This window comes from Hesperophylax consimilis, chromosome 22 (genome assembly GCF_061612785.1).
Source record: "Hesperophylax consimilis isolate HC1 chromosome 22, BYU_Hcon_1.0, whole genome shotgun sequence".
Lineage (NCBI taxonomy): Eukaryota > Metazoa > Arthropoda > Insecta > Trichoptera > Limnephilidae > Hesperophylax > Hesperophylax consimilis.
The window spans coordinates 30990177-31062265 of NC_142857.1; positions in this window are offsets into that span (position 1 = coordinate 30990177).

The window sequence follows — 72089 nt, forward strand, 5'->3', positions numbered from 1 at the left end:
TTTAATTGACGCTAATTTAAGACTTGGGTTCGAACTTTGGAAGCAGTTTTCTCAGGCTCTATGGTACCAAATGGGTTGAAATATTGGAATAAAAATAAAAATACTGGTACAAATCGAAATCAATCACAAAATCTCAATAAAGTTTGACTCTTAGAAAAATCATGATATTAATGGACGCTAATTTCAGACTTGGGTTCGAACTTTGGAAGCAGTTTTCTCAGGCTCTACGGTACAAAATGGGCTGAAATTTTGAAAAGTGGTAAGAATCGTGGTACAAATCGAATTCAGTCACAAAATCTCCATAAAGTTGGATTTAAAAAAAAAATCATGATTTTAATAGACGCTAATTAAAAACTTGTGTTCGAACTTTTGAAGCAGCTTTCTCCGGCTCTATGGTACCAAATGGGCTGAAATTTTGGAAAAGTGGTAAGTATCGTGGTACAAATCGAATTCAGTCACAAAATCTCCATTAAGTTGATTTTTTAAAAATATTATGATTTTAATGGACGCTAATTTAAGACTTGGGTTCGAACTTTGGAAGCAGTTTTTTCAGGCTCTTTGGTACCAAATGGGCTGAAATTTTGGAAAAGTCGTAAGAATCGTGTAACAAATCGAATTCAGTCACAAAATCTCCCTAAATTTGGATTTAAAAAAAAGTCATGATTTTAACAGACGCTAATTTAAGACTTGGGTTCGAACTTTGGAGGCAGTTTTCTCAGGCTCTATGGTTCGAAATGGGCTGAAATTTTGGAAAAGTGGTAAGAATCGTGTTACAAATCGAATTCAGTCAAAAAATCTCCATAAACTTGGATTATTAAAAAAAACATGATTTTAATTGACGCTAATTTAAGACTTGGGTTCGAACTTTGGAAGCAGTTTTCTCAGGCTCTATGGTACCAAATGGGTTGAAATATTGGAATAAAAATAAAAATAGTGGTACAAATCGAAATCAATCACAAAATCTCCCTATAGTTTGACTCTTAGAAAAATCATGATATTAATGGACGCTAATTTACGACTTGGGTTCGAACTTTGGAAGCAGTTTTCTCAGGCTCTATGGTACCAAATGGGCTGAAATTTTGAAAAGTGGTAAGAATCGTGGTACAAATCGAATTCAGTCACAAAATCTCCATAAACTTGGATTATTAAAAAAAACATGATTTTAATTGACGCTCATTTAAGACTTGGGTTCGAACTTTGGAAGCAGTTTTCTCAGGCTCTATGGTACCAAATGGGTTGAAATATTGGAATAAAAATAAAAATAGTGGTACAAATCGAAATCAATCACAAAATCTCAATAAAGTTTGACTCTTAGAAAAATCATGATATTAATGGACGCTAATTTCAGACTTGGGTCCGAACTTTGGAAGCAGTTTTCTCAGGCTCTATGGTACCAAATGGGCTGAAATTTTGAAAAGTGGTAAGAATCGTGGTACAAATCGAATTCAGTCACAAAATCTCCATAAAGTTGGATTTAAAAAAAAAATCATGATTTTAATAGACGCTAATTAAAAACTTGTGTTCGAACTTTTGAAGCAGCTTTCTCAGGCTCTATGGTACCAAATGGGCTGAAATTTTGAAAAGTGGAAAGAATCGTGGTACAAATCGAATTCAGTCACAAAATCTCCATTAAAGTGATTTTTTTAAAATATTATGATTTTAATTGACGCTAATTTCAGACTTGGGTTTGAACTTTCGAGGCAGTTTTCTCAGGCTCTATGGTTCGAAATGGGCTGAAATTTTAGAAAAGTGGTAAGAATCGTGTTACAAATCGAATTCAGTCAAAAAATCTCCATAAACTTGGATTATTAAAAAAAACATGATTTTAATTGACGCTAATTTAAGACTTGGGTTCGAACTTTGGAAGCAGTTTTCTCAGGCTCTATGGTACCAAATGGGTTGAAATATTGGAATAAACATAAAAAATAGTGGTACACATCGAAATCAATCACAAAATCTCCCTATAGTTTGACTCTTAGAAAAATCATGATATTAATGGACGCTAATTTAAGACTTGGGTTCGAACTTGAGAAGCAGTTTTCTCAGAATCTATGGTACCAAATGGGTTGAAATATTGGAATAAAAATAAAAATAGTGGTACAAATCGAAATCAATCACAAAATCTCAATAAAGTATGACTCTTAGAAAAATCATGATATTAATGGACGCTAATTTCAGACTTGGGTCCGAACTTTGGAAGCAGTTTTCTCAGGCTCTATGGTACCAAATGGGCTGAAATTTTGAAAAGTGGTAAGAATCGTGGTACAAATCGAATTCAGTCACAAAATCTCCATAAACTTGGATTATTAAAAAAAACATGATTTTAATTGACGCTAATTTAAGACTTGGGTTCGAACTTTGGAAGCAGTTTTCTTAGGTTCTATGGTACCAAATGGGTTGAAATATTGGAATAAAAATAAAAATAGTGGTACAAATCGAAATCAATCACAAAATCTCAATAAAGTATGACTCTTAGAAAAATCATGATATTAATGGACGCTAATTTCAGACTTGGGTCCGAACTTTGGAAGCAGTTTTCTCAGGCTCTATGGTACCAAATGGGCTGAAATTTTGGAAAAGTGGTAAGTATCGTGGTACAAATCGAATTCAGTCACAAAATCTCCATTAAGTTGTTTTTTTAAAATATTATGATTTAAATGGACGCTAATTTAAGACTTGGGTTCGAACTTTGGAAGCAGTTTTTTTAGGCTCTATGGTACCAAATGGGCTGAAATTTTGAAAAGTGGTAAGAATCGTGGTACAAATCGAATTCAGTCACAAAATCTCCATAAACTTGGATTATTAAAAAAAACATGATTTTAATTGACGCTAATTTAAGACTTGGGTTCGAACTTTGGAAGCAGTTTTCTCAGGCTCTATGGTACCAAATGGGTTGAAATATTGGAATAAAAATAAAAATAGTGGTACAAATCGAAATCAATCACAAAATCTCAATAAAGTATGACTCTTAGAAAAATCATGATATTAATGGACGCTAATTTCAGACTTGGGTCCGAACTTTGGAAGCAGTTTTCTCAGGCTCTATGGTACCAAATGGGCTGAAATTTTGGAAAAGTGGTAAGTATCGTGGTACAAATCGAATTCAGTCACAAAATCTCCATTAAGTTGTTTTTTTTAAAATATTATGATTTAAATGGACGCTAATTTAAGACTTGGGTTCGAACTTTGGAAGCAGTTTTTTTAGGCTCTATGGTACCAAATGGGCTGAAATTTTGGAAAAGTGGTAAGAATCGTGGTACAAATCGAATTCAGTCACATTATCTCCATAAAGTTGGATTATTAAAAAAAACATGATTTTAATTGACGCTAATTTAAGACTTGGGTTCGAACTTTGGAAGCAGTTTTCTCAGGCTCTATGGTACCAAATGGGTTGAAATATTGGAATAAAAATAAAAATAGTGGTACAAATCGAAATCAATCACAAAATCTCAATAAAGTTTGACTCTTAGAAAAATCATGATATTAATGGACGCTAATTTCAGACTTGGGTTCGAACTTTGGAAGCAGTTTTCTCAGGCTCTACGGTACAAAATGGGCTGAAATTTTGAAAAGTGGTAAGAATCGTGGTACAAATCGAATTCAGTCACAAAATCTCCATAAAGTTGGATTTTAAAAAAAAATCATGATTTTAATAGACGCTAATTAAAAACTTGTGTTCGAACTTTTGAAGCAGCTTTCTCCGGCTCTATGGTACCAAATGGGCTGAAATTTTGGAAAAGTGGTAAGTATCGTGGTACAAATCGAATTCAGTCACAAAATCTCCATTAAGTTGATTTTTTAAAAATATTATGATTTTAATGGACGCTAATTTAAGACTTGGGTTCGAACTTTGGAAGCAGTTTTTTCAGGCTCTTTGGTACCAAATGGGCTGAAATTTTGGAAAAGTGGTAAGAATCGTGGTACAAATCGAATTCAGTCACAAAATCTGCAAAAAGTTGGATTTTTAAAAATATCATGATTTTTATGAACGCTAATTTCAGACTTGGGTTCGAACTTTGGAAGCAGTTTTCTCCGGCTCTATGGTACCAAATGGGCTAATATATTGGAATAAACATAAAAAATAGTGGTACACATCGAAATCAATCACAAAATCTCAATAAAGTTTGACTCTTAGAAAAATCATGATATTAATGGACGCTAATTTCAGACTTGGGTTCGAACTTTGGAAGCAGTTTTCTCAGGCTCTATGGTACCAAATGGGCTGAAATTTTGAAAAGTGGTAAGAATCGTGGTACAAATCGAATTCAGTCACAAAATCTCCATAAACTTGGATTATTAAAAAAAACATGATTTTAATTGACGCTAATTTAAGACTTGGGTTCGAACTTTGGAAGCAGTTTTCTCAGGCTCTATGGTACCAAATGGGTTGAAATATTGGAATAAAAATAAAAATAGTGGTACAAATCGAAATCAATCACAAAATCTCAATAAAGTTTGACTCTTAGAAAAATCATGATATTAATGGACGCTAATTTCAGACTTGGGTTCGAATTTGGAAGCAGTTTTCTCAGGCTCTATGGTACCAAATGGGCTGAAATTTTGAAAAGTGGTAAGAATCGTGGTACAAATCGAATTCAGTCACAAAATCTCCATAAACTTGGATTATTAAAAAAAACATGATTTTAATTGACGCTAATTTAAGACTTGGGTTCGAACTTTGGAAGCAGTTTTCTCAGGCTCTATGGTACCAAATGGGTTGAAATATTGGAATAAAAATAAAAATAGTGGTACAAATCGAAATCAATCACAAAATCTCAATAAAGTATGACTCTTAGAAAAATCATGATATTAATGGACGCTAATTTCAGACTTGGGTCCGAACTTTGGAAGCAGTTTTCTCAGGCTCTATGGTACCAAATGGGCTGAAATTTTGGAAAAGTGGTAAGTATCGTGGTACAAATCAAATTCAGTCACAAAATCTCCATTAAGTTGATTTTTTTAAAATATTATGATTTAAATGGACGCTAATTTAAGACTTGGGTTCGAACTTTGGAAGCAGTTTTTTTAGGCTCTATGGTACCAAATGGCCTGAAATTTTGGAAAAGTGGTAAGAATCGTGGTACAAATCGAATTCAGTCACATTATCTCCATAAAGTTGGATTATTAAAAAAAACATGATTTTAATTGACGCTAATTTAAGACTTGGGTTCGAACTTTGGAAGCAGTTTTCTCAGGCTCTATGGTACCAAATGGGTTGAAATATTGGAATAAAAATTAAAATAGTGGTACAAATCGAAATCAATCACAAAATCTCAATAAAGTTTGACTCTTAGAAAAATCATGATATTAATGGACGCTAATTTCAGACTTGGGTTCGAACTTTGGAAGCAGTTTTCTGAGGCTCTACGGTACAAAATGGGCTGAAATTTTGAAAAGTGGTAAGAATCGTGGTACAAATCGAATTCAGTCACAAAATCTCCATAAAGTTGGATTTTAAAAAAAAATCATGATTTTAATAGACGCTAATTAAAAACTTGTGTTCGAACTTTTGAAGCAGCTTTCTCCGGCTCTATGGTACCAAATGGGCTGAAATTTTGGAAAAGTGAAAAGTATCGTGGTACAAATCGAATTCAGTCACAAAATCTCCATTAAGTTGATTTTTTAAAAATATTATGATTTTAATGGACGCTAATTTAAGACTTGGGTTCGAACTTTGGAAGCAGTTTTTTCAGGCTCTTTGGTACCAAATGGGCTGAAATTTTGGAAAAGTGGTAAGAATCGTGGTACAAATCGAATTCAGTCACAAAATCTGCAAAAAGTTGGATTTTTAAAAATATCATGATTTTTATGAACGCTAATTTCAGACTTGGGTTCGAACTTTGGAATCAGTTTTCTCCGGCTCTATGGTACCAAATGGGCTAAAATATTGGAATAAACATAAAAAATAGTGGTACACATCGAAATCAATCACAAAATCTCCCTATAGTTTGACTCTTAGAAAAATCATGATATTAATGGATGCTAATTTAAGACTTGGGTTCGAACTTGAGAAGCAGTTTTCTCAGAATCTATGGTACCAAATGGGCTGAAATTTTGGAAAAGTGGTAAGAATCGTGTAACAAATCGAATTCAGTCACAAAATCTCCCTAAATTTGGATTTAAAAAAAAGTCATGATTTTAACAGACGCTAATTTAAGACTTGGGTTCGAACTTTGGAGGCAGTTTTCTCAGGCTCTATGGTTCGAAATGGGCTGAAATTTTGGAAAAGTGGTAAGAATCGTGTTACAAATCGAATTCAGTCAAAAAATCTCCATAAACTTGGATTATTAAAAAAAACATGATTTTAATTGACGCTAATTTAAGACTAGAGTTCGAACTTTGGAAGCAGTTTTCTCAGGCTCTATGGTAACAAATGGGTTGAAATATTGGAATAAAAATAAAAATAGTGGAACAAATCGAAATCAATCACAAAATCTCCATAAACTTTGACTCTTAGAAAAATCATGATTTTTATGAACGCTAATTTCAGACTTGGGTTCGAACTTTGGAAGCAGTTTTCTCCGGCTCTATGGTACCAAATGGGCTAAAATATTGGAATAAACATCAAAAATAGTGGTACAAATCGAAATCAATCACAAAATCTCCCTATAGTTTGACTCTTAGAAAAATCATGATATTAATGGACGCTAATTTACGACTTGGGTTCGAACTTGAGAAGCAGTTTTCTCAGAATCTATGGTACTAAATTGGCTGAAATTTTGGAAAAGTGGTAAGAATCGTGGTACAAATCGAATTCAGTCACAAATTCTCCCTAAATTTGGATTTTAAAAAAAATCATGATTTTAACAGACGCTAATTTCAGACTTGGAGGCAGTTTTCTTAGGCTCTATAGTACGAAATGGTCTGAAATTTTGGAAAAGTTGTAAGAATCGTGTTACAAATCGAATTCAGTCAAAAAAATTCCACAAACTTGGATTATTAAAAAAAAACATGATTTTAATTGACGCTAATTTAAGACTTGGGTTCGAATTTTGGAAGCAGTTTTCTCAGGCTCTATGGTACCAAATGGGTTGAAATATTGGAATAAAAATAAAAATAGTTGAACAAATCGAAATCAATCACAAAATCACCATAAAGTTTGACTCTTAGAAAAATCATGATATTAATGGACGCTAATTTCAGACTTGGGTTCGAACTTTGGAAGCAGTTTTCTCAGGCTCTATGGTACCAAATGGGCTGACATTTTGAAAATTGGTAAGAATCGTGGTACAAATCGAATTCAGTCACAAAATCTCCATAAACTTGGATTATTAAAAAAATCATGATTTTAATTGACGCTAATTTAAGACTTGGGTTCGAACTTTGGAAGCAGTTTTCTCAGGCTCTATGGTACCAAATGGGTTGAAATATTGGAATAAAAATAAAAGTAGTGGTACAAATCGAAATCAATCACAAAATCTCAATAAAGTTTGACTCTTAGAAAAATCATGATATTAATGGACGCTAATTTCAGACTTGGGTCCGAACTTTGGAAGCAGTTTTCTCAGGCTCTATGGTACCAAATGGGCTGAAATTTTGGAAAAGTGGTAAGCATCGTGGTACAAATCGAATTCAGTCACAAAATCTCCATTAAGTTGATTTTTTTAAAATATTATGATTTAAATGGACGCTAATTTAAGACTTGGGTTCGAACTTTGGAAGCAGTTTTTTTAGGCTCTATGGTACCAAATGGGCTGAAATTTTGGAAAAGTGGTAAGAATCGTGGTACCAATCGAATTCAGTCACATTATCTCCATAAAGTTGGATTATTAAAAAAAACATGATTTTAATTGACGCTAATTTAAGACTTGGGTTCGAACTTTGGAAGCAGTTTTCTCAGGCTCTATGGTACCAAATGGGTTGAAATATTGGAATAAAAATAAAAATAGTGGTACAAATCGAAATCAATCACAAAATCTCAATAAAGTTTGACTCATAGAAAAATCATGATATTAATGGACGCTAATTTCAGACTTGGGTTCGAACTTTGGAAGCAGTTTTCTCAGGCTCTATGGAACCAAATGGGCTGAAATTTTGAAAAGTGGTTAGAATCGTGGTACAAATCGAATTCAGTCACAAAATCTCCATAAACTTGGATTATTAAAAAAAAACATGATTTTAATTGACGCTAATTTAAGACTTGGGTTCGAACTTTGGAAGCAGTTTTCTCAGGCTCTATGGTACCAAATGGGTTGAAATATTGGAAAAAAAATAAAAATATTGGTACAAATCGAAATCAATCACAAAATCTCAATAAAGTTTGACTCTTAGAAAAATCATGATATTAATGGACGCTAATTTCAGACTTGGGTTCGAACTTTGGAAGCAGTTTTCTCAGGCTCTATGGTACCAAATGGGCTGAAATTTTGAAAAGTGGTAAGAATCGTGGTACGAATCGAATTCAGTCACAAAATCTCCATAAAGTTGGATTTAAAAAAAAAAATCATGATTTTAATAGACGCTAATTAAAAACTTGTGTTCGAACTTTTGAAGCAGCTTTCTCAGGCTCTATGGTACCAAATGGGCTGAAATTTTGGAAAAGTGGTAAGTATCGTGGTACAAATCGAATTCAGTCACAAAATGTCCATTAAGTTGATTTTTTAAAAATATTATGATTTTAATGGACGCTAATTTAAGACTTGGGTTCGAACTTTGGAAGCAGTTTTTTCAGGCTCTTTGGTACCAAATGGGCTGAAATTTTGGAAAAGTGGTAAGAATCGTGGTACAAATCGAATTCAGTCAAAAAATCTCCATAAACTTGGATTATTAAAAAAAACATGATTTGAATTGACGCTAATTTAAGACTTGAGTTCGAACTTTGGAAGCAGTTTTCTCAGGCTCTATGGTACCAAATGGGTTGAAATATTGGAATAAAAATAAAAATACTTGAACAAATCGAAATCAATCACAAAATCTCCATGAAGTTTGACTCTTAGAAAAATCATGATATTAATGGACGCTAATTTCAGACTTGGGTTCGAACTTTGGAAGCAGTTTTCTCAGGCTCTATGGTACCAAATGGGCTGAAATTTTGGAAAAGTGGTAAGTATCGTGGTACAAATCAAATTCAGTCACAAAATCTCCATTAAGTTGATTTTTTTAAAATATTATGATTTAAATGGACGCTAATTTAAGACTTGGGTTCGAACTTTGGAAGCAGTTTTTTTAGGCTCTATGGTACCAAATGGCCTGAAATTTTGGAAAAGTGGTAAGAATCGTGGTACAAATCGAATTCAGTCACATTATCTCCATAAAGTTGGATTATTAAAAAAAACATGATTTTAATTGACGCTAATTTAAGACTTGGGTTCGAACTTTGGAAGCAGTTTTCTCAGGCTCTATGGTACCAAATGGGTTGAAATATTGGAATAAAAATTAAAATAGTGGTACAAATCGAAATCAATCACAAAATCTCAATAAAGTTTGACTCTTAGAAAAATCATGATATTAATGGACGCTAATTTCAGACTTGGGTTCGAACTTTGGAAGCAGTTTTCTGAGGCTCTACGGTACAAAATGGGCTGAAATTTTGAAAAGTGGTAAGAATCGTGGTACAAATCGAATTCAGTCACAAAATCTCCATAAAGTTGGATTTTAAAAAAAAATCATGATTTTAATAGACGCTAATTAAAAACTTGTGTTCGAACTTTTGAAGCAGCTTTCTCCGGCTCTATGGTACCAAATGGGCTGAAATTTTGGAAAAGTGAAAAGTATCGTGGTACAAATCGAATTCAGTCACAAAATCTCCATTAAGTTGATTTTTTAAAAATATTATGATTTTAATGGACCCTAATTTAAGACTTGGGTTCGAACTTTGGAAGCAGTTTTTTCAGGCTCTTTGGTACCAAATGGGCTGAAATTTTGGAAAAGTGGTAAGAATCGTGGTACAAATCGAATTCAGTCACAAAATCTGCAAAAAGTTGGATTTTTAAAAATATCATGATTTTTATGAACGCTAATTTCAGACTTGGGTTCGAACTTTGGAATCAGTTTTCTCCGGCTCTATGGTACCAAATGGGCTAAAATATTGGAATAAACATAAAAAATAGTGGTACACATCGAAATCAATCACAAAATCTCCCTATAGTTTGACTCTTAGAAAAATCATGATATTAATGGATGCTAATTTAAGACTTGGGTTCGAACTTGAGAAGCAGTTTTCTCAGAATCTATGGTACCAAATGGGCTGAAATTTTGGAAAAGTGGTAAGAATCGTGTAACAAATCGAATTCAGTCACAAAATCTCCCTAAATTTGGATTTAAAAAAAAGTCATGATTTTAACAGACGCTAATTTAAGACTTGGGTTCGAACTTTGGAGGCAGTTTTCTCAGGCTCTATGGTTCGAAATGGGCTGAAATTTTGGAAAAGTGGTAAGAATCGTGTTACAAATCGAATTCAGTCAAAAAATCTCCATAAACTTGGATTATTAAAAAAAACATGATTTTAATTGACGCTAATTTAAGACTAGAGTTCGAACTTTGGAAGCAGTTTTCTCAGGCTCTATGGTAACAAATGGGTTGAAAAATTGGAATAAAAATAAAAATAGTGGAACAAATCGAAATCAATCACAAAATCTCCATAAACTTTGACTCTTAGAAAAATCATGATTTTTATGAACGCTAATTTCAGACTTGGGTTCGAACTTTGGAAGCAGTTTTCTCCGGCTCTATGGTACCAAATGGGCTAAAATATTGGAATAAACATCAAAAATAGTGGTACAAATCGAAATCAATCACAAAATCTCCCTATAGTTTGACTCTTAGAAAAATCATGATATTAATGGACGCTAATTTACGACTTGGGTTCGAACTTGAGAAGCAGTTTTCTCAGAATCTATGGTACTAAATTGGCTGAAATTTTGGAAAAGTGGTAAGAATCGTGGTACAAATCGAATTCAGTCACAAATTCTCCCTAAATTTGGATTTTAAAAAAAATCATGATTTTAACAGACGCTAATTTCAGACTTGGAGGCAGTTTTCTTAGGCTCTATAGTACGAAATGGTCTGAAATTTTGGAAAAGTTGTAAGAATCGTGTTACAAATCGAATTCAGTCAAAAAAATTCCACAAACTTGGATTATTAAAAAAAAACATGATTTTAATTGACGCTAATTTAAGACTTGGGTTCGAATTTTGGAAGCAGTTTTCTCAGGCTCTATGGTACCAAATGGGTTGAAATATTGGAATAAAAATAAAAATAGTTGAACAAATCGAAATCAATCACAAAATCACCATAAAGTTTGACTCTTAGAAAAATCATGATATTAATGGACGCTAATTTCAGACTTGGGTTCGAACTTTGGAAGCAGTTTTCTCAGGCTCTATGGTACCAAATGGGCTGACATTTTGAAAATTGGTAAGAATCGTGGTACAAATCGAATTCAGTCACAAAATCTCCATAAACTTGGATTATTAAAAAAATCATGATTTTAATTGACGCTAATTTAAGACTTGGGTTCGAACTTTGGAAGCAGTTTTCTCAGGCTCTATGGTACCAAATGGGTTGAAATATTGGAATAAAAATAAAAATAGTGGTACAAATCGAAATCAATCACAAAATCTCAATAAAGTTTGACTCTTAGAAAAATCATGATATTAATGGACGCTAATTTCAGACTTGGGTCCGAACTTTGGAAGCAGTTTTCTCAGGCTCTATGGTACCAAATGGGCTGAAATTTTGGAAAAGTGGTAAGCATCGTGGTACAAATCGAATTCAGTCACAAAATCTCCATTAAGTTGATTTTTTTAAAATATTATGATTTAAATGGACGCTAATTTAAGACTTGGGTTCGAACTTTGGAAGCAGTTTTTTTAGGCTCTATGGTACCAAATGGGCTGAAATTTTGGAAAAGTGGTAAGAATCGTGGTACAAATCGAATTCAGTCACATTATCTCCATAAAGTTGGATTATTAAAAAAAACATGATTTTAATTGACGCTAATTTAAGACTTGGGTTCGAACTTTGGAAGCAGTTTTCTCAGGCTCTATGGTACCAAATGGGTTGAAATATTGGAATAAAAATAAAAATAGTGGTACAAATCGAAATCAATCACAAAATCTCAATAAAGTTTGACTCATAGAAAAATCATGATATTAATGGACGCTAATTTCAGACTTGGGTTCGAACTTTGGAAGCAGTTTTCTCAGGCTCTATGGAACCAAATGGGCTGAAATTTTGAAAAGTGGTTAGAATCGTGGTACAAATCGAATTCAGTCACAAAATCTCCATAAACTTGGATTATTAAAAAAAACATGATTTTAATTGACGCTAATTTAAGACTTGGGTTCGAACTTTGGAAGCAGTTTTCTCAGGCTCTATGGTACCAAATGGGTTGAAATATTGGAAAAAAAATAAAAATATTGGTACAAATCGAAATCAATCACAAAATCTCAATAAAGTTTGACTCTTAGAAAAATCATGATATTAATGGACGCTAATTTCAGACTTGGGTTCGAACTTTGGAAGCAGTTTTCTCAGGCTCTATGGTACCAAATGGGCTGAAATTTTGAAAAGTGGTAAGAATCGTGGTACGAATCGAATTCAGTCACAAAATCTCCATAAAGTTGGATTTAAAAAAAAAAATCATGATTTTAATAGACGCTAATTAAAAACTTGTGTTCGAACTTTTGAAGCAGCTTTCTCAGGCTCTATGGTACCAAATGGGCTGAAATTTTGGAAAAGTGGTAAGTATCGTGGTACAAATCGAATTCAGTCACAAAATGTCCATTAAGTTGATTTTTTAAAAATATTATGATTTTAATGGACGCTAATTTAAGACTTGGGTTCGAACTTTGGAAGCAGTTTTTTCAGGCTCTTTGGTACCAAATGGGCTGAAATTTTGGAAAAGTGGTAAGAATCGTGGTACAAATCGAATTCAGTCAAAAAATCTCCATAAACTTGGATTATTAAAAAAAACATGATTTGAATTGACGCTAATTTAAGACTTGAGTTCGAACTTTGGAAGCAGTTTTCTCAGGCTCTATGGTACCAAATGGGTTGAAATATTGGAATAAAAATAAAAATACTTGAACAAATCGAAATCAATCACAAAATCTCCATGAAGTTTGACTCTTAGAAAAATCATGATATTAATGGACGCTAATTTCAGACTTGGGTTCGAACTTTGGAAGCAGTTTTCTCAGGCTCTATGGTACCAAATGGGCTGACATTTTGAAAATTGGTAAGAATCGTGGTACAAATCGAATTCAGTCACAAAATCTCCATAAACTTGGATTATTAAAAAAAACATGATTTTAATTGACGCTAATTTAAGACTTGGGTTCGAACTTTGGAAGCAGTTTTCTCAGGCTCTATGGTACCAAATGGGTTGAAATATTGGAATAAAAATAAAAATAGTGGTAAAAATCGAAATCAATCACAAAATCTCAATAAAGTTTGACTCTTAGAAAAATCATGATATTAATGGACGCTAATTTCAGACTTGGGTCCGAACTTTGGAAGCAGTTTTCTCAGGCTCTATGGTACCAAATGGGCTGAAATTTTGGAAAAGTGGTAAGTATCGTGGTACAAATCGAATTCAGTCACAAAATCTCCATTAAGTTGATTTTTTTAAAATATTATGATTTAAATGGACGCTAATTTAAGACTTGGGTTCGAACTTTGGAAGCAGTTTTTTTAGGCTCTATGGTACCAAATGGGCTGAAATTTTGGAAAAGTGGTAAGAATCGTGGTACAAATCGAATTCAGTCACATTATCTCCATAAAGTTGGATTATTAAAAAAAACATGATTTTAATTGACGCTAATTTAAGACTTGGGTTCGAACTTTGGAAGCAGTTTTCTCAGGCTCTATGGTACCAAATGGGTTGAAATATTGGAATAAAAATAAAAATAGTGGTACAAATCGAAATCAATCACAAAATCTCAATAAAGTTTGACTCTTAGAAAAATCATGATATTAATGGACGCTAATTTCAGACTTGGGTTCGAACTTTGGAAGCAGTTTTCTCAGGCTCTATGGTACCAAATGGGCTGAAATTTTGAAAAGTGGTTAGAATCGTGGTATAAATCGAATTCAGTCACAAAATCTCCATAAACTTGGATTATTAAAAAAAACATGATTTTAATTGACGCTAATTTAAGACTTGGGTTCGAACTTTGGAAGCAGTTTTCTCAGGCTCTATGGTACCAAATGGGTTGAAATATTGGAATAAAAATAAAAATAGTGGTACAAATCGAAATCAATCACAAAATCTCAATAAAGTTTGACTCTTAGAAAAATCATGATATTAATGGACGCTAATTTCAGACTTGGGTTCGAACTTTGGAAGCAGTTTTCTCAGGCTCTATGGTACCAAATGGGCTAAAATATTGGAATAAACATAAAAAATAGTGGTACACATCGAAATCAATCACAAAATCTCCCTATAGTTTGACTCTTAGAAAAATCATGATATTAATGGACGCTAATTTAAGACTTGGGTTCGAACTTGAGAAGCAGTTTTCTCAGAATCTATGGTACCAAATGGGCTGAAATTTTGGAAAAGTGGTAAGAATCGTGTAACAAATTGAATTCAGTCACAAAATCTCCCTAAGACTTGGGTTCGAACTTTGGAGGCAGTTTTCTCAGGCTCTATGGTTCGAAATGGGCTGAAATTTTGGAAAAGTTGTAAGAATCGTGTTACAAATTGAATTCATTCAAAAAATCTCCATAAACTTGGATTATTAAAAAAAACATGATTTTAATTGACGCTAATTTAAGACTTGAGTTCGAACTTTGGTAGAAGTTTTCTCAGGCTCTATGGTACCAAATGGGTTGAAATATTGGAATAAAAATAAAAATAGTTGAACAAATCTAAATCAATCACAAAATCTCCATGAAGTTTGACTCTTAGAAAAATCATGATATTAATGGACGCTAATTTCAGACTTGGGTTCGAACTTTGGAAGCAGTTTTCTCAGGCTCTATGGTACCAAATGGGCTGAAATTTTGAAAAGTGGTAAGAATCGTGGTACAAATCGAATTCAGTCACAAAATCTCCATAAACTTGGATTATTAAAAAAAACATGATTTTAATTGACGCTAATTTAAGACTTGGGTTCGAACTTTGGAAGCAGTTTTCTCAGGCTCTATGGTACCAAATGGGTTGAAATATTGGAATAAAAATAAAAATAGTGGTACAAATCGAAATCAATCACAAAATCTCAATAAAGTTTGACTCTTAGAAAAATTATGATATTAATGGACGCTAATTTCAGACTTGGGTTCGAACTTTGGAAGCAGTTTTCTCAGGCTCTATGATACCAAATGGGCTGAAATTTTGAAAAGTGGTAAGAATCGTGGTACGAATCGAATTCAGTCACAAAATCTCCATAAAGTTGGATTTAAAAAAAAAATCATGATTTTAATAGACGCTAATTAAAAACTTGTGTTCGAACTTTTGAAGCAGCTTTCTCAGGCTCTATGGTACCAAATGGGCTGAAATTTTGGAAAAGTGGTAAGAATCGTGGTACAAATCGAATTCAGTCAAAAAATCTGCAAAAAGTTGGATTTTTAAAAATATCATGATTTTTATGAACGCTAATTTCAGACTTGGGTTCGAACTTTGGAAGCAGTTTTCTCAGGCTCTATGGTACCAAATGGGTTGAAATATTGGAATAAAAATAAAAATAGTGGTACAAATCGAAATCAATCACAAAATCTCAATAAAGTTTGACTCTTAGAAAAATCATGATATTAATGGACGCTAATTTCAGACTTGGGTTCGAACTTTGGAAGCAGTTTTCTCAGGCTCTATGGTACCAAATGGGCTGAAATTTTGGAAAAGTGGTAAGTATCGTGGTACAAATCGAATTCAGTCACAAAATCTCCATTAAGTTGATTTTTTAAAAATATTATGATTTTAATGGACGCTAATTTAAGACTTGGGTTCGAACTTTGGAAGCAGTTTTTACAGGCTCTTTGGTACCAAATGGGCTGAAATTTTGGAAAAGTGGTAAGAATCGTGGTACAAATCGAATTCAGTCAAAAAATCTGCAAAAAGTTGGATTTTTAAAAATATCATGATTTTTATGAACGCTAATTTCAGACTTGGGTTCGAACTTTGGAAGCAGTTTTCTCCGGCTCTATGGTACCAAATGGGCTAAAATATTGGAATAAACATAAAAAATAGTGGTACACATCGAAATCAATCACAAAATCTCCCTATAGTTTGACTCTTAGAAAAATCATGATATTAATGGACGCTAATTTAAGACTTGGGTTCGAACTTGAGAAGCAGTTTTCTCAGAATCTATGGTACCAAATGGGCTGAAATTTTGGAAAAGTGGTAAGAATCGTGTAACAAATTGAATTCAGTCACAAAATCTCCCTAAGACTTGGGTTCGAACTTTGGAGGCAGTTTTCTCAGGCTCTATGGTTCGAAATGGGCTGAAATTTTGGAAAAGTTGTAAGAATCGTGTTACAAATTGAATTCATTCAAAAAATCTCCATAAACTTGGATTATTAAAAAAAACATGATTTTAATTGACGCTAATTTAAGACTTGAGTTCGAACTTTGGTAGAAGTTTTCTCAGGCTCTATGGTACCAAATGGGTTGAAATATTGGAATAAAAATAAAAATAGTTGAACAAATCTAAATCAATCACAAAATCTCCATGAAGTTTGACTCTTAGAAAAATCATGATATTAATGGACGCTAATTTCAGACTTGGGTTCGAACTTTGGAAGCAGTTTTCTCAGGCTCTATGGTACCAAATGGGCTGAAATTTTGAAAAGTGGTAAGAATCGTGGTACAAATCGAATTCAGTCACAAAATCTCCATAAACTTGGATTATTAAAAAAAACATGATTTTAATTGACGCTAATTTAAGACTTGGGTTCGAACTTTGGAAGCAGTTTTCTCAGGCTCTATGGTACCAAATGGGTTGAAATATTGGAATAAAAATAAAAATAGTGGTACAAATCGAAATCAATCACAAAATCTCAATAAAGTTTGACTCTTAGAAAAATTATGATATTAATGGACGCTAATTTCAGACTTGGGTTCGAACTTTGGAAGCAGTTTTCTCAGGCTCTATGATACCAAATGGGCTGAAATTTTGAAAAGTGGTAAGAATCGTGGTACGAATCGAATTCAGTCACAAAATCTCCATAAAGTTGGATTTAAAAAAAAAATCATGATTTTAATAGACGCTAATTAAAAACTTGTGTTCGAACTTTTGAAGCAGCTTTCTCAGGCTCTATGGTACCAAATGGGCTGAAATTTTGGAAAAGTGGTAAGAATCGTGGTACAAATCGAATTCAGTCAAAAAATCTGCAAAAAGTTGGATTTTTAAAAATATCATGATTTTTATGAACGCTAATTTCAGACTTGGGTTCGAACTTTGGAAGCAGTTTTCTCCGGCTCTATGGTACCAAATGGGCTAAAATATTGGAATAAACATAAAAAATAGTGGTACACATCGAAATCAATCACAAAATCTCCCTATAGTTTGACTCTTAGAAAAATCATGATATTAATGGACGCTAATTTAAGACTTGGGTTCGAACTTGAGAAGCAGTTTTCTCAGAATCTATGGTACCAAATGGGCTGAAATTTTGGAAAAGTGGTAAGAATCGTGTAACAAATCGAATTCAGTCACAAAATCTCCCTAAATTTGGATTTAAAAAAAAGTCATGATTTTAACAGACGCTAATTAAGGACTTGGGTTCGAACTTTGGAGGCAGTTTTCTCAGGCTCTATGGTTCGAAATGGGCTGAAATTTTGGAAAAGTGGTAAGAATCGTGTTACAAATCGAATTCAGTCAAAAAATCTCCATAAACTTGGATTATTAAAAAAAACATGATTTTAATTGACGCTAATTTAAGACTTGAGTTCGAACTTTGGAAGCAGTTTTCTCAGGCTCTATGGTACCAAATGGGTTGAAATATTGGAATAAAAATAAAAATAGTTGAACAAATCGAAATCAATCACAAAATCTCCATAAACTTTGACTCTTAGAAAAATCATGATATTAATGGACGCTAATTTCAGACTTGGGTCCGAACTTTGGAAGCAGTTTTCTCAGGCTCTACGGTACCAAATGGGCTGAAATTTTGGAAAAGTGGTAAGAATTGGGGTACAAATCGAATTCAGTCACATAATCTCCATAAAGTTGGATTAAAAAAAAATCATGATATTAACAGACGCTAATTTCAGACTTGGGTTCGAACTTTGGAAGCAGTTTTCTCAGGCTCTATGGTACCAAATGGGCTGAAATTTTGGAAAAGTGGTAAGAATCATGTAACAAAACGAATTCAGTCAAAAAATCTCCATAAACTTGGGGATTATTAAAAAAAACATAATTTGAATTGACGCTAATTTAAGACTTGGGTTCGAACTTTGGAAGTAGTTTTCTCAGGCTCTTTGGTACCAAATGGGCTGAAATTTTGGAAAAGTGGTAAGAATTGTTGTACAAATCTAATTCAGTTACATTATCTCCATAAAGTTGGATTTTTAAAAAAATCATGATTTTAATGGACGCTAATTTAAGACTTGGGTTCGAACTTTGGAAGCAGTTTTCTCAGGCTCTATGGTACTAAATGGGCTAAAATATTGGAATAAACATAAAAAATAGTGGTACAAATCGAAATCAATCACAAAATCTCCCTCAAGTTTGACTCTTAGAAAAATCATGATATTAATGGACGCTAATTTAAGACTTGGGTTCGAACTTGAGAAGCAGTTTTCTCAGAATCTATGGTACCAAATGGGCTGAAATTTTTGAAAAGTGGTAAGAATCGTGGTAAAAATCGAATTCAGTCACAAAATCTCCATAAATTTGTATTTTTGAAAAAAAATCATGAAATTAACAGACGCTAATTTCATACTTGGGTTCGAACTTTGGAAGCAGTTTTCTCAGGCTCTATGGTACCAAATGGGCTGAAATTTTGGAAAAGTGGTAAGAATCGTGTTACAAATCGAATTCAGTCAAAAAATCTCCATAAACTTGGGGATTATTAAAAAAAACATAACTTGAATTGACGCTAATTTACGACTTGGGTTCGAACTTTGGAAGCAGTTTTCTCAGGCTCTATGGTACCAAATGGGCTGAAATTTTGAAAAGTGGTAAGATTCGTGGTACAAATCGAATTCAGTCACAAAATCTCCATAAACTTGGATTATTAAAAAAAACATGATTTTAATTGACGCTAATTTAAGACTTGGGTTCGAACTTTGGAAGCAGTTTTCTCAGGCTCTATGGTACCAAATGTGTTGAAATATTGGAATAAACATAAAAAATAGTGGTACACATCGAAATCAATCACAAAATCTCCCTATAGTTTGACTCTTAGAAAAATCATGATATTAATGGACGCTAATTTAAGACTTGGGTTCGAACTTGAGAAGCAGTTTTCTCAGAATCTATGGTACCAAATGGGCTGAAATTTTGGAAAAATGGTAAGAATCGTGTAACAAATCGAATTCAGTCACAAAATCTCCCTAAGACTTGGGTTCGAACTTTGGAGGCAGTTTTCTCAGGCTCTATGGTTCGAAATGGGCTGAAATTTTGGAAAAGTGGTAAGAATCGTGTTACAAATTGAATTCAGTCAAAAAATCTCCATAAACTTGGATTATTAAAAAAAAACATGATTTTAATTGACGCTAATTTAAGACTTGAGTTCGAACTTTGGAAGCAGTTTTCTCAGGCTCTATGGTACCAAATGGGTTGAAATATTGGAATAAAAATAAAAATAGTTGAACAAATCGAAATCAATCACAAAATCTCCATGAAGTTTGACTCTTAGAAAAATCATGATATTAATGGACGCTAATTTCAGACTTGGGTTCGAATTTGGAAGCAGTTTTCTCAGGCTCTATGGTACCAAATGGGCTGAAATTTTGAAAAGTGGTAAGAATCGTGGTACAAATCGAATTCAGTCACAAAATCTCCATAAACTTGGATTATTAAAAAAAACATGATTTTAATTGACGCTAATTTAAGACTTGGGTTCGAACTTTGGAAGCAGTTTTCTCAGGCTCTATGGTACCAAATGGGTTGAAATATTGGAATAAAAATAAAAATAGTGGTACAAATCGAAATCAATCACAAAATCTTAATAAAGTATGACTCTTAGAAAAATCATGATATTAATGGACGCTAATTTCAGACTTGGGTCCGAACTTTGGAAGCAGTTTTCTCAGGCTCTATGGTACCAAATGGGCTGAAATTTTGGAAAAGTGGTAAGTATCGTGGTACAAATCGAATTCAGTCACAAAATCTCCATTAAGTTGATTTTTTAAAAATATTATGATTTAAATGGACGCTAATTTAAGACTTGGGTTCGAACTTTGGAAGCAGTTTTTTTAGGCTCTATGGTACCAAATGGGCTGAAATTTTGGAAAAGTGGTAAGAATCGTGCTGCAAATCGAATTCAGTCACATTATCTCCATAAAGTTGGATTATTAAAAAAAACATGATTTTAATTGACGCTAATTTAAGACTTGGGTTCGAACTTTGGAAGCAGTTTTCTCAGGCTCTATGGTACCAAATGGGTTGAAATATTGGAATAAAAATAAAAATAGTGGTACAAATCGAAATCAATCACAAAATCTCAATAAAGTTTGACTCTTAGAAAAATCATGATATTAATGGACGCTAATTTCAGACTTGGGTTCGAACTTTGGAAGCAGTTTTCTCAGGCTCTACGGTACAAAATGGGCTGAAATTTTGAAAAGTGGTAAGAATCGTGGTACAAATCGAATTCAGTCACAAAATCTCCATAAAGTTGGATTTTAAAAAAAAATCATGATTTTAATAGACGCTAATTAAAAACTTGTGTTCGAACTTTTGAAGCAGCTTTCTCCGGCTCTATGGTACCAAATGGGCTGAAATTTTGGAAAAATGGTAAGTATCGTGGTACAAATCGAATTCAGTCACAAAATCTCCATTAAGTTGATTTTTTTAAAATATTATGATTTTAATGGACGCTAATTTAAGACTTGGGTTCGAACTTTGGAAGCAGTTTTTTCAGGCTCTTTGGTACCAAATGGGCTGAAATTTTGGAAAAGTGGTCAGAATCGTGGTACAAATCGAATTCAGTCACAAAATCTGCAAAAAGTTGGATTTTTAAAAATATCATGATTTTTATGAACGCTAATTTCAGACTTGGGTTCGAACTTTGGAAGCAGTTTTCTCCGGCTCTATGGTACCAAATGGGCTAAAATATTGGAATAAACATAAAAAATAGTGGTACACATCGAAATCAATCACAAAATCTCAATAAAGTTTGACTCTTAGAAAAATCATGATATTAATGGACGCTAATTTCAGACTTGGGTTCGAACTTTGGAAGCAGTTTTCTCAGGCTCTATGGTACCAAATGGGCTGAAATTTTGAAAAGTGGTAAGAATCGTGGTACAAATCGAATTCAGTCACAAAATCTCCATACTCTTGGATTATTAAAAAAAACATGATTTTAATTGACGCTAATTTAAGACTTGGGTTCGAACTTTGGAAGCAGTTTTCTCAGGCTCTATGGTACCAAATGGGTTGAAATATTGGAATAAAAATAAAAATAGTGGTACAAATCGAAATCAATCACAAAATCTCAATAAAGTTTGACTCTTAGAAAAATCATGATATTAATGGACGCTAATTTCAGACTTGGGTTCGAATTTGGAAGCAGTTTTCTCAGGCTCTATGGTACCAAATGGGCTGAAATTTTGAAAAGTGGTAAGAATCGTGGTACAAATCGAATTCAGTCACAAAATCTCCATAAACTTGGATTATTAAAAAAAACATGATTTTAATTGACGCTAATTTAAGACTTGGGTTCGAACTTTGGAAGCAGTTTTCTCAGGCTCTATGGTACCAAATGGGTTGAAATATTGGAATAAAAATAAAAATAGTGGTACAAATCGAAATCAATCACAAAATCTCAATAAAGTATGACTCTTAGAAAAATCATGATATTAATGGACGCTAATTTCAGACTTGGGTCCGAACTTTGGAAGCAGTTTTCTCAGGCTCTATGGTACCAAATGGGCTGAAATTTTGGAAAAGTGGTAAGTATCGTGGTACAAATCGAATTCAGTCACAAAATCTCCATTAAGTTGATTTTTTTAAAATATTATGATTTAAATGGACGCTAATTTAAGACTTGGGTTCGAACTTTGGAAGCAGTTTTTTTAGGCTCTATGGTACCAAATGGGCTGAAATTTTGGAAAAGTGGTAAGAATCGTGGTACAAATCGAATTCAGTCACATTATCTCCATAAAGTTGGATTATTAAAAAAAACATGATTTTAATTGACGCTAATTTAAGACTTGGGTTCGAACTTTGGAAGCAGTTTTCTCAGGCTCTATGGTACCAAATGGGTTGAAATATTGGAATAAAAATAAAAATACTGGTACAAATCGAAATCAATCACAAAATCTCAATAAAGTTTGACTCTTAGAAAAATCATGATATTAATGGACGCTAATTTCAGACTTGGGTTCGAACTTTGGAAGCAGTTTTCTCAGGCTCTACGGTACAAAATGGGCTGAAATTTTGAAAAGTGGTAAGAATCGTGGTACAAATCGAATTCAGTCACAAAATCTCCATAAAGTTGGATTTTAAAAAAAAATCATGATTTTAATAGACGCTAATTAAAAACTTGTGTTCGAACTTTTGAAGCAGCTTTCTCCGGCTCTATGGTACCAAATGGGCTGAAATTTTGGAAAAGTGGTAAGTATCGTGGTACAAATCGAATTCAGTCACAAAATCTCCATTAAGTTGATTTTTTAAAAATATTATGATTTTAATGGACGCTAATTTAAGACTTGGGTTCGAACTTTGGAAGCAGTTTTTTCAGGCTCTTTGGTACCAAATGGGCTGAAATTTTGGAAAAGTCGTAAGAATCGTGTAACAAATCGAATTCAGTCACAAAAGCTCCCTAAATTTGGATTTAAAAAAAAGTCATGATTTTAACAGACGCTAATTTAAGACTTGGGTTCGAACTTTGGAGGCAGTTTTCTCAGGCTCTATGGTTCGAAATGGGCTGAAATTTTGGAAAAGTGGTAAGAATCGTGTTACAAATCGAATTCAGTCAAAAAATCTCCATAAACTTGGATTATTAAAAAAAACATGATTTTAATTGACGCTAATTTAAGACTTGAGTTCGAACTTTGGAAGCAGTTTTCTCAGGCTTTATGGTAACAAATGGGTTGAAATATTGGAATAAAAATAAAAATAGTGGAACAAATCGAAATCAATCACAAAATCTCCATAAACTTTGACTCTTAGAAAAATCATGATTTTTATGAACGCTAATTTCAGACTTGGGTTCGAACTTTGGAAGCAGTTTTCTCCGGCTCTATGGTACCAAATGGGCTAAAATATTGGAATAAACATCAAAAATAGTGGTACAAATCGAAATCAATCACAAAATCTCCCTATAGTTTGACTCTTAGAAAAATCATGATATTAATGGACGCTAATTTACGACTTGGGTTCGAACTTTGGAAGCAGTTTTCTCAGGCTCTATGGTACCAAATGGGCTGAAATTTTGAAAAGTGGTAAGAATCGTGGTACAAATCGAATTCAGTCACAAAATCTCCATAAACTTGGATTATTAAAAAAAACATGATTTTAATTGACGCTCATTTAAGACTTGGGTTCGAACTTTGGAAGCAGTTTTCTCAGGCTCTATGGTACCAAATGGGTTGAAATATTGGAATAAAAATAAAAATAGTGGTACAAATCGAAATCAATCACAAAATCTCAATAAAGTTTGACTCTTAGAAAAATCATGATATTAATGGACGCTAATTTCAGACTTGGGTCCGAACTTTGGAAGCAGTTTTCTCAGGCTCTATGGTACCAAATGGGCTGAAATTTTGAAAAGTGGTAAGAATCGTGGTACAAATCGAATTCAGTCACAAAATCTCCATAAAGTTGGATTTAAAAAAAAAATCATGATTTTAATAGACGCTAATTAAAAACTTGTGTTCGAACTTTTGAAGCAGCTTTCTCAGGCTCTATGGTACCAAATGGGCTGAAATTTTGAAAAGTGGAAAGAATCGTGGTACAAATCGAATTCAGTCACAAAATCTCCATTAAAGTGATTTTTTTAAAATATTCTGATTTTAATTGACGCTAATTTCAGACTTGGGTTTGAACTTTCGAGGCAGTTTTCTCAGGCTCTATGGTTCGAAATGGGCTGAAATTTTGGAAAAGTGGTAAGAATCGTGTTACAAATCGAATTCAGTCAAAAAATCTCCATAAACTTGGATTATTAAAAAAAACATGATTTTAATTGACGCTAATTTAAGACTTGGGTTCGAACTTTGGAAGCAGTTTTCTCAGGCTCTATGGTACCAAATGGGTTGAAATATTGGAATAAACATAAAAAATAGTGGTACACATCGAAATCAATCACAAAATCTCCCTATAGTTTGACTCTTAGAAAAATCATGATATTAATGGACGCTAATTTAAGACTTGGGTTCGAACTTGAGAAGCAGTTTTCTCAGAATCTATGGTACCAAATGGGTTGAAATATTGGAATAAAAATAAAAATAGTGGTACAAATCGAAATCAATCACAAAATCTCAATAAAGTATGACTCTTAGAAAAATCATGATATTAATGGACGCTAATTTCAGACTTGGGTCCGAACTTTGGAAGCAGTTTTCTCAGGCTCTATGGTACCAAATGGGCTGAAATTTTGAAAAGTGGTAAGAATCGTGGTACAAATCGAATTCAGTCACAAAATCTCCATAAACTTGGATTATTCAAAAAAACATGATTTTAATTGACGCTAATTTAAGACTTGGGTTCGAACTTTGGAAGCAGTTTTCTCAGGCTCTATGGTACCAAATGGGTTGAAATATTGGAATAAAAATAAAAATAGTGGTACAAATCGAAATCAATCACAAAATCTCAATAAAGTATGACTCTTAGAAAAATCATGATATTAATGGACGCTAATTTCAGACTTGGGTCCGAACTTTGGAAGCAGTTTTCTCAGGCTCTATGGTACCAAATGGGCTGAAATTTTGGAAAAGTGGTAAGTATCGTGGTACAAATCGAATTCAGTCACAAAATCTCCATTAAGTTGTTTTTTTTAAAATATTATGATTTAAATGGACGCTAATTTAAGACTTGGGTTCGAACTTTGGAAGCAGTTTTTTTAGGCTCTATGGTACCAAATGGGCTGAAATTTTGAAAAGTGGTAAGAATCGTGGTACAAATCGAATTCAGTCACAAAATCTCCATAAACTTGGATTATTAAAAAAAACATGATTTTAATTGACGCTAATTTAAGACTTGGGTTCGAACTTTGGAAGCAGTTTTCTCAGGCTCTATGGTACCAAATGGGTTGAAATATTGGAATAAAAATAAAAATAGTGGTACAAATCGAAATCAATCACAAAATCTCAATAAAGTATGACTCTTAGAAAAATCATGATATTAATGGACGCTAATTTCAGACTTGGGTCCGAACTTTGGAAGCAGTTTTCTCAGGCTCTATGGTACCAAATGGGCTGAAATTTTGAAAAGTGGTAAGAATCGTGGTACAAATCGAATTCAGTCACAAAATCTCCATAAACTTGGATTATTAAAAAAAACATGATTTTAATTGACGCTAATTTAAGACTTGGGTTCGAACTTTGGAAGCAGTTTTCTCAGGCTCTATGGTACCAAATGGGTTGAAATATTGGAATAAAAATAAAAATAGTGGTACAAATCGAAATCAATCACAAAATCTCAATAAAGTTTGACTCTTAGAAAAATCATGATATTAATGGACGCTAATTTCAGACTTGGGTTCGAATTTGGAAGCAGTTTTCTCAGGCTCTATGGTACCAAATGGGCTGAAATTTTGAAAAGTGGTAAGAATCGTGGTACAAATCGAATTCAGTCACAAAATCTCCATAAACTTGGATTATTAAAAAAAACATGATTTTAATTGACGCTAATTTAAGACTTGGGTTCGAACTTTGGAAGCAGTTTTCTCAGGCTCTATGGTACCAAATGGGTTGAAATATTGGAATAAAAATAAAAATAGTGGTACAAATCGAAATCAATCACAAAATCTCAATAAAGTATGACTCTTAGAAAAATCATGATATGAATGGACGCTAATTTCAGACTTGGGTCCGAACTTTGGAAGCAGTTTTCTCAGGCTCTATGGTACCAAATGGGCTGAAATTTTGGAAAAGTGGTAAGTATCGTGGTACAAATCAAATTCAGTCACAAAATCTCCATTAAGTTGATTTTTTTAAAATATTATGATTTAAATGGACGCTAATTTAAGACTTGGGTTCGAACTTTGGAAGCAGTTTTTTTAGGCTCTATGGTACCAAATGGCCTGAAATTTTGGAAAAGTGGTCAGAATCGTGGTACAAATCGAATTCAGTCACATTATCTCCATAAAGTTGGATTATTAAAAAAAACATGATTTTAATTGACGCTAATTTAAGACTTGGGTTCGAACTTTGGAAGCAGTTTTCTCAGGCTCTATGGTACCAAATGGGTTGAAATATTGGAATAAAAATTAAAATAGTGGTACAAATCGAAATCAATCACAAAATCTCAATAAAGTTTGACTCTTAGAAAAATCATGATATTAATGGACGCTAATTTCAGACTTGGGTTCGAACTTTGGAAGCAGTTTTCTGAGGCTCTACGGTACAAAATGGGCTGAAATTTTGAAAAGTGGTAAGAATCGTGGTACAAATCGAATTCAGTCACAAAATCTCCATAAAGTTGGATTTTAAAAAAAAATCATGATTTTAATAGACGCTAATTAAAAACTTGTGTTCGAACTTTTGAAGCAGCTTTCTCCGGCTCTATGGTACCAAATGGGCTGAAATTTTGGAAAAGTGAAAAGTATCGTGGTACAAATCGAATTCAGTCACAAAATCTCCATTAAGTTGATTTTTTAAAAATATTATGATTTTAATGGACGCTAATTTAAGACTTGGGTTCGAACTTTGGAAGCAGTTTTTTCAGGCTCTTTGGTACCAAATGGGCTGAAATTTTGGAAAAGTGGTAAGAATCGTGGTACAAATCGAATTCAGTCACAAAATCTGCAAAAAGTTGGATTTTTAAAAATATCATGATTTTTATGAACGCTAATTTCAGACTTGGGTTCGAACTTTGGAAGCAGTTTTCTCCGGCTCTATGGTACCAAATGGGCTAAAATATTGGAATAAACATAAAAAATAGTGGTACACATCGAAATCAATCACAAAATCTCCCTATAGTTTGACTCTTAGAAAAATCATGATATTAATGGATGCTAATTTAAGACTTGGGTTCGAACTTGAGAAGCAGTTTTCTCAGAATCTATGGTACCAAATGGGCTGAAATTTTGGAAAAGTGGTAAGAATCGTGTAACAAATCGAATTCAGTCACAAAATCTCCCTAAATTTGGATTTAAAAAAAAGTCATGATTTTAACAGACGCTAATTTAAGACTTGGGTTCGAACTTTGGAAGCAGTTTTTTCAGGCTCTTTGGTACCAAATGGGCTGAAATTTTGGAAAAGTGGTAAGAATCGTGGTACAAATCGAATTCAGTCACAAAATCTGCAAAAAGTTGGATTTTTAAAAATATCATGATTTTTATGAACGCTAATTTCAGACTTGGGTTCGAACTTTGGAAGCAGTTTTCTCCGGCTCTATGGTACCAAATGGGCTAAAATATTGGAATAAACATAAAAAATAGTGGTACACATCGAAATCAATCACAAAATCTCCCTATAGTTTGACTCTTAGAAAAATCATGATATTAATGGACGCTAATTTACGACTTGGGTTCGAACTTTGGAAGCAGTTTTCTCAGGCTCTATGGTACCAAATGGGCTGAAATTTTGAAAAGTGGTAAGAATCGTGGTACAAATCGAATTCAGTCACAAAATCTCCATAAACTTGGATTATTAAAAAAAACATGATTTTAATTGACGCTAATTTAAGACTTGGGTTCGAACTTTGGAAGCAGTTTTCTCAGGCTCTATGGTACCAAATGGGTTGAAATATTGGAATAAAAATAAAAATAGTGGTACAAATCGAAATCAATCACAAAATCTCAATAAAGTATGACTCTTAGAAAAATCATGATATTAATGGACGCTAATTTCAGACTTGGGTCCGAACTTTGGAAGCAGTTTTCTCAGGCTCTATGGTACCAAATGGGCTGAAATTTTGGAAAAGTGGTAAGTATCGTGGTACAAATCGAATTCAGTCACATTATCTCCATAAAGTTGGATTATTAAAAAAAACATGATTTTAATTGACGCTAATTTAAGACTTGGGTTCGAACTTTGGAAGCAGTTTTCTCAGGCTCTATGGTACCAAATGGGTTGAAATATTGGAATAAAAATAAAAATAGTGGTACAAATCGAAATCAATTACAAAATCTCAATAAAGTTTGACTCTTAGAAAAATCATGATATTAATGGACGCTAATTTCAGACTTGGGTTCGAACTTTGGAAGCAGTTTTCTCAGGCTCTACGGTACAAAATGGGCTGAAATTTTGAAAAGTGGTAAGAATCGTGGTACAAATCGAATTCAGTCACATTATCTCCATAAAGTTGGATTATTAAAAAAAACATGATTTTAATTGACGCTAATTTAAGACTTGGGTTCGAACTTTGGAAGCAGTTTTCTCAGGCTCTATGGTACCAAATGGGTTGAAATATTGGAATAAAAATAAAAATAGTGGTACAAATCGAAATCAATTACAAAATCTCAATAAAGTTTGACTCTTAGAAAAATCATGATATTAATGGACGCTAATTTCAGACTTGGGTTCGAACTTTGGAAGCAGTTTTCTCAGGCTCTACGGTACAAAATGGGCTGAAATTTTGAAAAGTGGTAAGAATCGTGGTACAAATCGAATTCAGTCACAAAATCTGCAAAAAGTTGGATTTTTAAAAATATCATGATTTTTATGAACGCTAATTTCAGACTTGGCTTCGAACTTTGGAAGCAGTTTTCTCCGGCTCTATGGTACCAAATGGGCTAAAATATTGGAATAAACATAAAAAATAGTGGTACACATCGAAATCAATCACAAAATCTCCCTATAGTTTGACTCTTAGAAAAATCATGATATTAATGGATGCTAATTTAAGACTTGGGTTCGAACTTGAGAAGCAGTTTTCTCAGAATCTATGGTACCAAATGGGCTGAAATTTTGGAAAAGTGGTAAGAATCGTGTAACAAATCGAATTCAGTCACAAAATCTCCCTAAATTTGGATTTAAAAAAAAAGTCATGATTTTAACAGACGCTAATTTAAGACTTGGGTTCGAACTTTGGAGGCAGTTTTCTCAGGCTCTATGGTTCGAAATGGGCTGAAATTTTGGAAAAGTGGTAAGAATCGTGTTACAAATCGAATTCAGTCAAAAAATCTCCATAAACTTGGATTATTAAAAAAAACATGATTTTAATTGACGCTAATTTAAGACTTGAGTTCGAACTTTGGAAGCAGTTTTCTCAGGCTCTATGGTAACAAATGGGTTGAAATATTGGAATAAAAATAAAAATAGTGGAACAAATCGAAATCAATCACAAAATCTCCATAAACTTTGACTCTTAGAAAAATCATGATTTTTATGAACGCTAATTTCAGACTTGGGTTCGAACTTTGGAAGCAGTTTTCTCCGGCTCTATGGTACCAAATGGGCTAAAATATTGGAATAAACATCAAAAATAGTGGTACAAATCGAAATCAATCACAAAATCTCCCTATAGTTTGACTCTTAGAAAAATCATGATATTAATGGACGCTAATTTACGACTTGGGTTCGAACTTGAGAAGCAGTTTTCTCAGAATCTATGGTACTAAATTGGCTGAAATTTTGGAAAAGTGGTAAGAATCGTGGTACAAATCGAATTCAGTCACAAATTCTCCCTAAATTTGGATTTTAAAAAAAATCATGATTTTAACAGACGCTAATTTCAGACTTGGAGGCAGTTTTCTTAGGCTCTATAGTACGAAATGGTCTGAAATTTTGGAAAAGTTGTAAGAATCGTGTTACAAATCGAATTCAGTCAAAAAAATTCCACAAACTTGGATTATTAAAAAAAAACATGATTTTAATTGACGCTAATTTAAGACTTGGGTTCGAATTTTGGAAGCAGTTTTCTCAGGCTCTATGGTACCAAATGGGTTGAAATATTGGAATAAAAATAAAAATAGTTGAACAAATCGAAATCAATCACAAAATCACCATAAAGTTTGACTCTTAGAAAAATCATGATATTAATGGACGCTAATTTCAGACTTGGGTTCGAACTTTGGAAGCAGTTTTCTCAGGCTCTATGGTACCAAATGGGTTGAAATATTGGAATAAAAATAAAAATAGTGGTACAAATCGAAATCAATCACAAAATCTCAATAAAGTTTGACTCTTAGAAAAATCATGATATTAATGGACGCTAATTTCAGACTTGGGTTCGAACTTTGGAAGCAGTTTTCTCAGGCTCTACGGTACAAAATGGGCTGAAATTTTGAAAAGTGGTAAGAATCGTGGTACAAATCGAATTCAGTCACATTATCTCCATAAAGTTGGATTATTAAAAAAAACATGATTTTAATTGACGCTAATTTAAGACTTGGGTTCGAACTTTGGAAGCAGTTTTCTCAGGCTCTATGGTACTAAATGGGCTAAAATATTGGAATAAACATAAAAAATAGTGGTACAAATCGAAATCAATCACAAAATCTCCCTCAAGTTTGACTCTTAGAAAAATCATGATATTAATGGACGCTAATTTAAGACTTGGGTTCGAACTTGAGAAGCAGTTTTCTCAGAATCTATGGTACCAAATGGGCTGAAATTTTTGAAAAGTGGTAAGAATCGTGGTAAAAATCGAATTCAGTCACAAAATCTCCATAAATTTGTATTTTTGAAAAAAAATCATGAAATTAACAGACGCTAATTTCATACTTGGGTTCGAACTTTGGAAGCAGTTTTCTCAGGCTCTATGGTACCAAATGGGCTGAAATTTTGAAAAGTGGTAAGATTCGTGGTACAAATCGAATTCAGTCACAAAATCTCCATAAACTTGGATTATTAAAAAAAACATGATTTTAATTGACGCTAATTTAAGACTTGGGTTCGAACTTTGGAAGCAGTTTTCTCAGGCTCTATGGTACCAAATGTGTTGAAATATTGGAATAAACATAAAAAATAGTGGTACACATCGAAATCAATCACAAAATCTCCCTATAGTTTGACTCTTAGAAAAATCATGATATTAATGGACGCTAATTTAAGACTTGGGTTCGAACTTGAGAAGCAGCTTTCTCCGGCTCTATGGTACCAAATGGGCTGAAATTTTGGAAAAATGGTAAGTATCGTGGTACAAATCGAATTCAGTCACAAAATCTCCATTAAGTTGATTTTTTTAAAATATTATGATTTTAATGGACGCTAATTTAAGACTTGGGTTCGAACTTTGGAAGCAGTTTTTTCAGGCTCTTTGGTACCAAATGGGCTGAAATTTTGGAAAAGTGGTCAGAATCGTGGTACAAATCGAATTCAGTCACAAAATCTGCAAAAAGTTGGATTTTTAAAAATATCATGATTTTTATGAACGCTAATTTCAGACTTGGGTTCGAACTTTGGAAGCAGTTTTCTCAGGCTCTATGGTACCAAATGGGTTGAAATATTGGAATAAAAATAAAAATAGTTGAACAAATCGAAATCAATCACAAAATCTCCATGAAGTTTGACTCTTAGAAAAATCATGATATTAATGGACGCTAATTTCAGACTTGGGTTCGAATTTGGAAGCAGTTTTCTCAGGCTCTATGGTACCAAATGGGCTGAAATTTTGAAAAGTGGTAAGAATCGTGGTACAAATCGAATTCAGTCACAAAATCTCCATAAACTTGGATTATTAAAAAAAACATGATTTTAATTGACGCTAATTTAAGACTTGGGTTCGAACTTTGGAAGCAGTTTTCTCAGGCTCTATGGTACCAAATGGGTTGAAATATTGGAATAAAAATAAAAATAGTGGTACAAATCGAAATCAATCACAAAATCTTAATAAAGTATGACTCTTAGAAAAATCATGATATTAATGGACGCTAATTTCAGACTTGGGTCCGAACTTTGGAAGCAGTTTTCTCAGGCTCTATGGTACCAAATGGGCTGAAATTTTGGAAAAGTGGTAAGTATCGTGGTACAAATCGAATTCAGTCACAAAATCTCCATTAAGTTGATTTTTTAAAAATATTATGATTTAAATGGACGCTAATTTAAGACTTGGGTTCGAACTTTGGAAGCAGTTTTTTTAGGCTCTATGGTACCAAATGGGCTGAAATTTTGGAAAAGTGGTAAGAATCGTGGTGCAAATCGAATTCAGTCACATTATCTCCATAAAGTTGGATTATTAAAAAAAACATGATTTTAATTGACGCTAATTTAAGACTTGGGTTCGAACTTTGGAAGCAGTTTTCTCAGGCTCTATGGTACCAAATGGGTTGAAATATTGGAATAAAAATAAAAATAGTGGTACAAATCGAAATCAATCACAAAATCTCAATAAAGTTTGACTCTTAGAAAAATCATGATATTAATGGACGCTAATTTCAGACTTGGGTTCGAACTTTGGAAGCAGTTTTCTCAGGCTCTACGGTACAAAATGGGCTGAAATTTTGAAAAGTGTTAAGAATCGTGGTACAAATCGAATTCAGTCACAAAATCTCCATAAAGTTGGATTTTAAAAAAAAATCATGATTTTAATAGACGCTAATTAAAAACTTGTGTTCGAACTTTTGAAGCAGCTTTCTCCGGCTCTATGGTACCAAATGGGCTGAAATTTTGGAAAAATGGTAAGTATCGTGGTACAAATCGAATTCAGTCACAAAATCTCCATTAAGTTGATTTTTTTAAAATATTATGATTTTAATGGACGCTAATTTAAGACTTGGGTTCGAACTTTGGAAGCAGTTTTTTCAGGCTCTTTGGTACCAAATGGGCTGAAATTTTGGAAAAGTGGTCAGAATCGTGGTACAAATCGAATTCAGTCACAAAATCTGCAAAAAGTTGGATTTTTAAAAATATCATGATTTTTATGAACGCTAATTTCAGACTTGGGTTCGAACTTTGGAAGCAGTTTTCTCCGGCTCTATGGTACCAAATAGGCTAAAATATTGGAATAAACATAAAAAATAGTGGTACACATCGAAATCAATCACAAAATCTCAATAAAGTTTGACTCTTAGAAAAATCATGATATTAATGGACGCTAATTTCAGACTTGGGTTCGAACTTTGGAAGCAGTTTTCTCAGGCTCTATGGTACCAAATGGGCTGAAATTTTGAAAAGTGGTAAGAATCGTGGTACAAATCGAATTCAGTCACAAAATCTCCATACTCTTGGATTACTAAAAAAAACATGATTTTAATTGACGCTAATTTAAGACTTGGGTTCGAACTTTGGAAGCAGTTTTCTCAGGCTCTATGGTACCAAATGGGTTGAAATATTGGAATAAAAATAAAAATAGTGGTACAAATCGAAATCAATCACAAAATCTCAATAAAGTTTGACTCTTAGAAAAATCATGATATTAATGGACGCTAATTTCAGACTTGGGTTCGAATTTGGAAGCAGTTTTCTCAGGCTCTATGGTACCAAATGGGCTGAAATTTTGAAAAGTGGTAAGAATCGTGGTACAAATCGAATTCAGTCACAAAATCTCCATAAACTTGGATTATTAAAAAAAACATGATTTTAATTGACGCTAATTTAAGACTTGGGTTCGAACTTTGGAAGCAGTTTTCTCAGGCTCTATGGTACCAAATGGGTTGAAATATTGGAATAAAAATAAAAATAGTGGTACAAATCGAAATCAATCACAAAATCTCAATAAAGTATGACTCTTAGAAAAATCATGATATTAATGGACGCTAATTTCAGACTTGGGTCCGAACTTTGGAAGCAGTTTTCTCAGGCTCTATGGTACCAAATGGGCTGAAATTTTGGAAAAGTGGTAAGTATCGTGGTACAAATCGAAAACAGTCACAAAATCTCCATTAAGTTGATTTTTTTAAAATATTATGATTTAAATGGACGCTAATTTAAGACTTGGGTTCGAACTTTGGAAGCAGTTTTTTTAGGCTCTATGGTACCAAATGGGCTGAAATTTTGGAAAAGTGGTAAGAATCGTGGTACAAATCGAATTCAGTCACATTATCTCCATAAAGTTGGATTATTAAAAAAAACATGATTTTAATTGACGCTAATTTAAGACTTGGGTTCGAACTTTGGAAGCAGTTTTCTCAGGCTCTATGGTACCAAATGGGTTGAAATATTGGAATAAAAATAAAAATACTGGTACAAATCGAAATCAATCACAAAATCTCAATAAAGTTTGACTCTTAGAAAAATCATGATATTAATGGACGCTAATTTCAGACTTGGGTTCGAACTTTGGAAGCAGTTTTCTCAGGCTCTACGGTACAAAATGGGCTGAAATTTTGAAAAGTGGTAAGAATCGTGGTACAAATCGAATTCAGTCACAAAATCTCCATAAAGTTGGATTTTAAAAAAAAATCATGATTTTAATAGACGCTAATTAAAAACTTGTGTTCGAACTTTTGAAGCAGCTTTCTCCGGCTCTATGGTACCAAATGGGCTGAAATTTTGGAAAAGTGGTAAGTATCGTGGTACAAATCGAATTCAGTCACAAAATCTCCATTAAGTTGATTTTTTAAAAATATTATGATTTTAATGGACGCTAATTTAAGACTTGGGTTCGAACTTTGGAAGCAGTTTTTTCAGGCTCTTTGGTACCAAATGGGCTGAAATTTTGGAAAAGTCGTAAGAATCGTGTAACAAATCGAATTCAGTCACAAAAGCTCCCTAAATTTGGATTTAAAAAAAAGTCATGATTTTAACAGACGCTAATTTAAGACTTGGGTTCGAACTTTGGAGGCAGTTTTCTCAGGCTCTATGGTTCGAAATGGGCTGAAATTTTGGAAAAGTGGTAAGAATCGTGTTACAAATCGAATTCAGTCAAAAAATCTCCATAAACTTGGATTATTAAAAAAAACATGATTTTAATTGACGCTAATTTAAGACTTGAGTTCGAACTTTGGAAGCAGTTTTCTCAGGCTTTATGGTAACAAATGGGTTGAAATATTGGAATAAAAATAAAAATAGTGGAACAAATCGAAATCAATCACAAAATCTCCATAAACTTTGACTCTTAGAAAAATCATGATTTTTATGAACGCTAATTTCAGACTTGGGTTCGAACTTTGGAAGCAGTTTTCTCCGGCTCTATGGTACCAAATGGGCTAAAATATTGGAATAAACATCAAAAATAGTGGTACAAATCGAAATCAATCACAAAATCTCCCTATAGTTTGACTCTTAGAAAAATCATGATATTAATGGACGCTAATTTACGACTTGGGTTCGAACTTTGGAAGCAGTTTTCTCAGGCTCTATGGTACCAAATGGGCTGAAATTTTGAAAAGTGGTAAGAATCGTGGTACAAATCGAATTCAGTCACAAAATCTCCATAAACTTGGATTATTAAAAAAAACATGATTTTAATTGACGCTCATTTAAGACTTGGGTTCGAACTTTGGAAGCAGTTTTCTCAGGCTCTATGGTACCAAATGGGTTGAAATATTGGAATAAAAATAAAAATAGTGGTACAAATCGAAATCAATCACAAAATCTCAATAAAGTTTGACTCTTAGAAAAATCATGATATTAATGGACGCTAATTTCAGACTTGGGTCCGAACTTTGGAAGCAGTTTTCTCAGGCTCTATGGTACCAAATGGGCTGAAATTTTGAAAAGTGGTAAGAATCGTGGTACAAATCGAATTCAGTCACAAAATCTCCATAAAGTTGGATTTAAAAAAAAAATCATGATTTTAATAGACGCTAATTAAAAACTTGTGTTCGAACTTTTGAAGCAGCTTTCTCAGGCTCTATGGTACCAAATGGGCTGAAATTTTGAAAAGTGGAAAGAATCGTGGTACAAATCGAATTCAGTCACAAAATCTCCATTAAAGTGATTTTTTTAAAATATTATGATTTTAATTGACGCTAATTTCAGACTTGGGTTTGAACTTTCGAGGCAGTTTTCTCAGGCTCTATGGTTCGAAATGGGCTGAAATTTTGGAAAAGTGGTAAGAATCGTGTTACAAATCGAATTCAGTCAAAAAATCTCCATAAACTTGGATTATTAAAAAAAACATGATTTTAATTGACGCTAATTTAAGACTTGGGTTCGAACTTTGGAAGCAGTTTTCTCAGGCTCTATGGTACCAAATGGGTTGAAATATTGGAATAAACATAAAAAATAGTGGTACACATCGAAATCAATCACAAAATCTCCCTATAGTTTGACTCTTAGAAAAATCATGATATTAATGGACGCTAATTTAAGACTTGGGTTCGAACTTGAGAAGCAGTTTTCTCAGAATCTATGGTACCAAATGGGTTGAAATATTGGAATAAAAATAAAAATAGTGGTACAAATCGAAATCAATCACAAAATCTCAATAAAGTATGACTCTTAGAAAAATCATGATATTAATGGACGCTAATTTCAGACTTGGGTCCGAACTTTGGAAGCAGTTTTCTCAGGCTCTATGGTACCAAATGGGCTGAAATTTTGAAAAGTGGTAAGAATCGTGGTACAAATCGAATTCAGTCACAAAATCTCCATAAACTTGGATTATTAAAAAAAACATGATTTTAATTGACGCTAATTTAAGACTTGGGTTCGAACTTTGGAAGCAGTTTTCTCAGGCTCTATGGTACCAAATGGGTTGAAATATTGGAATAAAAATAAAAATAGTGGTACAAATCGAAATCAATCACAAAATCTCAATAAAGTATGACTCTTAGAAAAATCATGATATTAATGGACGCTAATTTCAGACTTGGGTCCGAACTTTGGAAGCAGTTTTCTCAGGCTCTATGGTACCAAATGGGCTGAAATTTTGGAAAAGTGGTAAGTATCGTGGTACAAATCGAATTCAGTCACAAAATCTCCATTAAGTTGTTTTTTTTAAAATATTATGATTTAAATGGACGCTAATTTAAGACTTGGGTTCGAACTTTGGAAGCAGTTTTTTTAGGCTCTATGGTACCAAATGGGCTGAAATTTTGAAAAGTGGTAAGAATCGTGGTACAAATCGAATTCAGTCACAAAATCTCCATAAACTTGGATTATTAAAAAAAACATGATTTTAATTGACGCTAATTTAAGACTTGGGTTCGAACTTTGGAAGCAGTTTTCTCAGGCTCTATGGTACCAAATGGGTTGAAATATTGGAATAAAAATAAAAATAGTGGTACAAATCGAAATCAATCACAAAATCTCAATAAAGTATGACTCTTAGAAAAATCATGATATTAATGGACGCTAATTTCAGACTTGGGTCCGAACTTTGGAAGCAGTTTTCTCAGGCTCTATGGTACCAAATGGGCTGAAATTTTGAAAAGTGGTAAGAATCGTGGTACAAATCGAATTCAGTCACAAAATCTCCATAAACTTGGATTATTAAAAAAAACATGATTTTAATTGACGCTAATTTAAGACTTGGGTTCGAACTTTGGAAGCAGTTTTCTCAGGCTCTATGGTACCAAATGGGTTGAAATATTGGAATAAAAATAAAAATAGTGGTACAAATCGAAATCAATCACAAAATCTCAATAAAGTATGACTCTTAGAAAAATCATGATATTAATGGACGCTAATTTCAGACTTGGGTCCGAACTTTGGAAGCAGTTTTCTCAGGCTCTATGGTACCAAATGGGCTGAAATTTTGGAAAAGTGGTAAGTATCGTGGTACAAATCGAATTCAGTCACAAAATCTCCATTAAGTTGTTTTTTTTAAAATATTATGATTTAAATGGACGCTAATTTAAGACTTGGGTTCGAACTTTGGAAGCAGTTTTTTTAGGCTCTATGGTACCAAATGGGCTGAAATTTTGAAAAGTGGTAAAAATCGTGGTACAAATCGAATTCAGTCACAAAATCTCCATAAACTTGGATTATTAAAAAAAACATGATTTTAATTGACGCTAATTTAAGACTTGGGTTCGAACTTTGGAAGCAGTTTTCTCAGGCTCTATGGTACCAAATGGGTTGAAATATTGGAATAAAAATAAAAATAGTGGTACAAATCGAAATCAATCACAAAATCTCAATAAAGTATGACTCTTAGAAAAATCATGATATTAATGGACGCTAATTTCAGACTTGGGTCCGAACTTTGGAAGCAGTTTTCTCAGGCTCTATGGTACCAAATGGGCTGAAATTTTGAAAAGTGGTAAGAATCGTGGTACAAATCGAATTCAGTCACAAAATCTCCATAAACTTGGATTATTAAAAAAAACATGATTTTAATTGACGCTAATTTAAGACTTGGGTTCGAACTTTGGAAGCAGTTTTCTCAGGCTCTATGGTACCAAATGGGTTGAAATATTGGAATAAAAATAAAAATAGTGGTACAAATCGAAATCAATCACAAAATCTCAATAAAGTTTGACTCTTAGAAAAATCATGATATTAATGGACGCTAATTTCAGACTTGGGTTCGAATTTGGAAGCAGTTTTCTCAGGCTCTATGGTACCAAATGGGCTGAAATTTTGAAAAGTGGTAAGAATCGTGGTACAAATCGAATTCAGTTACAAAATCTCCATAAAGTTGGATTATTAAAAAAAACATGATTTTAATTGACGCTAATTTAAGACTTGGGTTCGAACTTTGGAAGCAGTTTTCTCAGGCTCTATGGTACCAAATGGGTTGAAATATTGGAATAAAAATAAAAATAGTGGTACAAATCGAAATCAATCACAAAATCTCAATAAAGTTTGACTCTTAGAAAAATCATGATATTAATGGACGCTAATTTCAGACTTGGGTTCGAATTTGGAAGCAGTTTTCTCAGGCTCTATGGTACCAAATGGGCTGAAATTTTGAAAAGTGGTAAGAATCGTGGTACAAATCGAATTCAGTCACAAAATCTCCATAAACTTGGATTATTAAAAAAAACATGATTTTAATTGACGCTAATTTAAGACTTGGGTTCGAACTTTGGAAGCAGTTTTCTCAGGCTCTATGGTACCAAATGGGTTGAAATATTGGAATAAAAATAAAAATAGTGGTACAAATCGAAATCAATCACAAAATCTCAATAAAGTATGACTCTTAGAAAAATCATGATATGAATGGACGCTAATTTCAGACTTGAGTTCGAACTTTGGAAGCAGTTTTCTCAGGCTTTATGGTAACAAATGGGTTGAAATATTGGAATAAAAATAAAAATAGTGGAACAAATCGAATTCAGTCACAAAATCTCCATAAACTTGGATTATTAAAAAAAACATGATTTTAATTGACGCTAATTTAAGACTTGGGTTCGAACTTTGGAAGCAGTTTTCTCAGGCTCTATGGTACCAAATGGGTTGAAATATTGGAATAAAAATAAAAATAGTGGTACAAATCGAAATCAATCACAAAATCTCAATAAAGTATGACTCTTAGAAAAATCATGATATTAATGGACGCTAATTTCAGACTTGGGTCCGAACTTTGGAAGCAGTTTTCTCAGGCTCTATGGTACCAAATGGGCTGAAATTTTGGAAAAGTGGTAAGTATCGTGGTACAAATCGAATTCAGTCACAAAATCTCCATTAAGTTGTTTTTTTTAAAATATTATGATTTAAATGGACGCTAATTTAAGACTTGGGTTCGAACTTTGGAAGCAGTTTTTTTAGGCTCTATGGTACCAAATGGGCTGAAATTTTGAAAAGTGGTAAGAATCGTGGTACAAATCGAATTCAGTCACAAAATCTCCATAAACTTGGATTATTAAAAAAAACATGATTTTAATTGACGCTAATTTAAGACTTGGGTTCGAACTTTGGAAGCAGTTTTCTCAGGCTCTATGGTACCAAATGGGTTGAAATATTGGAATAAAAATAAAAATAGTGGTACAAATCGAAATCAATCACAAAATCTCAATAAAGTATGACTCTTAGAAAAATCATGATATTAATGGACGCTAATTTCAGACTTGGGTCCGAACTTTGGAAGCAGTTTTCTCAGGCTCTATGGTACCAAATGGGCTGAAATTTTGAAAAGTGGTAAGAATCGTGGTACAAATCGAATTCAGTCACAAAATCTCCATAAACTTGGATTATTAAAAAAAACATGATTTTAATTGACGCTAATTTCAGACTTGGGTTCGAATTTGGAAGCAGTTTTCTCAGGCTCTATGGTACCAAATGGGCTGAAATTTTGAAAAGTGGTAAGAATCGTGGTACAAATCGAATTCAGTCACAAAATCTCCATAAACTTGGATTATTAAAAAAAACATGATTTTAATTGACGCTAATTTAAGACTTGGGTTCGAACTTTGGAAGCAGTTTTCTCAGGCTCTATGGTACCAAATGGGTTGAAATATTGGAATAAAAATAAAAATAGTGGTACAAATCGAAATCAATCACAAAATCTCAATAAAGTATGACTCTTAGAAAAATCATGATATGAATGGACGCTAATTTCAGACTTGGGTCCGAACTTTGGAAGCAGTTTTCTCAGGCTCTATGGTACCAAATGGGCTGAAATTTTGGAAAAGTGGTAAGTATCGTGGTACAAATCAAATTCAGTCACAAAATCTCCATTAAGTTGATTTTTTTAAAATATTATGATTTAAATGGACGCTAATTTAAGACTTGGGTTCGAACTTTGGAAGCAGTTTTTTTAGGCTCTATGGTACCAAATGGCCTGAAATTTTGGAAAAGTGGTAAGAATCGTGGTACAAATCGAATTCAGTCACATTATCTCCATAAAGTTGGATTATTAAAAAAAACATGATTTTAATTGACGCTAATTTAAGACTTGGGTTCGAACTTTGGAAGCAGTTTTCTCAGGCTCTATGGTACCAAATGGGTTGAAATATTGGAATAAAAATTAAAATAGTGGTACAAATCGAAATCAATCACAAAATCTCAATAAAGTTTGACTCTTAGAAAAATCATGATATTAATGGACGCTAATTTCAGACTTGGGTTCGAACTTTGGAAGCAGTTTTCTGAGGCTCTACGGTACAAAATGGGCTGAAATTTTGAAAAGTGGTAAGAATCGTGGTACAAATCGAATTCAGTCACAAAATCTCCATAAAGTTGGATTTTAAAAAAAAATCATGATTTTAATAGACGCTAATTAAAAACTTGTGTTCGAACTTTTGAAGCAGCTTTCTCCGGCTCTATGGTACCAAATGGGCTGAAATTTTGGAAAAGTGAAAAGTATCGTGGTACAAATCGAATTCAGTCACAAAATCTCCATTAAGTTGATTTTTTAAAAATATTATGATTTTAATGGACGCTAATTTAAGACTTGGGTTCGAACTTTGGAAGCAGTTTTTTCAGGCTCTTTGGTACCAAATGGGCTGAAATTTTGGAAAAGTGGTAAGAATCGTGGTACAAATCGAATTCAGTCACAAAATCTGCAAAAAGTTGGATTTTTAAAAATATCATGATTTTTATGAACGCTAATTTCAGACTTGGGTTCGAACTTTGGAAGCAGTTTTCTCCGGCTCTATGGTACCAAATGGGCTAAAATATTGGAATAAACATAAAAAATAGTGGTACACATCGAAATCAATCACAAAATCTCCCTATAGTTTGACTCTTAGAAAAATCATGATATTAATGGATGCTAATTTAAGACTTGGGTTCGAACTTGAGAAGCAGTTTTCTCAGAATCTATGGTACCAAATGGGCTGAAATTTTGGAAAAGTGGTAAGAATCGTGTAACAAATCGAATTCAGTCACAAAATCTCCCTAAATTTGGATTTAAAAAAAAGTCATGATTTTAACAGACGCTAATTTAAGACTTGGGTTCGAACTTTGGAAGCAGTTTTTTCAGGCTCTTTGGTACCAAATGGGCTGAAATTTTGGAAAAGTGGTAAGAATCGTGGTACAAATCGAATTCAGTCACAAAATCTGCAAAAAGTTGGATTTTTAAAAATATCATGATTTTTATGAACGCTAATTTCAGACTTGGGTTCGAACTTTGGAAGCAGTTTTCTCAGGCTCTATGGTACCAAATGGGTTGAAATATTGGAATAAAAATAAAAATAGTGGTACAAATCGAAATCAATTACAAAATCTCAATAAAGTTTGACTCTTAGAAAAATCATGATATTAATGGACGCTAATTTCAGACTTGGGTTCGAACTTTGGAAGCAGTTTTCTCAGGCTCTACGGTACAAAATGGGCTGAAATTTTGAAAAGTGGTAAGAATCGTGGTACAAATCGAATTCAGTCACATTATCTCCATAAAGTTGGATTATTAAAAAAAACATGATTTTAATTGACGCTAATTTAAGACTTGGGTTCGAACTTTGGAAGCAGTTTTCTCAGGCTCTATGGTACCAAATGGGTTGAAATATTGGAATAAAAATAAAAATAGTGGTACAAATCGAAATCAATTACAAAATCTCAATAAAGTTTGACTCTTAGAAAAATCATGATATTAATGGACGCTAATTTCAGACTTGGGTTCGAACTTTGGAAGCAGTTTTCTCAGGCTCTACGGTACAAAATGGGCTGAAATTTTGAAAAGTGGTAAGAATCGTGGTACAAATCGAATTCAGTCACAAAATCTGCAAAAAGTTGGATTTTTAAAAATATCATGATTTTTATGAACGCTAATTTCAGACTTGGCTTCGAACTTTGGAAGCAGTTTTCTCCGGCTCTATGGTACCAAATGGGCTAAAATATTGGAATAAACATAAAAAATAGTGGTACACATCGAAATCAATCACAAAATCTCCCTATAGTTTGACTCTTAGAAAAATCATGATATTAATGGATGCTAATTTAAGACTTGGGTTCGAACTTGAGAAGCAGTTTTCTCAGAATCTATGGTACCAAATGGGCTGAAATTTTGGAAAAGTGGTAAGAATCGTGTAACAAATCGAATTCAGTCACAAAATCTCCCTAAATTTGGATTTAAAAAAAAAGTCATGATTTTAACAGACGCTAATTTAAGACTTGGGTTCGAACTTTGGAGGCAGTTTTCTCAGGCTCTATGGTTCGAAATGGGCTGAAATTTTGGAAAAGTGGTAAGAATCGTGTTACAAATCGAATTCAGTCAAAAAATCTCCATAAACTTGGATTATTAAAAAAAACATGATTTTAATTGACGCTAATTTAAGACTTGAGTTCGAACTTTGGAAGCAGTTTTCTCAGGCTCTATGGTAACAAATGGGTTGAAATATTGGAATAAAAATAAAAATAGTGGAACAAATCGAAATCAATCACAAAATCTCCATAAACTTTGACTCTTAGAAAAATCATGATTTTTATGAACGCTAATTTCAGACTTGGGTTCGAACTTTGGAAGCAGTTTTCTCCGGCTCTATGGTACCAAATGGGCTAAAATATTGGAATAAACATCAAAAATAGTGGTACAAATCGAAATCAATCACAAAATCTCCCTATAGTTTGACTCTTAGAAAAATCATGATATTAATGGACTCTAATTTACGACTTGGGTTCGAACTTGAGAAGCAGTTTTCTCAGAATCTATGGTACTAAATTGGCTGAAATTTTGGAAAAGTGGTAAGAATCGTGGTACAAATCGAATTCAGTCACAAATTCTCCCTAAATTTGGATTTTAAAAAAAATCATGATTTTAACAGACGCTAATTTCAGACTTGGAGGCAGTTTTCTTAGGCTCTATAGTACGAAATGGTCTGAAATTTTGGAAAAGTTGTAAGAATCGTGTTACAAATCGAATTCAGTCAAAAAAATTCCACAAACTTGGATTATTAAAAAAAAACATGATTTTAATTGACGCTAATTTAAGACTTGGGTTCGAATTTTGGAAGCAGTTTTCTCAGGCTCTATGGTACCAAATGGGTTGAAATATTGGAATAAAAATAAAAATAGTTGAACAAATCGAAATCAATCACAAAATCACCATAAAGTTTGACTCTTAGAAAAATCATGATATTAATGGACGCTAATTTCAGACTTGGGTTCGAACTTTGGAAGCAGTTTTCTCAGGCTCTATGGTACCAAATGGGCTGACATTTTGAAAATTGGTAAGAATCGTGGTACAAATCGAATTCAGTCACAAAATCTCCATAAACTTGGATTATTAAAAAAATCATGATTTTAATTGACGCTAATTTAAGACTTGGGTTCGAACTTTGGAAGCAGTTTTCTCAGGCTCTATGGTACCAAATGGGTTGAAATATTGGAATAAAAATAAAAATAGTGGTACAAATCGAAATCAATCACAAAATCTCAATAAAGTTTGACTCTTAGAAAAATCATGATATTAATGGACGCTAATTTCAGACTTGGGTCCGAACTTTGGAAGCAGTTTTCTCAGGCTCTATGGTACCAAATGGGCTGAAATTTTGGAAAAGTGGTAAGCATCGTGGTACAAATCGAATTCAGTCACAAAATCTCCATTAAGTTGATTTTTTAAAAATATTATGATTTAAATGGACGCTAATTTAAGACTTGGGTTCGAACTTTGGAAGAAGTTTTCTCAGGCTCTATGGTACCAAATGGGTTGAAATATTGGAATAAAAATAAAAATAGTGGTACAAATCGAATTCAGTCACAAAATCTCCATAAACTTGGATTATTAAAAAAACCATGATTTTAATTGACGCTAATTTAAGACTTGGGTTCGAACTTTGGAAGCAGTTTTCTCAGGCTCTATGGTACCAAATGGGTTGAAATATTGGAATAAAAATAAAAATAGTGGTACAAATCGAAATCAATCACAAAATCTCAATAAAGTTTGACTCTTAGAAAAATCATGATATTAATGGACGCTAATTTCAGACTTGGGTTCGAACTTTGGAAGCAGTTTTCTCAGGCTCTATGGTACCAAATGGGCTGAAATTTTGAAAAGTGGTAAGAATCGTGGTACGAATCGAATTCAGTCACAAAATCTCCATAAAGTTGGATTTAAAAAAAAAAATCATGATTTTAATAGACGCTAATTAAAAACTTGTGTTCGAACTTTTGAAGCAGCTTTCTCAGGCTCTATGGTACCAAATGGGCTGAAATTTTGGAAAAGTGGTAAGTATCGTGGTACAAATCGAATTCAGTCACAAAATGTCCATTAAGTTGATTTTTTAAAAATATTATGATTTTAATGGACGCTAATTTAAGACTTGGGTTCGAACTTTGGAAGCAGTTTTTTCAGGCTCTTTGGTACCAAATGGGCTGAAATTTTGGAAAAGTGGTAAGAATCGTGGTACAAATCGAATTCAGTCAAAAAATCTCCATAAACTTGGATTATTAAAAAAAACATGATTTGAATTGACGCTAATTTAAGACTTGAGTTCGAACTTTGGAAGCAGTTTTCTCAGGCTCTATGGTACCAAATGGGTTGAAATATTGGAATAAAAATAAAAATACTTGAACAAATCGAAATCAATCACAAAATCTCCATGAAGTTTGACTCTTAGAAAAATCATGATATTAATGGACGCTAATTTCAGACTTGGGTTCGAACTTTGGAAGCAGTTTTCTCAGGCTCTATGGTACCAAATGGGCTGACATTTTGAAAATTGGTAAGAATCGTGGTACAAATCGAATTCAGTCACAAAATCTCCATAAACTTGGATTATTAAAAAAAACATGATTTTAATTGACGCTAATTTAAGACTTGGGTTCGAACTTTGGAAGCAGTTTTCTCAGGCTCTATGGTACCAAATGGGTTGAAATATTGGAATAAAAATAAAAATAGTGGTACAAATCGAAATCAATCACAAAATCTCAATAAAGTTTGACTCTTAGAAAAATCATGATATTAATGGACGCTAATTTCAGACTTGGGTCCGAACTTTGGAAGCAGTTTTCTCAGGCTCTATGGTACCAAATGGGCTGAAATTTTGGAAAAGTGGTAAGTATCGTGGTACAAATCGAATTCAGTCACAAAATCTCCATTAAGTTGATTTTTTTAAAATATTATGATTTAAATGGACGCTAATTTAAGACTTGGGTTCGAACTTTGGAAGCAGTTTTTTTAGGCTCTATGGTACCAAATGGGCTGAAATTTTAGAAAAGTGGTAAGAATCGTGGTACAAATCGAATTCAGTCACATTATCTCCATAAAGTTGGATTATTAAAAAAAACATGATTTTAATTGACGCTAATTTAAGACTTGGGTTCGAACTTTGGAAGCAGTTTTCTCAGGCTCTATGGTACCAAATGGGTTGAAATATTGGAATAAAAATAAAAATAGTGGTACAAATCGAAATCAATCACAAAATCTCAATAAAGTTTGACTCTTAGAAAAATCATGATATTAATGGACGCTAATTTCAGACTTGGGTTCGAACTTTGGAAGCAGTTTTCTCAGGCTCTATGGTACCAAATGGGCTGAAATTTTGAAAAGTGGTTAGAATCGTGGTACAAATCGAATTCAGTCACAAAATCTCCATAAACTTGGATTATTAAAAAAAACATGATTTTAATTGACGCTAATTTAAGACTTGGGTTCGAACTTTGGAAGCAGTTTTCTCAGGCTCTATGGTACCAAATGGGTTGAAATATTGGAATAAAAATAAAAATAGTGGTACAAATCGAAATCAATCACAAAATCTCAATAAAGTTTGACTCTTAGAAAAATCATGATATTAATGGACGCTAATTTCAGACTTGGGTTCGAACTTTGGAAGCAGTTTTCTCAGGCTCTATGGTACCAAATGGGTTGAAATATTGGAATAAAAATAAAAATACTTGAACAAATCGAAATCAATCACAAAATCTCCATGAAGTTTGACTCTTAGAAAAATCATGATATTAATGGACGCTAATTTCAGACTTGGGTTCGAACTTTGGAAGCAGTTTTCTCAGGCTCTATGGTACCAAATGGGCTGACATTTTGAAAATTGGTAAGAATCGTGGTACAAATCGAATTCAGTCACAAAATCTCCATAAACTTGGATTATTAAAAAAAACATGATTTTAATTGACGCTAATTTAAGACTTGGGTTCGAACTTTGGAAGCAGTTTTCTCAGGCTCTATGGTACCAAATGGGTTGAAATATTGGAATAAAAATAAAAATAGTGGTACAAATCGAAATCAATCACAAAATCTCAATAAAGTTTGACTCTTAGAAAAATCATGATATTAATGGACGCTAATTTCAGACTTGGGTCCGAACTTTGGAAGCAGTTTTCTCAGGCTCTATGGTACCAAATGGGCTGAAATTTTGGAAAAGTGGTAAGTATCGTGGTACAAATCGAATTCAGTCACAAAATCTCCATTAAGTTGATTTTTTTAAAATATTATGATTTAAATGGACGCTAATTTAAGACTTGGGTTCGAACTTTGGAAGCAGTTTTTTTAGGCTCTATGGTACCAAATGGGCTGAAATTTTAGAAAAGTGGTAAGAATCGTGGTACAAATCGAATTCAGTCACATTATCTCCATAAAGTTGGATTATTAAAAAAAACATGATTTTAATTGACGCTAATTTAAGACTTGGGTTCGAACTTTGGAAGCAGTTTTCTCAGGCTCTATGGTACCAAATGGGTTGAAATATTGGAATAAAAATAAAAATAGTGGTACAAATCGAAATCAATCACAAAATCTCAATAAAGTTTGACTCTTAGAAAAATCATGATATTAATGGACGCTAATTTCAGACTTGGGTTCGAACTTTGGAAGCAGTTTTCTCAGGCTCTATGGTACCAAATGGGCTGAAATTTTGAAAAGTGGTTAGAATCGTGGTACAAATCGAATTCAGTCACAAAATCTCCATAAACTTGGATTATTAAAAAAAACATGATTTTAATTGACGCTAATTTAAGACTTGGGTTCGAACTTTGGAAGCAGTTTTCTCAGGCTCTATGGTACCAAATGGGTTGAAATATTGGAATAAAAATAAAAATAGTGGTACAAATCGAAATCAATCACAAAATCTCAATAAAGTTTGACTCTTAGAAAAATCATGATATTAATGGACGCTAATTTCAGACTTGGGTTCGAACTTTGGAAGCAGTTTTCTCAGGCTCTATGGTACCAAATGGGCTGAAATTTTGAAAAGTGGTAAGAATCGTGGTACGAATCGAATTCAGTCACAAAATCTCCATAAAGTTGGATTTAAAAAAAAAAATCATGATTTTAATAGACGCTAATTAAAAACTTGTGTTCGAACTTTTGAAGCAGCTTTCTCAGGCTCTATGGTACCAAATGGGCTGAAATTTTGGAAAAGTGGTAAGTATCGTGGTACAAATCGAATTCAGTCACAAAATCTCCATTAAGTTGATTTTTTAAAAATATTATGATTTTAATGGACGCTAATTTAAGACTTGGGTTCGAACTTTGGAAGCAGTTTTTTCAGGCTCTTTGGTACCAAATGGGCTGAAATTTTGGAAAAGTGGTAAGAATCGTGGTACAAATCGAATTCAGTCAAAAAATCTGCAAAAAGTTGGATTTTTAAAAATATCATGATTTTTATGAACGCTAATTTCAGACTTGGGTTCGAACTTTGGAAGCAGTTTTCTCCGGCTCTATGGTACCAAATGGGCTAAAATATTGGAATAAACATAAAAAATAGTGGTACAAATCGAAATCAATCACAAAATCTCCCTATAGTTTGACTCTTAGAAAAATCATGATATTAATGGACGCTAATTTAAGACTTGGGTTCGAACTTGAGAAGCAGTTTTCTCAGAATCTATGGTACCAAATGGGCTGAAATTTTGGAAAAGTGGTAAGAATCGTGTAACAAATTGAATTCAGTCACAAAATCTCCCTAAGACTTGGGTTCGAACTTTGGAGGCAGTTTTCTCAGGCTCTATGGTTCGAAATGGGCTGAAATTTTGGAAAAGTTGTAAGAATCGTGTTACAAATTGAATTCATTCAAAAAATCTCCATAAACTTGGATTATTAAAAAAAACATGATTTTAATTGACGCTAATTTAAGACTTGAGTTCGAACTTTGGTAGAAGTTTTCTCAGGCTCTATGGTACCAAATGGGTTGAAATATTGGAATAAAAATAAAAATAGTTGAACAAATCTAAATCAATCACAAAATCTCCATGAAGTTTGACTCTTAGAAAAATCATGATATTAATGGACGCTAATTTCAGACTTGGGTTCGAACTTTGGAAGCAGTTTTCTCAGGCTCTATGGTACCAAATGGGCTGAAATTTTGAAAAGTGGTAAGAATCGTGGTACAAATCGAATTCAGTCACAAAATCTCCATAAACTTGGATTATTAAAAAAAACATGATTTTAATTGACGCTAATTTAAGACTTGGGTTCGAACTTTTGAAGCAGCTTTCTCAGGCTCTATGGTACCAAATGGGCTGAAATTTTGGAAAAGTGGTAAGTATCGTGTTACAAATCGAATTCAGTCACAAAATCTCCATTAAAGTGATTTTTTAAAAATATTATGATTTTAATTGACGCTAATTTAAGACTTGGGTTCGAGCTTTGGAAGCAGTTTTCTCAGGCTCTTTGGTACCAAATGGGCTGAAATTTTGGAAAAGTGGTAAGAATCGTGGTACAAATCGAATTCAGTCATAAAATCTCCAAAAATTTGGATTTTTAAAAATATCATGATTTTTATGAACGCTAAATTTCAGACTTGGGTTAAAACTTTGGAAGCAGTTTTTTTAGGCTCTATGGTACCAAATGGGCTGAAATATTGGAATAAAAATTAAAATAGTGGTACAAATCGAAATCAATCACAAAATCTAAATAAAGTTTGACTATTAGAAAAATCATGATATTAATGGACGCTAATTTCAGACTTGGGTTCGAACTTTAGAAGCAGTTTTCTCAGGCTCTATGGTACCAAATGGGCTGACATTTTGGAAAAGTGGTAAGAATCGTGTTACAAATTGAATTCATTCAAAAAATCTCCATAAACTTGGATTATTAAAAAAAACATGATTTTAATTGACGCTAATTTAAGAATTGAGTTCGAACTTTGGTAGAAGTTTTCTCAGGCTCTATGGTACCAAATGGGTTGAAATATTGGAATAAAAATAAAAATAGTTGAACAAATCGAAATCAATCACAAAATCTCCATGAAGTTTGACTCTTAGAAAAATCATGATATTAATGGACGCTAATTTCAGACTTGGGTTCGAACTTTGGAAGCAGTTTTCTCAGGCTCTATGGTACCAAATGGGCTGAAATTTTGAAAAGTGGTAAGAATCGTGGTACAAATCGAATTCAGTCACAAAATCTCCATAAACTTGGATTATTAAAAAAAACATGATTTTAATTGACGCTAATTTAAGACTTGGGTTCGAACTTTGGAAGCAGTTTTCCCAGGCTCTATGGTACCAAATGGGTTGAAATATTGGAATAAAAATAAAAATAGTGGTACAAATCGAAATCAATCACAAAATCTCAATAAAGTTTGACTCTTAGAAAAATCATGATATTAATGGACGCTAATTTCAGACTTGGGTTCGAACTTTGGAAGCAGTTTTCTCAGGCTCTATGGTACCAAATGGGCTGAAATTTTGAAAAGTGGTAAGAATCGTGGTACGAATCGAATTCAGTCACACAATCTCCATAAAGTTGGATTTAAAAAAAAAATCATGATTTTAATAGACGCTAATTAAAAACTTGTGTTCGAACTTTTGAAGCAGCTTTCTCAGGCTCTATGGTACCAAATGGGCTGAAATTTTGGAAAAGTGGTAAGAATCGTGGTACAAATCGAATTCAGTCAAAAAATCTGCAAAAAGTTGGATTTTTAAAAATATCATGATTTTTATGAACGCTAATTTCAGACTTGGGTTCGAACTTTGGAAGCAGTTTTCTCCGGCTCTATGGTACCAAATGGGCTAAAATATTGGAATAAACATAAAAAATAGTGGTACACATCGAAATCAATCACAAAATCTCCCTATAGTTTGACTCTTAGAAAAATCATGATATTAATGGACGCTAATTTAAGACTTGGGTTCGAACTTGAGAAGCAGTTTTCTCAGAATCTATGGTACCAAATGGGCTGAAATTTTGGAAAAGTGGTAAGAATCGTGTAACAAATCGAATTCAGTCACAAAATCTCCCTAAATTTGGATTTAAAAAAAAGTCATGATTTTAACAGACGCTAATTAAGGACTTGGGTTCGAACTTTGGAGGCAGTTTTCTCAGGCTCTATGGTTCGAAATGGGCTGAAATTTTGGAAAAGTGGTAAGAATCGTGTTACAAATCGAATTCAGTCAAAAAATCTCCATAAACTTGGATTATTAAAAAAAACATGATTTTAATTGACGCTAATTTAAGACTTGAGTTCGAACTTTGGAAGCAGTTTTCTCAGGCTCTCTGGTACCAAATGGGTTGAAATATTGGAATAAAAATAAAAATAGTTGAACAAATCGAAATCAATCACAAAATCTCCATAAACTTTGACTCTTAGAAAAATCATGATATTAATGGACGCTAATTTCAGACTTGGGTTCGAACTTTAGAAGCAGTTTTCTCAGGCTCTATGGTACCAAATGGGCTGAAATTTTGAAAAGTGGTAAGAATCGTGGTACAAATCGAATTCAGTCACAAAATCTCCATAAACTTGGATTATTAAAAAAAACATGATTTTAATTGACGCTAATTTAAGACTTGGGTTCGAACTTTGGAAGCAGTTTTCCCAGGCTCTATGGTACCAAATGGGTTGAAATATTGGAATAAAAATAAAAATAGTGGTACAAATCGAAATCAATCACAAAATCTCAATAAAGTTTGACTCTTAGAAAAATCATGATATTAATGGACGCTAATTTCAGACTTGGGTTCGAACTTTGGAAGCAGTTTTCTCAGGCTCTATGGTACCAAATGGGCTGAAATTTTGAAAAGTGGTAAGAATCGTGGTACGAATCGAATTCAGTCACACAATCTCCATAAAGTTGGATTTAAAAAAAAAATCATGATTTTAATAGACGCTAATTAAAAACTTGTGTTCGAACTTTTGAAGCAGCTTTCTCAGGCTCTATGGTACCAAATGGGCTGAAATTTTGGAAAAGTGGTAAGTATCGTGGTACAAATCGAATTCAGTCAAAAAATCTCCATAAACTTGGATTATTAAAAAAAACATGATTTGAATTGACGCTAATTTAAGACTTGAGTTCGAACTTTGGAAGCAGTTTTCTCAGGCTCTATGGTACCAAATGGGTTGAAATATTGGAATAAAAATAAAAATACTTGAAAAAATCGAAATCAATCACAAAATCTCCATGAAGTTTGACTCTTAGAAAAATCATGATATTAATGGACGCTAATTTCAGACTTGGGTTCGAACTTTGGAAGCAGTTTTCTCAGGCTCTATGGTACCAAATGGGCTGACATTTTGAAAATTGGTAAGAATCGTGGTACAAATCGAATTCAGTCACAAAATCTCCATAAACTTGGATTATTAAAAAAAAACATGATTTGAATTGACGCTAATTTAAGACTTGAGTTCGAACTTTGGAAGCAGTTTTCTCAGGCTCTATGGTACCAAATGGGTTGAAATATTGGAATAAAAATAAAAATACTTGAACAAATCGAAATCAATCACAAAATCTCCATGAAGTTTGACTCTTAGAAAAATCATGATATTAATGGACGCTAATTTCAGATTTGGGTTCGAACTTTGGAAGCAGTTTTCTCAGGCTCTATGGTACCAAATGGGCTGACATTTTGAAAATTGGTAAGAATCGTGGTACAAATCGAATTCAGTCACAAAATCTCCATAAACTTGGATTATTAAAAAAAACATGATTTTAATTGACGCTAATTTAAGACTTGGGTTCGAACTTTGGAAGCAGTTTTCTCAGGCTCTATGGTACCAAATGGGTTGAAATATTGGAATAAAAATAAAAATAGTGGTACAAATCGAAATCAATCACAAAATCTCAATAAAGTTTGACTCTTAGAAAAATCATGATATTAATGGACGCTAATTTCAGACTTGGGTCCGAACTTTGGAAGCAGTTTTCTCAGGCTCTATGGTACCAAATGGGCTGAAATTTTGGAAAAGTGGTAAGTATCGTGGTACAAATCGAATTCAGTCACAAAATCTCCATTAAGTTGATTTTTTTAAAATATTATGATTTAAATGGACGCTAATTTAAGACTTGGGTTCGAACTTTGGAAGCAGTTTTTTTAGGCTCTATGGTACCAAATGGGCTGAAATTTTGGAAAAGTGGTAAGAATCGTGGTACAAATCGAATTCAGTCACATTATCTCCATAAAGTTGGATTATTAAAAAAAACATGATTTTAATTGACGCTAATTTAAGACTTGGGTTCGAACTTTGGAAGCAGTTTTCTCAGGCTCTATGGTACCAAATGGGTTGAAATATTGGAATAAAAATAAAAATAGTGGTACAAATCGAAATCAATCACAAAATCTCAATAAAGTTTGACTCTTAGAAAAATCATGATATTAATGGACGCTAATTTCAGACTTGGGTTCGAACTTTGGAAGCAGTTTTCTCAGGCTCTATGGTACCAAATGGGCTGAAATTTTGAAAAGTGGTTAGAATCGTGGTACAAATCGAATTCAGTCACAAAATCTCCATAAACTTGGATTATTAAAAAAAACATGATTTTAATTGACGCTAATTTAAGACTTGGGTTCGAACTTTGGAAGCAGTTTTCTCAGGCTCTATGGTACCAAATAGGTTGAAATATTGGAATAAAAATAAAAATAGTGGTACAAATCGAAATCAATCACAAAATCTCAATAAAGTTTGACTCTTAGAAAAATCATGATATTAATGGACGCTAATTTCAGACTTGGGTTCGAACTTTGGAAGCAGTTTTCTCAGGCTCTATGGTACCAAATGGGCTGAAATTTTGAAAAGTGGTAAGAATCGTGGTACGAATCGAATTCAGTCACAAAATCTCCATAAAGTTGGATTTAAAAAAAAAAATCATGATTTTAATAGACGCTAATTAAAAACTTGTGTTCGAACTTTTGAAGCAGCTTTCTCAGGCTCTATGGTACCAAATGGGCTGAAATTTTGGAAAAGTGGTAAGTATCGTGGTACAAATCGAATTCAGTCACAAAATCTCCATTAAGTTGATTTTTTAAAAATATTATGATTTTAATGGACGCTAATTTAAGACTTGGGTTCGAACTTTGGAAGCAGTTTTTTCAGGCTCTTTGGTACCAAATGGGCTGAAATTTTGGAAAAGTGGTAAGAATCGTGGTACAAATCGAATTCAGTCAAAAAATCTGCAAAAAGTTGGATTTTTAAAAATATCATGATTTTTATGAACGCTAATTTCAGACTTGGGTTCGAACTTTGGAAGCAGTTTTCTCCGGCTCTATGGTACCAAATGGGCTAAAATATTGGAATAAACATAAAAAATAGTGGTACACATCGAAATCAATCACAAAATCTCCCTATAGTTTGACTCTTAGAAAAATCATGATATTAATGGACGCTAATTTAAGACTTGGGTTCGAACTTGAGAAGCAGTTTTCTCAGAATCTATGGTACCAAATGGGCTGAAATTTTGGAAAAGTGGTAAGAATCGTGTAACAAATTGAATTCAGTCACAAAATCTCCCTAAGACTTGGGTTCGAACTTTGGAGGCAGTTTTCTCAGGCTCTATGGTTCGAAATGGGCTGAAATTTTGGAAAAGTTGTAAGAATCGTGTTACAAATTGAATTCATTCAAAAAATCTCCATAAACTTGGATTATTAAAAAAAACATGATTTTAATTGACGCTAATTTAAGACTTGAGTTCGAACTTTGGTAGAAGTTTTCTCAGGCTCTATGGTACCAAATGGGTTGAAATATTGGAATAAAAATAAAAATAGTTGAACAAATCTAAATCAATCACAAAATCTCCATGAAGTTTGACTCTTAGAAAAATCATGATATTAATGGACGCTAATTTCAGACTTGGGTTCGAACTTTGGAAGCAGTTTTCTCAGGCTCTATGGTACCAAATGGGCTGAAATTTTGAAAAGTGGTAAGAATCGTGGTACAAATCGAATTCAGTCACAAAATCTCCATAAACTTGGATTATTAAAAAAAACATGATTTTAATTGACGCTAATTTAAGACTTGGGTTCGAACTTTGGAAGCAGTTTTCTCAGGCTCTATGGTACCAAATGGGTTGAAATATTGGAATAAAAATAAAAATAGTGGTACAAATCGAAATCAATCACAAAATCTCAATAAAGTTTGACTCTTAGAAAAATTATGATATTAATGGACGCTAATTTCAGACTTGGGTTCGAACTTTGGAAGCAGTTTTCTCAGGCTCTATGATACCAAATGGGCTGAAATTTTGAAAAGTGGTAAGAATCGTGGTACGAATCGAATTCAGTCACAAAATCTCCATAAAGTTGGATTTAAAAAAAAAATCATGATTTTAATAGACGCTAATTAAAAACTTGTGTTCGAACTTTTGAAGCTGCTTTCTCAGGCTCTATGGTACCAAATGGGCTGAAATTTTGGAAAAGTGGTAAGAATCGTGGTACAAATCGAATTCAGTCAAAAAATCTGCAAAAAGTTGGATTTTTAAAAATATCATGATTTTTATGAACGCTAATTTCAGACTTGGGTTCGAACTTTGGAAGCAGTTTTCTCCGGCTCTATGGTACCAAATGGGCTAAAATATTGGAATAAACATAAAAAATAGTGGTACACATCGAAATCAATCACAAAATCTCCCTATAGTTTGACTCTTAGAAAAATCATGATATTAATGGACGCTAATTTAAGACTTGGGTTCGAACTTGAGAAGCAGTTTTCTCAGAATCTATGGTACCAAATGGGCTGAAATTTTGGAAAAGTGGTTAGAATCGTGTAACAAATCGAATTCAGTCACAAAATCTCCCTAAATTTGGATTTAAAAAAAAGTCATGATTTTAACAGACGCTAATTAAGGACTTGGGTTCGAACTTTGGAGGCAGTTTTCTCAGGCTCTATGGTTCGAAATGGGCTGAAATTTTGGAAAAGTGGTAAGAATCGTGTTACAAATCGAATTCAGTCAAAAAATCTCCATAAACTTGGATTATTAAAAAAAACATGATTTTAATTGACGCTAATTTAAGACTTGAGTTCGAACTTTGGAAGCAGTTTTCTCAGGCTCTATGGTACCAAATGGGTTGAAATATTGGAATAAAAATAAAAATAGTTGAACAAATCGAAATCAATCACAAAATCTCCATAAACTTTGACTCTTAGAAAAATCATGATATTAATGGACGCTAATTTCAGACTTGGGTTCGAACTTTGGAAGCAGTTTTCTCAGGCTCTATGGTACCAAATGGGCTGAAATTTTGAAAAGTGGAAAGAATCGTGGTACAAATCGAATTCAGTCACAAAATCTCCATAAAGTTGGATTTAAAAAAAAAATCATTATTTTAATAGACGCTAATTTAAAACTTGTGTTCGAACTTTTGAAGCAGCTTTCTCAGGCTCTATGGTACCAAATGGGCTGAAATTTTGGAAAAGTGGTAAGTATCGTGTTACAAATCGAATTCAGTCACAAAATCTCCATTAAAGTGATTTTTTAAAAATATTATGATTTTAATTGACGCTAATTTAAGACTTGGGTTCGAGCTTTGGAAGCAGTTTTCTCAGGCTCTTTGGTACCAAATGGGCTGAAATTTTGGAAAAGTGGTAAGAATCGTGGTACAAATCGAATTCAGTCATAAAATCTCCAAAAATTTGGATTTTTAAAAATATCATGATTTTTATGAACGCTAAATTTCAGACTTGGGTTAAAACTTTGGAAGCAGTTTTTTTAGGCTCTATGGTACCAAATGGGCTGAAATATTGGAATAAAAATTAAAATAGTGGTACAAATCGAAATCAATCACAAAATCTCCATAAAGTTTGACTCTTAGAAAAATCATGATATTAATGGACGCTAATTTCAGACTTGGGTTCGAACTTTAGAAGCAGTTTTCTCAGGCTCTATGGTACCAAATGGGCTGACATTTTGGAAAAGTGGTAAGAATCGTGTTACAAATTGAATTCATTCAAAAAATCTCCATAAACTTGGATTATTAAAAAAAACATGATTTTAATTGACGCTAATTTAAGACTTGAGTTCGAAATTTGGTAGAAGTTTTCTCAGGCTCTATGGTACCAAATGGGTTGAAATATTGGAATAAAAATAAAAATAGTTGAACAAATCGAAATCAATCACAAAATCTCCATGAAGTTTGACTCTTAGAAAAATCATGATATTAATGGACGCTAATTTCAAACTTGGGTTCGAACTTTGGAAGCAGTTTTCTCAGGCTCTATGGTACCAAATGGGCTGAAATTTTGAAAAGTGGTAAGAATCGTGGTACAAATCGAATTCAGTCACAAAATCTCCATAAACTTGGATTATTAAAAAAAACATGATTTTAATTGACGCTAATTTAAGACTTGGGTTCGAACTTTGGAAGCAGTTTTCCCAGGCTCTATGGTACCAAATGGGTTGAAATATTGGAATAAAAATAAAAATAGTGGTACAAATCGAAATCAATCACAAAATCTCAATAAAGTTTGACTCTTAGAAAAATCATGATATTAATGGACGCTAATTTAAGACTTGGGTTCGAACTTGAGAAGCAGTTTTCTCAGAATCTATGGTACCAAATGGGCTGAAATTTTGGAAAAGTGGTAAGAATCGTGTAACAAATCGAATTCAGTCACAAAATCTCCCTAAATTTGGATTTAAAAAAAAGTCATGATTTTAACAGACGCTAATTAAGGACTTGGGTTCGAACTTTGGAGGCAGTTTTCTCAGGCTCTATGGTTCGAAATGGGCTGAAATTTTGGAAAAGTGGTAAGAATCGTGTTACAAATCGAATTCAGTCAAAAAATCTCCATAAACTTGGATTATTAAAAAAAACATGATTTTAATTGACGCTAATTTAAGACTTGAGTTCGAACTTTGGAAGCAGTTTTCTCAGGCTCTCTGGTACCAAATGGGTTGAAATATTGGAATAAAAATAAAAATAGTTGAACAAATCGAAATCAATCACAAAATCTCCATAAACTTTGACTCTTAGAAAAATCATGATATTAATGGACGCTAATTTCAGACTTGGGTTCGAACTTTGGAAGCAGTTTTCTCAGGCTCTATGGTACCAAATGGGCTGAAATTTTGAAAAGTGGTAAGAATCGTGGTACGAATCGAATTCAGTCACAAAATCTCCGTAAAGTTGGATTTAAAAAAAAAATCATGATTTTAATAGACGCTAATTAAAAACTTGTGTTCGAACTTTTGAAGCAGCTTTCTCAGGCTCTATGGTACCAAATGGGCTGAAATTTTGGAAAAGTGGTAAGAATCGTGTTACAAATCGAATTCAGTCAAAAAATCTCCATAAACTTGGATTATTAAAAAAAACATGATTTTAATTGACGCTAATTTAAGACTTGAGTTCGAACTTTGGTAGAAGTTTTCTCAGGCTCTATGGTACCAAATGGGTTGAAATATTGGAATAAAAATAAAAATAGTGGTACAAATCGAATTCAGTCACAAAATCTCCATAAACTTGGATTATTAAAAAAACCATGATTTTAATTGACGCTAATTTAAGACTTGGGTTCGAACTTTGGAAGCAGTTTTCTCAGGCTCTATGGTACCAAATGGGTTGAAATATTGGAATAAAAATAAAAATAGTGGTACAAATCGAAATCAATCACAAAATCTCAATAAAGTTTGACTCTTAGAAAAATCATGATATTAATGGACGCTAATTTCAGACTTGGGTTCGAACTTTGGAAGCAGTTTTCTCAGGCTCTATGGTACCAAATGGGCTGAAATTTTGAAAAGTGGTAAGAATCGTGGTACGAATCGAATTCAGTCACAAAATCTCCGTAAAGTTGGATTTAAAAAAAAAATCATGATTTTAATAGACGCTAATTAAAAACTTGTGTTCGAACTTTTGAAGCAGCTTTCTCAGGCTCTATGGTACCAAATGGGCTGAAATTTTGGAAAAGTGGTAAGAATCGTGGTACAAATCGAATTCAGTCAAAAAATCTGCAAAAAATTGGATTTTTAAAAATATCATGATTTTTATGAACGCTAATTTCAGACTTGGGTTCGAACTTTGGAAGCAGTTTTCTCCGGCTCTATGGTACCAAATGGGCTAAAATATTGGAATAAACATAAAAAATAGTGGTACACATCGAAATCAATCACAAAATCTCCCTATAGTTTGACTCTTAGAAAAATCATGATATTAATGGACGCTAATTTAAGACTTGGGTTCGAACTTGAGAAGCAGTTTTCTCAGAATCTATGGTACCAAATGGGCTGAAATTTTGGAAAAGTGGTAAGAATCGTGTAACAAATCGAATTCAGTCACAAAATCTCCCTAAATTTGGATTTAAAAAAAAGTCATGATTTTAACAGACGCTAATTAAGGACTTGGGTTCGAACTTTGGAGGCAGTTTTCTCCGGCTCTATGGTTCGAAATGGGCTGAAATTTTGGAAAAGTGGTAAGAATCGTGTTACAAATCGAATTCAGTCAAAAAATCTCCATAAACTTGGATTATTAAAAAAAAACATGATTTTAATTGACGCTAATTTAAGACTTGAGTTCGAACTTTGGAAGCAGTTTTCTCAGGCTCTATGGTACCAAATGGGTTGAAATAGTGGAATAAAAATAAAAATAGTTGAACAAATCGAAATCAATCACAAAATCTCCATAAACTTTGACTCTTAGAAAAATCATGATATTAATGGACGCTAATTTCAGACTTGGGTTCGAACTTTGGAAGCAGTTTTCTCAGGCTCTATGGTACCAAATGGGCTGAAATTTTGAAAAGTGGAAAGAATCGTGGTACAAATCGAATTCAGTCACAAAATCTCCATAAAGTTGGATTTTAAAAAAAAATCATTATTTTAATAGACGCTAATTTAAAACTTGTGTTCGAACTTTTGAAGCAGCTTTCTCAGGCTCTATGGTACCAAATGGGCTAAAATATTGGAATAAACATAAAAAATAGTGGTACACATCGAAATCAATCACAAAATCTCCCTATAGTTTGACTCTTAGAAAAATCATGATATTAATGGACGCTAATTTAAGACTTGGGTTCGAACTTGAGAAGCAGTTTTCTCAGAATCTATGGTACCAAATGGGCTGAAATTTTGGAAAAGTGGTAAGAATCGTGTAACAAATCGAATTCAGTCACAAAATCTCCCTAAATTTGGATTTAAAAAAAAGTCATGATTTTAACAGACGCTAATTAAGGACTTGGGTTCGAACTTTGGAGGCAGTTTTCTCAGGCTCTATGGTTCGAAATGGGCTGAAATTTTGGAAAAGTGGTAAGAATCGTGTTACAAATCGAATTCAGTCAAAAAATCTCCATAAACTTGGATTATTAAAAAAAACATGATTTTAATTGACGCTAATTTAAGACTTGAGTTCGAACTTTGGAAGCAGTTTTCTCAGGCTCTATGGTACCAAATGGGTTGAAATATTGGAATAAAAATAAAAATAGTTGAACAAATCGAAATCAATCACAAAATCTCCATAAACTTTGACTCTTAGAAAAATCATGATATTAATGGACGCTAATTTCAGACTTGGGTTCGAACTTTAGAAGCAGTTTTCTCAGGCTCTATGGTACCAAATGGGCTGACATTTTGGAAAAGTGGTAAGAATCGTGTTACAAATTGAATTCATTCAAAAAATCTCCATAAACTTGGATTATTTAAAAAAACATGATTTTAATTGACGCTAATTTAAGACTTGAGTTCGAACTTTGGTAGAAGTTTTCTCAGGCTCTATGGTACCAAATGGGTTGAAATATTGGAATAAAAATAAAAATAGTGGTACAAATCGAATTCAGTCACAAAATCTCAATAAACTTGGATTATTAAAAAAACCATGATTTTAATTGACGCTAATTTAAGACTTGGGTTCGAACTTTGGAAGCAGTTTTCTCAGGCTCTATGGTACCAAATGGGTTGAAATATTGGAATAAAAATAAAAATAGTGGTACAAATCGAAATCAATCACAAAATCTCAATAAAGTTTGACTCTTAGAAAAATCATGATATTAATGGACGCTAATTTCAGACTTGGGTTCGAACTTTGGAAGCAGTTTTCTCAGGCTCTATGGTACCAAATGGGCTGAAATTTTGAAAAGTGGTAAGAATCGTGGTACGAATCGAATTCAGTCACAAAATCTCCGTAAAGTTGGATTTAAAAAAAAAATCATGATTTTAATAGACGCTAATTAAAAACTTGTGTTCGAACTTTTGAAGCAGCTTTCTCAGGCTCTATGGTACCAAATGGGCTGAAATTTTGGAAAAGTGGTAAGAATCGTGGTACAAATCGAATTCAGTCAAAAAATCTGCAAAAAGTTGGATTTTTAAAAATATCATGATTTTTATGAACGCTAATTTCAGACTTGGGTTCGAACTTTGGAAGCAGTTTTCTCCGGCTCTATGGTACCAAATGGGCTAAAATATTGGAATAAACATAAAAAAAAGTGGTACACATCGAAATCAATCACAAAATCTCCCTATAGTTTGACTCTTAGAAAAATCATGATATTAATGGACGCTAATTTAAGACTTGGGTTCGAACTTGAGAAGCAGTTTTCTCAGAATCTATGGTACCAAATGGGCTGAAATTTTGGAAAAGTGGTAAGAATCGTGTAACAAATCGAATTCAGTCACAAAATCTCCCTAAATTTGGATTTAAAAAAAAGTCATGATTTTAACAGACGCTAATTAAGGACTTGGGTTCGAACTTTGGAAGCAGTTTTCTCCGGCTCTATGGTTCGAAATGGGCTGAAATTTTGGAAAAGTGGTAAGAATCGTGTTACAAATCGAATTCAGTCACAAAATCTCCATAAAGTTGGATTTTTAAAAAAAATCATTATTTTAATAGACGCTAATTTAAAACTTGTGTTCGAACTTTTGAAGCAGCTTTCTCAGGCTCTATGGTACCAAATGGGCTAAAATATTGGAATAAACATAAAAAATAGTGGTACACATCGAAATCAATCACAAAATCTCCCTATAGTTTGACTCTTAGAAAAATCATGATATTAATGGACGCTAATTTAAGACTTGGGTTCGAACTTGAGAAGCAGTTTTCTCAGAATCTATGGTACCAAATGGGCTGAAATTTTGGAAAAGTGGTAAGAATCGTGTAACAAATCGAATTCAGTCACAAAATCTCCCTAAATTTGGATTTAAAAAAAAGTCATGATTTTAACAGACGCTAATTAAGGACTTGGGTTCGAACTTTGGAGGCAGTTTTCTCAGGCTCTATGGTTCGAAATGGGCTGAAATTTTGGAAAAGTGGTAAGAATCGTGTTACAAATCGAATTCAGTCAAAAAATCTCCATAAACTTGGATTATTAAAAAAAACATGATTTTAATTGACGCTAATTTAAGACTTGAGTTCGAACTTTGGAAGCAGTTTTCTCAGGCTCTATGGTACCAAATGGGTTGAAATATTGGAATAAAAATAAAAATAGTTGAACAAATCGAAATCAATCACAAAATCTCCATAAACTTTGACTCTTAGAAAAATCATGATATTAATGGACGCTAATTTCAGACTTGGGTTCGAACTTTAGAAGCAGTTTTCTCAGGCTCTATGGTACCAAATGGGCTGACATTTTGGAAAAGTGGTAAGAATCGTGTTACAAATTGAATTCATTCAAAAAATCTCCATAAACTTGGATTATTAAAAAAAAGATGATTTTAATTGACGCTAATTTAAGACTTGAGTTCGAACTTTGGTAGAAGTTTTCTCAGGCTCTATGGTACCAAATGGGTTGAAATATTGGAATAAAAATAAAAATAGTGGTACAAATCGAATTCAGTCACAAAATCTCCATAAACTTGGATTATTAAAAAAAACATGATTTTAATTGACGCTAATTTAAGACTTGGGTTCGAACTTTGGAAGCAGTTTTCTCAGGCTCTATGGTACCAAATGGGTTGAAATATTGGAATAAAAATAAAAATAGTGGTACAAATCGAAATCAATCACAAAATCTCAATAAAGTTTGACTCTTAGAAAAATCATGATATTAATGGACGCTAATTTCAGACTTGAGTTCGAACTTTGGAAGCAGTTTTCTCAGGCTCTATGGTACCAAATGGGCTGAAATTTTGAAAAGTGGTAAGAATCGTGGTACGAATCGAATTCAGTCACAAAATCTCCATAAAGTTGGATTTAAAAAAAAAAATCATGATTTTAATAGACGCTAATTAAAAACTTGTGTTCGAACTTTTGAAGCAGCTTTCTCAGGCTCTATGGTACCAAATGGGCTGAAATTTTGGAAAAGTGGTAAGAATCGCGGTACAAATCGAATGCAGTCAAAAAATCTGCAAAAAGTTTGATTTTTAAAAATATCATGATTTTTATGAACGCTAATTTCAGACTTGGGTTCGAACTTTGGAAGCAGTTTTCTCCGGCTCTATGGTACCAAATGGGCTAAAATATTGGAATAAACATAAAAAATAGTGGTACACATCGAAATCAATCACAAAATCTCCCTATAGTTTGACTCTTAGAAAAATCATGATATTAATGGACGCTAATTTAAGACTTGGGTTCGAACTTGAGAAGCAGTTTTCTCAGAATCTATGGTACCAAATGGGCTGAAATTTTGGAAAAGTGGTAAGAATCGTGTAACAAATCGAATTCAGTCACAAAATCTCCCTAAATTTGGATTTAAAAAAAAGTCATGATTTTAACAGACGCTAATTAAGGACTTGGGTTCGAACTTTGGAGGCAGTTTTCTCAGGCTCTATGGTTCGAAATGGGCTGAAATTTTGGAAAAGTGGTAAGAATCGTGTTACAAATCGAATTCAGTCAAAAAATCTCCATAAACTTGGATTATTAAAAAAAACATGATTTTAATTGACGCTAATTTAAGACTTGAGTTCGAACTTTGGAAGCAGTTTTCTCAGGCTCTATGGTACCAAATGGGTTGAAATATTGGAATAAAAATAAAAATAGTTGAACAAATCGAAATCAATCACAAAATCTCCATAAACTTTGACTCTTAGAAAAATCATGATATTAATGGACGCTAATTTCAGACTTGGGTTCGAACTTTAGAAGCAGTTTTCTCAGGCTCTATGGTACCAAATGGGCTGACATTTTGGAAAAGTGGTAAGAATCGTGTTACAAATTGAATTCATTCAAAAAATCTCCATAAACTTGGATTATTAAAAAAAACATGATTTTAATTGACGCTAATTTAAGACTTGAGTTCGAACTTTGGTAGAAGTTTTCTCAGGCTCTATGGTACCAAATGGGTTGAAATATTGGAATAAAAATAAAAATAGTGGTACAAATCGAATTCAGTCACAAAATCTCCATAAACTTGGATTAAAAAAACCATGATTTTAATTGACGCTAATTTAAGACTTGGGTTCGAACTTGAGAAGCAGTTTTCTCAGAATCTATGGTACCAAATGGGCTGAAATTTTGGAAAAGTGGTAAGAATCGTGTAACAAATCGAATTCAGTCACAAAATCTCCCTAAATTTGGATTTAAAAAAAAGTCATGATTTTAACAGACGCTAATTAAGGACTTGGGTTCGAACTTTGGAGGCAGTTTTCTCAGGCTCTATGGTTCGAAATGGGCTGAAATTTTGGAAAAGTGGTAAGAATCGTGTTACAAATCGAATTCAGTCAAAAAATCTCCATAAACTTGGATTATTAAAAAAAACATGATTTTAATTGACGCTAATTTAAGACTTGAGTTCGAACTTTGGAAGCAGTTTTCTCAGGCTCTATGGTACCAAATGGGTTGAAATATTGGAATAAAAATAAAAATAGTTGAACAAATCGAAATCAATCACAAAATCTCCATAAACTTTGACTCTTAGAAAAATCATGATATTAATGGACGCTAATTTCAGACTTGGGTTCGAACTTTAGAAGCAGTTTTCTCAGGCTCTATGGTACCAAATGGGTTGAAATATTGGAATAAAAATTAAAAATAGTGGTACAAATCGAATTCAGTCACAAAATCTCCATAAACTTGGATTATTAAAAAAAACATGATTTTAATTGACGCTAATTTAAGACTTGGGTTCGAACTTTGGAAGCAGTTTTCTCAGGCTCCATGGTACCAAATGGGTTGAAATATTGGAATAAAAATAAAAATAGTGGTACAAATCGAAATCAATCACAAAATCTCAATAAAGTTTGACTCTTAGAAAAATCATGATATTAATGGACGCTAATTTCAGACTTGAGTTCGAACTTTGGAAGCAGTTTTCTCAGGCTCTATGGTACCAAATGGGCTGAAATTTTGAAAAGTGGTAAGAATCGTGGTACGAATCGAATTCAGTCACAAAATCTCCATAAAGTTGGATTTAAAAAAAAAAATCATGATTTTAATAGACGCTAATTAAAAACTTGTGTTCGAACTTTTGAAGCAGCTTTCTCAGGCTCTATGGTACCAAATGGGCTGAAATTTTGGAAAAGTGGTAAGAATCGCGGTACAAATCGAATGCAGTCAAAAAATCTGCAAAAAGTTTGATTTTTAAAAATATCATGATTTTTATGAACGCTAATTTCAGACTTGGGTTCGAACTTTGGAAGCAGTTTTCTCCGGCTCTATGGTACCAAATGGGCTAAAATATTGGAATAAACATAAAAAATAGTGGTACACATCGAAATCAATCACAAAATCTCCCTATAGTTTGACTCTTAGAAAAATCATGATATTAATGGACGCTAATTTAAGACTTGGGTTCGAACTTGAGAAGCAGTTTTCTCAGAATCTATGGTACCAAATGGGCTGAAATTTTGGAAAAGTGGTAAGAATCGTGTAACAAATCGAATTCAGTCACAAAATCTCCCTAAATTTGGATTTAAAAAAAAGTCATGATTTTAACAGACGCTAATTAAGGACTTGGGTTCGAACTTTGGAGGCAGTTTTCTCAGGCTCTATGGTTCGAAATGGGCTGAAATTTTGGAAAAGTGGTAAGAATCGTGTTACAAATCGAATTCAGTCAAAAAATCTCCATAAACTTGGATTATTAAAAAAAACATGATTTTAATTGACGCTAATTTAAGACTTGAGTTCGAACTTTGGAAGCAGTTTTCTCAGGCTCTATGGTACCAAATGGGTTGAAATATTGGAATAAAAATAAAAATAGTTGAACAAATCGAAATCAATCACAAAATCTCCATAAACTTTGACTCTTAGAAAAATCATGATATTAATGGACGCTAATTTCAGACTTGGGTTCGAACTTTAGAAGCAGTTTTCTCAGGCTCTATGGTACCAAATGGGCTGACATTTTGGAAAAGTGGTAAGAATCGTGTTACAAATTGAATTCATTCAAAAAATCTCCATAAACTTGGATTATTAAAAAAAACATGATTTTAATTGACGCTAATTTAAGACGTGAGTTCGAACTTTGGTAGAAGTTTTCTCAGGCTCTATGGTACCAAATGGGTTGAAATATTGGAATAAAAATAAAAATAGTGGTACAAATCGAATTCAGTCACAAAATCTCCATAAACTTGGATTATTAAAAAAAACATGATTTTAATTGACGCTAATTTAAGACTTGGGTTCGAACTTTGGATGCAGTTTTCTCAGGCTCTATGGTACCAAATGGGTTGAAATATTGGAATAAAAATAAAAATAGTGGTACAAATCGAAATCAATCAAAAAATCTCAATAAAGTTTGACTCTTAGAAAAATCATGATATTAATGGACGCTAATTTCAGACTTGAATTCGAACTTTGGAAGCAGTTTTCTCAGGCTCTATGGTACCAAATGGGCTGAAATTTTGAAAAGTGGTAAGAATCGTGGTACGAATCGAATTCAGTCACAAAATCTCCATAAAGTTGGATTTAAAAAAAAAATCATGATTTTAATAGACGCTAATTAAAAACTTGTGTTCGAACTTTTGAAGCAGCTTTCTCAGGCTCTATGGTACCAAATGGGCTGAAATTTTGGAAAAGTGGTAAGAATCGCGGTACAAATCGAATGCAGTCAAAAAATCTGCAAAAAGTTTGATTTTTAAAAATATCATGATTTTTATGAACGCTAATTTCAGACTTGGGTTCGAACTTTGGAAGCAGTTTTCTCCGGCTCTATGGTACCAAATGGGCTAAAATATTGGAATAAACATAAAAAATAGTGGTACACATCGAAATCAATCACAAAATCTCCCTATAGTTTGACTCTTAGAAAAATCATGATATTAATGGACGCTAATTTAAGACTTGGGTTCGAACTTGAGAAGCAGTTTTCTCAGAATCTATGGTACCAAATGGGCTGAAATTTTGGAAAAGTGGTAAGAATCGTGTAACAAATCGAATTCAGTCACAAAATCTCCCTAAATTTGGATTTAAAAAAAAGTCATGATTTTAACAGACGCTAATTAAGGACTTGGGTTCGAACTTTGGAAGCAGTTTTCTCCGGCTCTATGGTTCGAAATGGGCTGAAATTTTGGAAAAGTGGTAAGAATCGTGTTACAAATCGAATTCAGTCACAAAATCTCCATAAAGTTGGATTTTTAAAAAAAATCATTATTTTAATAGACGCTAATTTAAAACTTGTGTTCGAACTTTTGAAGCAGCTTTCTCAGGCTCTATGGTACCAAATGGGCTAAAATATTGGAATAAACATAAAAAATAGTGGTACACATCGAAATCAATCACAAAATCTCCCTATAGTTTGACTCTTAGAAAAATCATGATATTAATGGACGCTAATTTAAGACTTGGGTTCGAACTTGAGAAGCAGTTTTCTCAGAATCTATGGTACCAAATGGGCTGAAATTTTGGAAAAGTGGTAAGAATCGTGTAACAAATCGAATTCAAACACAAAATCTCCCTAAATTTGGATTTAAAAAAAAGTCATGATTTTAACAGACGCTAATTAAGGACTTGGGTTCGAACTTTGGAGGCAGTTTTCTCAGGCTCTATGGTTCGAAATGGGCTGAAATTTTGGAAAAGTGGTAAGAATCGTGTTACAAATCGAATTCAGTCAAAAAATCTCCATAAACTTGGATTATTAAAAAAAACATGATTTTAATTGACGCTAATTTAAGACTTGAGTTCGAACTTTGGAAGCAGTTTTCTCAGGCTCTATGGTACCAAATGGGTTGAAATATTGGAATAAAAATAAAAATAGTTGAACAAATCGAAATCAATCACAAAATCTCCATAAACTTTGACTCTTAGAAAAATCATGATATTAATGGACGCTAATTTCAGACTTGGGTTCGAACTTTAGAAGCAGTTTTCTCAGGCTCTATGGTACCAAATGGGCTGACATTTTGGAAAAGTGGTAAGAATCGTGTTACAAATTGAATTCATTCAAAAAATCTCCATAAACTTGGATTATTAAAAAAAACATGATTTTAATTGACGCTAATTTAAGACTTGAGTTCGAACTTTGGTAGAAGTTTTCTCAGGCTCTATGGTACCAAATGGGTTGAAATATTGGAATAAAAATAAAAATAGTGGTACAAATCGAATTCAGTCACAAAATCTCCATAAACTTGGATTATTAAAAAAAACATGATTTTAATTGACGCTAATTTAAGACTTGGGTTCGAACTTTGGAAGCAGTTTTCTCAGGCTCTATGGTACCAAATGGGTTGAAATATTGGAATAAAAATAAAAATAGTGGTACAAATCGAAATCAATCACAAAATCTCAATAAAGTTTGACTCTTAGAAAAATCATGATATTAATGGACGCTAATTTCAGACTTGAGTTCGAACTTTGGAAGCAGTTTTCTCAGGCTCTATGGTACCAAATGGGCTGAAATTTTGAAAAGTGGTAAGAATCGTGGTACGAATCGAATTCAGTCACAAAATCTCCATAAAGTTGGATTTAAAAAAAAAAATCATGATTTTAATAGACGCTAATTAAAAACTTGTGTTCGAACTTTTGAAGCAGCTTTCTCAGGCTCTATGGTACCAAATGGGCTGAAATTTTGGAAAAGTGGTAAGAATCGCGGTACAAATCGAATGCAGTCAAAAAATCTGCAAAAAGTTTGATTTTTAAAAATATCATGATTTTTATGAACGCTAATTTCAGACTTGGGTTCGAACTTTGGAAGCAGTTTTCTCCGGCTCTATGGTACCAAATGGGCTAAAATATTGGAATAAACATAAAAAATAGTGGTACACATCGAAATCAATCACAAAATCTCCCTATAGTTTGACTCTTAGAAAAATCATGATATTAATGGACGCTAATTTAAGACTTGGGTTCGAACTTGAGAAGCAGTTTTCTCAGAATCTATGGTACCAAATGGGCTGAAATTTTGGAAAAGTGGTAAGAATCGTGTAACAAATCGAATTCAGTCACAAAATCTCCCTAAATTTGGATTTAAAAAAAAGTCATGATTTTAACAGACGCTAATTAAGGACTTGGGTTCGAACTTTGGAGGCAGTTTTCTCAGGCTCTATGGTTCGAAATGGGCTGAAATTTTGGAAAAGTGGTAAGAATCGTGTTACAAATCGAATTCAGTCAAAAAATCTCCATAAACTTGGATTATTAAAAAAAACATGATTTTAATTGACGCTAATTTAAGACTTGAGTTCGAACTTTGGAAGCAGTTTTCTCAGGCTCTATGGTACCAAATGGGTTGAAATATTGGAATAAAAATAAAAATAGTTGAACAAATCGAAATCAATCACAAAATCTCCATAAACTTTGACTCTTAGAAAAATCATGATATTAATGGACGCTAATTTCAGACTTGGGTTCGAACTTTAGAAGCAGTTTTCTCAGGCTCTATGGTACCAAATGGGCTGACATTTTGGAAAAGTGGTAAGAATCGTGTTACAAATTGAATTCATTCAAAAAATCTCCATAAACTTGGATTATTAAAAAAAACATGATTTTAATTGACGCTAATTTAAGACTTGAGTTCGAACTTTGGTAGAAGTTTTCTCAGGCTCTATGGTACCAAATGGGTTGAAATATTGGAATAAAAATAAAAATAGTGGTACAAATCGAATTCAGTCACAAAATCTCCATAAACTTGGATTAAAAAAACCATGATTTTAATTGACGCTAATTTAAGACTTGGGTTCGAACTTGAGAATCAGTTTTCTCAGAATCTATGGTACCAAATGGGCTGAAATTTTGGAAAAGTGGTAAGAATCGTGTAACAAATCGAATTCAGTCACAAAATCTCCCTAAATTTGGATTTAAAAAAAAGTCATGATTTTAACAGACGCTAATTAAGGACTTGGGTTCGAACTTTGGAGGCAGTTTTCTCAGGCTCTATGGTTCGAAATGGGCTGAAATTTTGGAAAAGTGGTAAGAATCGTGTTACAAATCGAATTCAGTCAAAAAATCTCCATAAACTTGGATTATTAAAAAAAACATGATTTTAATTGACGCTAATTTAAGACTTGAGTTCGAACTTTGGAAGCAGTTTTCTCAGGCTCTATGGTACCAAATGGGTTGAAATATTGGAATAAAAATAAAAATAGTTGAACAAATCGAAATCAATCACAAAATCTCCATAAACTTTGACTCTTAGAAAAATCATGATATTAATGGACGCTAATTTCAGACTTGGGTTCGAACTTTAGAAGCAGTTTTCTCAGGCTCTATGGTACCAAATGGGTTGAAATATTGGAATAAAAATTAAAAATAGTGGTACAAATCGAATTCAGTCACAAAATCTCCATAAACTTGGATTATTAAAAAAAACATGATTTTAATTGACGCTAATTTAAGACTTGGGTTCGAACTTTGGAAGCAGTTTTCTCAGGCTCCATGGTACCAAATGGGTTGAAATATTGGAATAAAAATAAAAATAGTGGTACAAATCGAAATCAATCACAAAATCTCAATAAAGTTTGACTCTTAGAAAAATCATGATATTAATGGACGCTAATTTCAGACTTGAGTTCGAACTTTGGAAGCAGTTTTCTCAGGCTCTATGGTACCAAATGGGCTGAAATTTTGAAAAGTGGTAAGAATCGTGGTACGAATCGAATTCAGTCACAAAATCTCCATAAAGTTGGATTTAAAAAAAAAAATCATGATTTTAATAGACGCTAATTAAAAACTTGTGTTCGAACTTTTGAAGCAGCTTTCTCAGGCTCTATGGTACCAAATGGGCTGAAATTTTGGAAAAGTGGTAAGAATCGCGGTACAAATCGAATGCAGTCAAAAAATCTGCAAAAAGTTTGATTTTTAAAAATATCATGATTTTTATGAACGCTAATTTCAGACTTGGGTTCGAACTTTGGAAGCAGTTTTCTCCGGCTCTATGGTACCAAATGGGCTAAAATATTGGAATAAACATAAAAAATAGTGGTACACATCGAAATCAATCACAAAATCTCCCTATAGTTTGACTCTTAGAAAAATCATGATATTAATGGACGCTAATTTAAGACTTGGGTTCGAACTTGAGAAGCAGTTTTCTCAGAATCTATGGTACCAAATGGGCTGAAATTTTGGAAAAGTGGTAAGAATCGTGTAACAAATCGAATTCAGTCACAAAATCTCCCTAAATTTGGATTTAAAAAAAAGTCATGATTTTAACAGACGCTAATTAAGGACTTGGGTTCGAACTTTGGAGGCAGTTTTCTCAGGCTCTATGGTTCGAAATGGGCTGAAATTTTGGAAAAGTGGTAAGAATCGTGTTACAAATCGAATTCAGTCAAAAAATCTCCATAAACTTGGATTATTAAAAAAAACATGATTTTAATTGACGCTAATTTAAGACTTGAGTTCGAACTTTGGAAGCAGTTTTCTCAGGCTCTATGGTACCAAATGGGTTGAAATATTGGAATAAAAATAAAAATAGTTGAACAAATCGAAATCAATCACAAAATCTCCATAAACTTTGACTCTTAGAAAAATCATGATATTAATGGACGCTAATTTCAGACTTGGGTTCGAACTTTAGAAGCAGTTTTCTCAGGCTCTATGGTACCAAATGGGCTGACATTTTGGAAAAGTGGTAAGAATCGTGTTACAAATTGAATTCATTCAAAAAATCTCCATAAACTTGGATTATTAAAAAAAACATGATTTTAATTGACGCTAATTTAAGACTTGAGTTCGAACTTTGGTAGAAGTTTTCTCAGGCTCTATGGTACCAAATGGGTTGAAATATTGGAATAAAAATAAAAATAGTGGTACAAATCGAATTCAGTCACAAAATCTCCATAAACTTGGATTATTAAAAAAAACATG